At 43.0% G+C, this 72,089-nt stretch overlaps 1 long non-coding RNA gene across 1 annotated transcript; it reads right to left on the bottom strand.

Annotated features, from left to right (window-relative positions):
- Nucleotides 1–23,700: 23,700 nt before the first annotated feature.
- LOC141579536 (uncharacterized) lies at nucleotides 23,701–59,718 on the bottom strand. Its single transcript, XR_012511088.1, has 6 exons — nucleotides 59,495–59,718; nucleotides 45,807–45,992; nucleotides 43,202–43,322; nucleotides 36,309–36,432; nucleotides 25,588–25,675; nucleotides 23,701–24,378 (listed from the first exon to the last, which is right to left on the bottom strand). It is a non-coding gene; the product is annotated as an uncharacterized LOC141579536 (long non-coding RNA).
- Nucleotides 59,719–72,089: the final 12,371 nt, after the last annotated feature.

Here is a 72,089-nt window from a genome sequence, read left to right on the forward strand (position 1 = left end):
ATGCTGGATGAAGGAACGCCACTCCACAAGTTCACTTCGGATATCTGAATGTGTCTTGAAGCCATTCTTCAACTAACTTGTTGGAAATGCAGAGTTTGTGGTATAGAGGAATTAAGCTGCTTACATATCTAAGGGGAGGCACTTGCTCCAACTTGGTTTTCCACAGCAAACCGGTTTTACATTGAAAACGGCGGTAGGAAACCTGCTGAGATATCAGAGAGTGTGTGTGAAGAATACCTCTGCATTTTATGCTGCATGAAAGAACGTCTCTCCACATGCTCAATTTTCAGAGCTGTATGATTTTAGAAGCCGTACTTCACCTAGGTTGTTGGAAAACCTGAGTTACAGTTAAGGTAAACTAAGCTGCTTTCATATATATAGGGACGAACAAGCACGAACTCGGTTTTACACTGCAAACGGCTTTTAGTTGAAACCGGCCTTGAGAAGCATGCTGAGAATTCAGAGTAAATGTTTATGTATGTCACGTAACCTTTAATGCTGGATAAAAGAACGCCTCTTCACAAGCTCACTTCTGACATCTGTATTTGTGTTGGAGCCGTCCTTCACCTAACTAGTTGGAAACCCAAAGTTTCTTGTATAGGGGAACTACGCTTCTTACATATGGAAGGGGAGGCACTCGCTCTAAAGCGGTTTTCCACAGCAAACCGCTTTTACATTGAAAACGGTGTTAGCAAACATGGTGAGACATCACAGATTGTGCGTGTAGAGTACCTCTGCCTTTTATGCTGCATGAAGGAACGCCTCTCAACATGCTCAGTTTTCAGAAATGTATGAGTATGGAAGCCGTACTTCACCTAGCTTGTTGGAAACCCAGAGTTTCAGTCCAAGGTAAACTACGCTGCTTTCATATATATGGGGACGTACTGGCACCAACAAGGTTTTTCACTGTAAACCACTTTTATTTCAAACCGACTTTGAGAAACATGCTGAGAAATCAGAGTAATTATTTCTGTCACTTAACCTTCCATGCTGGATGAAAGAACGCCTCCCCACAAGCTAACTTCTGACATCTGAGTTTGTGTTGGAGCCGTCCTTCAGCTAACTTGTTGGAAACTCAGAGTTTCTGGTATAGGGGAACTACGCTACTTACATATCTAAGGGGAGGCACTCGCTCCTAAGTGGTTTTCCACAGCAAACTGGATTTACATTGAAAACGGCGTTAGGAAACATGTTTAGAAAACAGAGAATTTGTGTCTAGAATACCTCTGCCTTTTATGCTGCATGAAGGAACGCCTCTCAACATAATCAATTATCAGATCTGTATGAGTGTGAAAGCCGTTCTTCACCTAGCTTTTTGGAAACTCAGTGTTTCAGTCCAAGGTAAACTACGCTGCTTTCCAATATATGGGGATGTACTAGCACGAACTCGATTTTTTTTCACTGCAAACCGCTTTTACTTGAAACCGGGTTTAAGAAACATACTGAGAAATCAGAGAACGTGTTTGTACATCTCACTCTGCCTTTTATGTTTACTGTGAAATGCTGGTTTCAAGAAAAATTACTTTGTTTAGTAAACTGTTTTGAATCTTGTTCCTCTGCTTTGATATGTAAATTGGGTAGTTCCCGTATTCCAGAAACTCCGGTTTTCCAACATGTTAGGAGAAGGACGTCTCCAACACAAATTCAAATGTCAGAAGTGATCTTGTGGAGAGGCGTTCTTTCATCCAGCATTGAAGGTTAAGTGACATACAGAAATACTTATTCTGAATTCTCAGCATGTTTCCTAATGCCAGTTTCTAAGGAAGAGTGGTTTGCTGTGGAAAACCGCTTTGGAGTGAGAGCCTCTTCTTAGATATGTAAGCAGCGTAGTTCCCCTAGACCAGAAACCCTTGTTCTCGAAGAAGTAATGTGAAGAATGGCTCCAACTCACATTTAGATGTCAGATGTGAGCATGTTGGGAGGCGTTCCTTCTTCCACCATTGAAGGTTAAGTGACATACTGAAACACTCACTCTGATTTCTTAGCATGTTTCTGAAATCCGTTTCAAGTAAAAACGTTTTGCAGTGGAAATGCGAGTTGGTGCTAGGACGTCCCCAAATATAACAAAGCGTAGTTCCCCTAGTCCTGAAACTATGGTTCCCAACAAGTTAGGTGAAAGACGGCTTCCATTCATATACAGATTTGAAAATAGAGCATGTGGAGTGGCGTTCTTTCATCCATCATAAAAGGCAGAGTGACATGTAGAAACACATTCTCTGATTTCTCAGCGTGTTTACTAACGCTGGTTTCAAAGTAAAAGTGGTTTGCTTAGGAAAACCGCATTGGAGCGACTGCCTCCGGTTAGGTATGTAAGTAGCGTAGTTCCCCTAGACCAGAAACTCTGGGTTTCCAACAAGTTAGTTGAAGGACAGCTCCAACACACATTCAAATGTCAGAAGTGATCATGTGGAGAGGCGTTCTTTCATCCAGCATTGAAGGTTAAGTGACACACAGAAACACTTACTCTGATTTCTCAGTATGTTTTTCAGAGCCGGTTGCAAGTAAACGCGGTTTGCAGTGTAAAACCTTTTTGGTACTAGTGCATCCCCATAGATATGTATGTAGCGTAGTTTCCCTATCCCAGAAACTGTGGGTTCCCAATTAGCTAGTTGAAGGATGGCTTCCAAACTCATACATATCTAAAAATTGAGCATGTGGTGTGGAGTTCTTTCATACAGCATAAAAGATGGAGTGACATATAGAAACACTAACTCTGATTTCTCAGCATGATTCTGAAAGCCGGTTTCAAGTGAAAGCTCTCTGGAATGGAAAAGCCTCCTGGAGATTGTGCCTCCCCTTATATATGTAAGTACCGTTATTCCCCGAGGCCAGAAACTCTGGGTTCTCAAAAACCTAGGTGAAGGTTGGCTTCCACTCACATGTTTCCAAAATGGAACAAGTGTAGAAGCATTCCTTTATCTCACCTAAACAGCAAGGCTTCATCTCAAGCACTTACCATGATTTCTCTGCATGTTTACTTGAGTAGACTTAAAGCTAAAAGCATTTTTCACTCAGAAACCTAGTTAGAGCTTATTCCTGCTGTTATATATATCGGTCGGGCAGTGCCCCAACACCACAGTTCTGTGTTTCCATCAGTGTTGGTGAAGGATGGCTTCCACACATTTTCGGTTTTCTCTCCTCCTCACTCTTCTTCTTAGACATCAATGCAGGTTGTATATTGTGGAAGCCAAGGATATTTTTTTCATTTAGGATCAGCCTCGGAGAAAACTGAGACCTGCTTCTGCTTCTTTTCCCTGCTAGATTTCCTCTTGGTGCATTACCAATCCTCAAGAGTGAGTTCCTTTAACCAAGTAATTATTTCAAAAAAATGAGCAGGTTTCCATAGGGCCATTACTTCTTTTATATTCTTGCTTTTTAATACCTCTCTTCCATCTCTTTATCTCAGGTGTCTTATTTCTATGTCCTTTGGTTTGGGCTGATGGCTAATCAGCATTAGTGTAGAAATTGTTGCTTGATATTACTGATCTACATTCTTTCCATGGATATTTGATTTATCATTGGATTTTAGGGAAGATAGTTTCTTTAAAATATTCTGGTAAGTAACTTGTGGGGGACTCTGATTCTGTTGGTCTAGAACTATAATGCTTAATTTCTGAATAAGTGATACTTTCACAGAGCTCAAAATTCCAAAGGTTTGAGTGCCACCACTGTCCCGAAGACTTTCAAACTTTTCTTTGGGGGCACTCAGAACTGAGTGTGTGTGTGTGTGTGTGTGTGTGTGTGTGTGTGTGTGTGTGTGTGTCCTTCTGGACTTAGTTAAGCCTGAAATGAGCAAAGGCAAGTACCCCCCATTTTACACAATCAACAGACGACTTTCACAATTTGATACCTTTTAAAAATATATGAACTGTAATGTTGTAGAATTTTACAAGAGGCAGTGACCTTCAGGACTGTCAGCAATGGAGGCAGAAGAGTTGGAGGGACAACAGGTGCTCGTGCTCAGTGGCTGAAGTCACACAACATCCACGGCCACCTCTGGCTAATCTTATAGAGTGGGTGCTGTCTGCAGGCTTTCAGGGCTGGGCCCCCTCCCCACCAAACATATATATTAGGAAAAGTGGTGAGCCTCAGTATGAGAAACAATAAAGTATTAGTAGGGGAAATTGAGTTTATTGTTTTTAAAAGAAAAATTAGCATCCAGGTAGCTTAATTTCAGCTCCTAATAGACTGATGTGTTGACATTCACAAGGATGCGTAAACACCTGCAAGATCATGGGGCAGGACCGGAGACTCTGAAGCAGCAATCACCACACACAACTTCCACTGCTGTCCTTGACAGCCTTATAGAATTACTTGATTAAGAAAAGGCCATAGATATTAAATATCATCATTTTGAAAAACCAGTTCTTTTGAAATCTTATATAATAATGTAACTGAATTGGATAAAGTAATGCTAAATGTGTTATAAAGTATCCAAAGAGGTAATGATTACTGAAAACACCACAAATTGAAGAGGACCACAGCATAATGTGCATATATATTTTAATGATCTGGAAGAATCAGCTCAGCAGTGTATTCAAGACATCTAGAGATGATGTCAAAAGTGGGTGTCCTTGGATAGCTTTTTGTGAATGTTAGAGTGAAGTCAGGGTCAGGTACACAAATTTAGTTTAAAAACAAAAGGTGAACCAGATTTCTTTTCAAAAATCTATTGTGTCTTGTTAGAAATCATCAAATCCAGGGTCAAGGGAAGGAAAAAAATAACCTAGTGACCATGTGACTGTTTCAGGAGCTGGTAGTAAAATGACGGTTGACAATTGTGTAAATTAGATATGATCTTGATGTCCAACTGAACCAAAGATTTTTAGTCCATGTGCCAAAAATATTTCAAGGAATAAATAGTGATCTATGTTTTATCAGGTCTGTTATCCCCCCTTCAATCCTGCATTCTGATTGGGAAACTAAGGACTTCTACTGCAGGGAGGGGGATTTTCAAAAATGGAGTGCCCCCAACCAAGAAAATAAAGAAAATGTAGCCATACACTGTAGAGACACAGGGAGATCTGTTGAGCCAGATGACACTTGCTTTATTGTCAACTAGTGGAGGTGCAGCTTTTTGATGACTTGGGTACCACGTTGCTGCCTTTCTCAAGGTGTTGCCCACGGCTCTTGAGAAGCGATGAAGTGGGGCCAAGGAATTAGCCTCCGAATGCCCTTTGACATGGATGTTGTCTCTATTCTCCACTTTTAAGCTTTAGCTTAGACAAGTTGCCGTGCCTTGCCAAGTGAGCTACAGACAGTAAGTACATCTTGAAGCACACGGCTCTTTCCTCCTCACTGCAGCAGAGAACCTCTGCATTGGAGCATCCTGAGATGTCATCGATGGTCATTTTTCATGTTAGGAATCAGTAAGGATGCTATGTCCACATGGATGAGGAGGGTAAGATTTCAGTCTCTAAAGTGGCAATGATGGGTTTACCTTGTCACTTAAAGAGTCTCACATCAACAAATGCGTGTCTGTTCTGGACCAAGAAGAAACAAGTGTTTGAAAAAGAATAGCTTGAAAGGTCAGTGGGACATGTCAGGCATCTTCTTCATGTCCTCAAGTTCGGGTATCCAACATGGTTTTCCTATCCTGAGTGATACTGACAATTTGCCCTGCTCTGTGCCTCATGTATACCAAAGGCTTTCCTAGATAAAATGTCTATAAATGGTAACATTCTTGATATCTGTTAAACAGGGGAAGATGAAGGAATTAAATTTAGTCCCTAATGTGCATTGATTCTTTTAAAGACATCAATTTTATAGAAACTTTTGAAGAATTAAAGTGACAGAAAATTGTAAAGCACTTTCTCCTTCTGGTAGAAAACTATTCTGTTTTCGTTTTTTGAAGAATGTGACATAGAATCAGTACTAATATTATTTGTATTGTGCTTAGTGTTTATAGAGTGATTCACAGATATTCTCCTATTTCATCTGTGCAATGACCTCTGGAAGATAAGATTTCCTAGTTATGCTTTTTAATGTCTGTTTCCTAACTCTGTCTAAAAGCAGATTGATTGAGCTCCATTTGCTCAATTTAGAAGGCTGGACTGATTAACTGTGTCAGAACATTCCAGGAGGCAGAGGAAAGGAAGAGACAGGGGTTCTACACGATGGAAGCTGCTCCTGAAATGATTTGACCAGCAGCCTTATCCATTTTTCCCAAGGCTGGAAAGAAATGACAACCCAAGGCAAGGAAAACAGGGAGCCCATGAGACTCCAACCTTGGCACGTAGAGTCACGGCTGTCCTCCTGTGCCTTGGAGAAGAGGAGGCTTTGTGTCTCTGTTCTATAATCTCTGTTTTGCTTTTTCTCCACAGTGTCTTGTTTTACTAGCATATGCTGAAACTTGATTTACATTTCATAGCATTAAAACAAAAATCAGGAACTCTTTATCATTTATTAACTATTTGGTAAATAGTTTTTGGTGAATCTTTAACTTTATTATTAGGACTTACCGTGGCAATGTACAACACCTACTTCCCCAGATAACAGCGGTAGCTTACACATGCTAAACTTGTATTTCCCTCTTACATAAAGAAGTCAAGCAATCGGTACCACAGGGCTGGTTTGCATGAAGGTCCCAGGGTCAGAGAACCAGATGCCTCTTATTTTCAGCCCGTCAACTTGATGGCCCAAAGTGTCTGCCTGAGGGTCAAAAATCAGGCCCACATTCCAGGCAGCAGAAAGGAGGGAAGAAAGGTGCTTCAGTTCCCTTTTGGGTTGGTTCTGTAAAGTCCCAGGTAGCTTTCCTGCTTTTATCTTGCTTTAGACAGAGGGCTGAGAGACAGCTTGCTATGAGGTAAGCTCAGCTCAGGACCAGCCATCTCCATCGAGGGGAGGGGAGGGAGGGGGCGGGGAGGCACTGCTCATCCTGCACATGGTGTAAGACACCACGATGAGAAGCCGGGGGCCTCCGCAGTCCGTCCATTGCTTTGGGCTGCACTGATCGGTTGGTAACGGTTGAGATTTTCCCGTAGAAGTGCATGTATGCTCGAACAATTGCTCGGTTCATTTAAACTAGTGGCTACCAGAGCACGTTGGAGAACACATTTGTTCTCACCTTCTAGCCAGTGACTCTCCCGCCATGTTTCTGTCCTACTGTTCATTTCCACCTAATTTTCCAAGACTCCCGGAGGAAATGTAAGCAGCCTGATGCTCAAATGCTTTTCTGTGTGATTCCCCCCTTGTTCTTTGAAGGAAAAACAAATTGCCTAGAGAACAGTGGACGAAATGCCAACCCCCCATTTCTTTAAGGGTCTGAGATTTGGTGTTAGGAAATAGAAGAAATTTCCAGAAACACCCTTAAGAAACATTATTTCTTTCAAATGTGATTTGGAACAACAAAGGACAATATATTTTATAGCACAGCTTTTAAGACAAATGAATTGGCAGTAAGTTCGCGTAATGAAACTTCCAACGTCTTTATATTTCTCCTGGAATTTCCTTGGTTCTTGGTGTAAATTTTTAATAATTAATATCAGCTTTCTATTCTTTCTCTTCCTGTAGTTATAGAGTTAACGTGAAAATAGCTTGTTGTGTCACTGAGAAAGCCTCCTGGTCAGCCTTCTAGTTAAACAGCTTGTGTGCGTTTCAGTGGCAGGTGTGCCAAATAGTAGTTTTCAGGCACTTGAGGGATGCCCATCACACCAGCACTGCGGGAGCCTATTTCTCACCCACGACAATGTGAGACCCTCCTTTCCTCCGCTGCCTCGCCCAGGCCCCCGCATTCTGGTTCTTTCTCATGACCCATTTTCATAAAGTTCAGCCCTGCACCAGCAGAGCAAGTCTTGGTTTCTCAAAGACCAGGAACTTACTTCTAGGCTTTCTGTTAAAGGACAGTGTATAAAATCAGGCAAATTGATATGTCTTTTGAGGCCTCAGGATCTCTGCATTTAAAACAAGAACTTGAGTTACAATACTATTCTTTTCCACTTTTGAAATTCTAAAGCTCCACACAATAGCTTTTTTAATTGCTAAAAGTTTTTTCTAGACTATATTTTTCGAAGATTCACAAATATCTGTTAATTTATATTTAAAGATGTTATATTTAAGAAATGGAATAATTATTTACATTTAAATAGGAATTTAAGTCAAGAAATATTTGATACTGAATGTTTACTCTGAGTTCAAGCATGTAAGCTTAATTTTTGTGGTGCTGTCGATAAACCACAAAACGTGAGAGTTGTTGGTTAAAGTTTATCTGGGGCAAAATAAGGACCAGAGCCCAGGTGACAGCATCTCAGAGAGCTCGGAGGAACTGCTCTGAAGAGGAGGGGGAGCTCAGAATTTTATAAGATTTCTGTGAAGGGGGACGTGCGGTCCAATACAAGTTTAGGCAGAGGCTGCTGCTAGTCAAGAAGCAGGTGTCTCTGTTAATGATTTTAGTGCTTTTCTAGATAGGAGGGGATGCAAGAATTTGGGCGCATAAAATTTCCTGAAAATGTCTAACTATCTGAAGACTCTTCTGCCCATTTTCCCAGAGCACAGAGCGCCCCATTCCTGATCTCCACCCTGAACTACTTTCAGAGGGTTTTGAAGGTCAGCAGCTGCAGTGGCTCATGACTTAACCAAATTAGAGGCAGATGACAAGTGCCAATTTTTAGTTGACAATATGTATATATTGTAGGACAAAATGTTACTTTCCAACCCTACCCGTGTTCTAGTTTTAGTTAGAGATCAACGGATAACTGTGTTCGATGACTTAGGTCAGACGAGGGGGCGACGGGGTCGCCTCGTGAGCCGGCCAGTGCTCTATGTCAGCCTCCTTGATCACATTCAATTTTCTTTCTCTTCAAACAGTATGCTTCTGATTTTGTGAAGTTTGGAGACTGTCCTGAGCACATGGGGTCTGGAGGTGGCCCTGTTCCTGTGGTCTTTGTTTATTCTGTGAATTATGGTGTGAATCTTTATGTGCCCAAGCTTCATCATAATTTCAAACTTAAAGGATTTAAATATGGGAGATGGATGCCACGTTCTGGGAATAGATTTTCAGGATAACAGCCAGGATTTGTAAAAAGTAGGGAGAATGGATACGGCCTTCAAAAAAGAAATGCTATTTTACAATTTCTTGTAGATAAATTAAAGTGCTTGTTGGGATTCTATCAAGAATGTTTATTTGGGAGACTTGCCTCCCATTTTCATGAAACAAAATAATTTTATTATTTGTTTAGTGCCTACTGTCTGGCAATGAAGTAGCCCCTTTGCATACAGTTTTATCATTTAATCTCTACAAAGAGTCCCAGGAGAACACATGTGTCACCGGTGAGGGAACCAAGATCATCCAGGGTATGTGGCTGGAAGGCAGATGGGCTGGAGGGTTTACCCTCCTTCAGGCTGAGACAGAGACACCAAGGTTTATTGAAAAGCATGTTGCAGAATGGTTTACTTAATACTTTGCTTCCTTGATGAAGTGGATCTCTTGAAATTGTTTATGTCTGGCTTATATTCCCCTCTCTCCTCTGCCTCAGGACTTCTCGTAAGTAGAATGAATTCAGCCTGAACTGATTCAGGAAAATCAGAAAATATAAAATTAGCTCACACAAATGTCTGATTAGTCCTTGTAATTCAGTAATTCCTAAAACTCCTAGAAATGCAAGGAAGGTGTGTTACCTCGGGGACTGAGTGCATTTGAAGAGTGAGAAATTTAGTGTGATCTGGTAAAGGCACAGGCTCTATAGACAAAGAACCGGGTTTGGATCCTGGCTCCACCAAGTACTGGAAACATGGCCACACATAGCCTCAGTTTCTTCATGTGTTAAATGGGCTGATGGAGCTCACCTCTAAGCAGTCAGGTCAAAATAAGATGGTATGAGTGACTCTCACGCAGAATGCTTGGCAAAGTGCTAGTTGCTCTTGCTGCTTTATAATATCTTCTTAGGTAATTCTGTTGTGCATTGGCTTGTAAATATCTCCTCATTTGATTTAAGAAATATAGCATGCCTTAAGAATTTTAAAATAAGGAATGAAGATTTACTGATTAATGCTTGGTGTATTTTTATAGGTCATTTATTAAAAACAAGTAGTTCTCTAAACAGAATTTATTCAGTGTGCCTAGAATATGATTCAGTTAAAAAAGATTTTCCTTTAAATTCTTTTCAGAAATTTTCTGTGATATTTTTATCGAATAGTAGTTGAAGTTTTCTGAGGAGGGGTTACATTTTGAAAAGATTATTCTAGTAACAATTGATATATTAAATAAATGATTCATATCCCTGGACAGCGTAAAGCCCTGTTTTTTTTTTAAATATATATAATTTTGGGGGTTAGTTCTATGTCATTTTATTGGGCAGAAGTATTTCCCATTTCCATTTTACAAGCAGAGAAGATGAGTCATACGATACTCATTATACAAGAGCAGCAGAGGCTGATTAATTTGGGCAGAGGAGGAAAAGTGTGTGGAGAAAAAATCCTTGATTCTCAAACTGGACACATTCGGCAGTGCTGTGCAGCTGGAACGGTTTTGAATTTGCTTCTGGGTTGTCCTAGGTTTCGGCCCATGTGCCTGGAAAGGTCTCTCGGGCAAACATGCTAATTTAAGAAGTTTGTCATTCTAAATGCTCTTAAGAGGATTAAACAAAGTCCACACAAAATAAATGAACATGTTTGGAAGGTTTTCCACCCTCATGTAATTTCCAGAAAACAGACATGATTCACTTGCTAAACCAAACACACAGGTACAATAATGAGCCTGACTCACATGACTGGACAGCACGGAGGGAGCCTCATCTATTGGCGTGGGTTACGCTGCAGTAACTGCACCTGAAATTTTAATTAGAATTTATTTCCAGCGAGTGCTGCTTCCGCGTTTTTCTCCCCAAAGTAAGGAAGCGCCCTCCTTGCCTGGCCATTAGTCTGCAGAGCCCCGCGGCTCACACACTCCCCTGCTCATCAGGAGGCTGATGGAGCCAGTTTGTTTAGACACACTTAGCTACACTTGCAGCGGGGATCATCAGTCTTTTCTGTGTGTTGATCTCCACGTGCAGGGGAGAAAATCGACTTTTGCTGCCGACAAACGCTAATTGACTACCAGTTGTTTCAGAGGGACTGTGATGTTGAAAACTGGTGTCCCATTCATTTTTATATGTTGGATGCTGACAAATTTCACGGCAACACCTGCACGGTAAGTACACCCACCAGGGAGGGTGTCGGAGTTTGAATCTGTGTGTTTTAGTATTCAGATCCTGGCACTGGTCAGCTTTCAATGTTCTCGCTGGGTTTGGGAGACTGTTTCTGGAGCGATTTCTTCGGCTTCCAATAAATTTGCAAAGCCGTCTCCTTCAGTCGAGTTCTGATGAGTTCAGTTGGGAGGGGCATGTAAAATTGGGGCGGGCAGAGAGGTGCAATGAAAACTAGCCACCATCTGGTTACCTTTCATTTTTTGTGGGCCAAAAATGCTTGTCTTCTTTTCTTTACTCCTCCATCCCTTCAGGTCAGGGAGTCGTCTTCACGAATTTCTTCCTAAAATTTAAAGTAATGATGAAGGCAGTGTGTTTCTGTGGTTGATTTCATTTGATTTGCTTTCATTGTTAAAGATTTTCTGGTGAGGTTCTTATGAGCTCTTAAAACTGGAAGAGCAGCAATACCAAGGAGAGAAAGTCAGAGAAACGAGTCAGCGGCCCCTGTGAGGTCTGGGGGACGAAGGCAGGAGGTGGGGCAGAGGCAGCACCGTGGCCTCCCCTGCAGCCCTGAGGGCAACGTGTGCATGTAAAGCCAGCGTCTCTTGTCACCATGTGTTCTACCAGGACTTCCACTAAAGGAATGCGAGGAGATTTGGGGAGGCCTTACCTTTTACCCTCTTGCCAATCATTTTTAATGCTGACTGTATTTATTCAAGATGACACAGAGATCACCTGCAGAGAGTGAGGAAGCGGTGCTTACTTCCTGTCTTGCCCGCCCCAGGCTCACTCATCAGACACCTGATTCTTGCAGGCACTGCAGTGCCCTTGGGGGGAGCTCTGCTCCTGGGGGGGTCTCTGCTCCTGTGGGGGGAGCTCTGCTCCTCGGGGAGCTGGACACGGGAGTGAGCACATTGAAGCCGGCTGCACCATCGCTGATCCCACTCCAAATGGTGAGATGAGCCCTTTGTGTAAGTAGTAGAGGTGGGATCCAGAGTCTTCCTGTCTCTAAGGAGTTCTGCATTAAAGCCAACTTGGAGGAAAGAAAGAAAATGCCTACTGTCCCATGACTGTGTCCTAAGGGTTTAAAGCTCACTGTGGAGCAGACGTGAGATCTCATTCAGTAAATACTCTGGGGTCTTGACTCTGACTTGTCTTGAATTTGGCATTCTCATGTTATTTCTCTTAAAATATATCTAAGCAATCATTTTTCTGTGATGGTTATGTGTGCGTAAGGGTCCTGAAGAAACTGTTGTGGATGGAAGTGTGGGCATCAGTGGTACCAGAAGGCCTGGTGGCCCTGGGGGCTGCCCGAGCTCCACACCATTTGTTACCAGCAGTCTTTCAGATTGCATCTTATTCCAGAGCTCATCGGGGCTCCCATCTCTCACTAAGTGTCTTGAGAGAATATTTGTTCAGAGGGGAGGGGACGGGGTGCTTCCAAGTTTGGGTTCTGGGGTTCCCTGTCTAAAGGTGGCACTGGCACAAATCATTAATTCATGGAGTAATGAAGCCCCCCAGTCTCGTGGCTAATTGGGACTCCCTGTCCTTCTTCATGTTAGGAGCTGGAGGGCTTGGGTCAGGCCCCCAAAGCTGTTTTTTGGTGAGATTTCAGCCCTATCACACCACCTGGGTTGTCCCGTTTCAGTCACATGACTTTGATTTTTGCAGGTAGGTGTGAATCCTGGATAGTGCCTGGGACTTCCAGGTTTCCCCTACAGTAGGGACACTGAAGAAAGTTCACCCCATAAGGTGTGTTCGGGGGCCTCGAGGACAAGTAGGGACCCACAGACAGATGTCTGGATGGGTGGCGATCAGGCCCGAGTCTCGGAAGAACAGAGATTCCATTACTGTTTTAACAGTGAAATTGAAGGAGTAATTCTGGAAGCTCTGATGCAACTGAGATTAAAATTATTATATGGTTTTTATTGTTAGCAGGAGTGGTTTTTAACCCTTAGACCCAGTCCCCCCTATTTATAATAAATATTTTGTAACCTTTCTTTTCTGGTGCCCGGAAGTGAACGTCATAGACAATGTAACCTAACTATAAATATGATAAACAAATAGACAGGTAGATGGAAAGATGTGGTGTCTAAATTCTTATATTATGGGGTATTTTATATTCTATGCTAATTAGTGACCTCTCAGGACAAAAGGCACAAACAAAGGGAGTCACTTCTAATAAACTATTTTTCCAAGCCTTACCTAACTGGGAAACAAGTGGCTTCAGAATGTTAGAGCACCTCCCATGTCCCCGGGGAAATCTCCTTGTCAGAGTTACACTTGCTGATGGTGTCCTGTGCTAAGTGCAAGCAAATGCGGTTCGGAAGCTGCCCGGAGGCTGACTCCGGGGATTCCTTCTCTGTCGCAGCTGTGAGGGAGCCTTGTCTTTCCTGATCACAACCACAGAGGCGATTTTGTATCTCTTAAAACTGCCATACCAGTGTATATCACAACCCTCACAAGATACGTTGAATAAAGTAGAAAACTTTAAGTGTCTCCTTTAGGATAGAAATAGGGTATAAAAGAAATAAATTAAAAAATTCTAGTGCCCGAATAAGTGCTACATTACACTGGCTGCATTATAAGGTTAGAAAACTTCATTACCGCTTTACATACCACATCTTGTAGTTAGATTTTATTTATCTTTTTTTCCTAAAGAAAAAACAATCATTTGATGAGTTCTTGTGTCAGAGGTGACGAGCAGAGAGCAAGTGTAAAACCGGGAATCGTGGTGCTGGTTAGTCTAAGACCATCACCGTCACTGCGCAGATCATCTTTACTCATTTTACTGCACTTTTTGGAATCACTTTCTCACTTGGAAAAACCCCTGTGTCAGTTGGATTTGCTAGTAAAACAATTATTTTCTTACCTAGAACATCAGTGATGTTTTCAAGATGATAAAAAAAAAAAATTGCCCATGGCATTTAAACAGTTGCTTGTTCTCGTAACTCATGGCTCACGGTCTCGTATTTGTCACAATTGGAGAACTGTGTTTTCTTTGTGCAAATTCTCATTGCTTTGGTGACGCAGGGACACTTGTCCTTACTGGATGGAGTATGATAGTAGTTTTTTGTATTCTCTCCCTAAATCTGGAGTCCTGTGTTATGTTTCCTGTTAACTTAAAAAATAGGAATATTGTTATTTACCTAAATATCTAACCTCACACCAGTGGTGCATATCAAATTGGTCCAAATAGGAATTCCAATGTTAAATGAAACAGTAATTTCACAACCCACTTTTCCAAAAATTTGGATTGATGGTTCAATTATACCAGGGACATTAGCTGTTTTAATTGAATCAATCATTGCTTTCTTCAATAAAATTTTCCATTCCATCTGCTCTTTTGGTTTATTGTTCTTCAGTGTTTCATTTGCTTTCTTTCCCAAAAATATATGATTTTGGCTTTTGTCATTGAAAACCCTTACTGGTTTTGCTGCCTCATGCTGGAGAGGAAGGCTTGTGACTGTTTTATAGTCACTGGTTTCATGGTTGTATGAGTGCTTAATGCCACGTTGCAGGGGTGTGGAGACCTAATGAATTGTGTACATAAATGCTTAGTCTACACTGAGTTCAGGGTTAGTGTTCGCAGCCCATGTCATCAGTATCATTATTAATCCATTACAATCATCCTCTATTAATCAGTGTTTTCCTTCTAACATCTCCAGGAGAGGAAATGTAGTAGTCTAAATGCAAATCTTTGCCAAACTTTCAGTCAATTCAAAACCTTTAAAGCTTTGCTGTCAATAGGACTGTGTGCCTACTATCCCTAATTCTGGTCCTCCTGACCCAGGACGCGGTCTCCACAGCTGGTGATCCATGAGACACTGGGTTCTTGATCCCTTAGCTCTGTGTGTTCTGAGACATCTGGGGACTTCAGCACTGTTTTAGGGGCTTTGGGTCCCACCTCTTCATAGCATTGCTGAGATGAGATCTGTGGGTTCACCCTCATTCTTGAGTGTATGGTGCATTTTTTCTAGAACCAACACACGCCACCGTGGCAGCACTGCTTTGACCACGTGCTGGGGCAGCGTGTGCTTCAGTTCTTGGGTTTAAATTTTCTGTTCTAATTTCTATAATGGGGTATATTGACAGATACACTCCATGTAAACAGAAGCTCTGTGGGGTTTTCAGCAACTTCTAAGAACATAAATATTCCTGAAGCAGCTAATCTTCCTCCCAACAAGTGAGGAGCAAGCCGGCAAGTCCTGGGCGCCTGTGGCGGCCAAGCTGTGCAGCCCAGGCTGCTCACCGAGGAACAAGGAGAAAACCTTAAAAACCTACTTCCATGCTGTCTTTCACAGAATCTCAGAAATGAACATTCTAATATCTAAAGAGGGGTGATTTTTTAAAATAAATTTTTTATTTTATTCCTTTTTCAGTTTTATCAGGTAGAATTTTTACAGTTCAACGTCGCATACACATATTGCATGTAAATACATGTATAGAGCATACTGCATTTTTCAGTTTACATATATGTACTAATTATTGTTTCTAAGAACAGATTAGAGCTTTAGATTTTTAAAATTAGTTACCAGAGGAATAAGGACATCTACAAAAGAATAAACAGAATATGGTAATCCAATCACAAAGGACAGTCAGATGTGCTTGCATATATTCAAGAAATCAAAACAATATTTATTTCATTTGTGGTCTTATTATTATTGCTATTAATTTTAGATTCCCCATAAATGAAGTCATATGGCATTTTTCTTTCTCTTTCCACCCCACTTCACTTAGAATGACAGTCTTCATGTCCATCCATGTTGCTGCAAATGGCATCTTTTATGGCTGAGTAGTATTCCATTGTATATATGTATCACCTCGTCTTTATCCAGTCATGTGCTGATGGACATTTGTGTTGTTTACATGTTCCTTGTTCTATGTCCCTTCTGGCAACAATTACGGATTTTAAATATTTTCCACCTTAAAATCCTTCCTGAAGGAGATGTGGTAACTGGAATCAAAAACAGTTACAGCACAGGGTTGTTTGTGATGGGCCCTGGGGGCTTGGTAGAAAGGTTGGCAGAAAGGATTTCAGATTCTGATCAAATGAGTCCTCCTCTTGTAGCCCTGCTGACCGCCTCTCTCACGGCCTGCCCTACAAGTCTGACCAGTCCCTTTTGTGAATCCTACAGTATTGTGCACAAATTTTGTCCAATTAGTGTCATCCAGTAGGGACCTTAAGTGAGGCACCCAAGCTCCTGTGTTGGTTTCTTCCATCAGCCCTTAACTTCCTTGGGAGCCAGGACTGTCTCATTGCCCCAAGGATCCCTAATGCCTAGTGAGATGCCTGATAAAGCTGGTACTTAACGAGCACATGGGTCAAATGGAAAAACCTGATCAAAAAAAAGCCCTCATTTTTCAGACATGCCTACTTGAGCACAGAGGGTAAAATGACATGTCTTCTTGGATTTGCTGTCAAATACTTCAACAAAGGACAAATAAAAGAACAAAGGTCTGAATAAAGGAAATTTGGAAAAGTTTGTGAATTCCTTAATCTGGGTGATGGGCTGATTGTACTATACTTACTGATGTATACTTAAGTTAGTTTATAATTTTACTGTCATTAGCTGAATAGCAAGTATTAATACGTATTAATTGAAAACCTTAGAACTGAACAAACTTACCCCACACAAAATCCTTAATATCCTAGTAGTTTGTCTTTCAGAAATCTTTTCCCACAAAGACAAGAAAAAAGGGAAAGGCAGATCCGTGCAGTATTTCCACGTTGTCAAAAGACCAAAGGCCGATACAAAAGAAGAGATTGTAAAAAAGATAAAGAGGCTGAAATCAATGTCCGGAAAACCTAGCTAACAATCCTAAATGGCCCAACTTAACTAACCTCAGCACTGCTGCATCAAGAATGGGGCAAATAGCACCTAGTGGATTTTTTTTTAATAAATAAATAATAATCCAGTTCCTACCACAGGCAATTATGATAAGACTGAGTATAATTTCTAACACCAACTAGTGTAAAATCATAATTTCTACTTGATTCAAACTGCTTCTTCTATAAAATTTGAATCTTTTTATTCTTAAGACAGATTTGTGGCCTATGACCTAGTGATAAAATTTTCAACTCGCTTGTATTCAAAAAGTTCACCATAGTGAGAGTTTATTACATCAAGTATTCCTTTTTGGGAAACCCATGTGCCTTGTCACTCTCTTTCATAAGATTTCCTGTGGAAAATTCAATCCTTCATTCAGGAAAAGGCTGAGCAATATATCTCATGGAAAACCTTCATAAACTGCAACACAAGAAAATGAAAATGACAGTGAGCATCCCGTGAAGCCGGCAGACACACAGTGCACGGCTGTGTTCCCGCCTCAAATTTATGTAACCAGCAGAGAAAATGTGCATTTCAAGTAATAGACATAAACACTTTTCAGGACCTGAGCACACAATTTCCCTTTCAGGGTTTAGTGGGCTTCCATTTAATTCTATGAGAAATGTTTAAAACAACAGAACAACAGCTGAGATAGGGTTTAAAGTAACTTTTATGTCTTAGTGAAAATAAAGCCAACTGATAGTTTTCATTTTTACTTTATTTGATCTAATTCTCTTACTTTACCTCCCCAACCTCCTCCACAAAATGATGGTGAACATCCCCTCCTGGGTCAGAAGGCTAAGTAGAAAGTACCAATCAAATGGAGGTGTGCTTTGTTGTTTTATTTTTCAAAACAAACAAGTTTCATTCATATGATTTAATAATTAACATCAGAAACAAAGTCTACTCAATAAATGGTAGCCAAAATATGTCATCATAGCTGCTCATCAGGTTTGGCCCCACGTTACACACTTTTACATGGACATGTGCCATGTGCTGTCATGGGAAACGATGAGTGGGGACAGGGCCTCTGCTCTCACAGGGCACACAGCCTGGTGGGGGAGGTGGTGTTCAATCATTGCCCTTTTTTTTAATGTACTTACAAATTATGGGAAATGCTATTTAAAAAGAACAAAATGAGTCAATGAAAGTGAAAAATACAAGGACAGTATTTAGGCTGAGGGAAGACAGGAAACCTCTTTGAAGAGCTGACACTCCACTGAGACCCAAAGGACAACTCCGGTGCTGCAGGTGAAGGGCAGGGACACATTGATAAAGGGCTGATATCCAGAATATACCAAAAACTCTTTAAACTCAACAAGAAGGATGAACAACCTGATTAAAAAATGAGCAAAATGCCTGAACACAGACCTCATCAAAGAAGAAATCTAGATGCCAAAGAAGTCTATGGAAAGATGCTTCACAGCATCTGTCATCAAGGGGATGCAGACTGAAACAGCGAGGTACCACTGCACACCTGTCAGAACTGCCAAAACGCAGAACACTGACAGCACCGAATGCTGGTGAGGACGTGGAGCGTCAGGAATTCTCATGCATTGCTGGTGGGAATGTAAAATGGCCCAGATACTTTGGAAGACGGTCTGGCAATTTTTTACAAATCTAAACTTACTCCTAACATATGATCAGGCTACTGTGCTCCTTGATGTTTACTCGACAAAATGGAAACTTATGTCCACACACAAAACTGCATACAGACGTTAATAGCAGCTTTATTCATAATCACCAGAACTCAGAAGCAACTAAGCTGTTCTTCAGTAGGTGAATGGATAAACTGTGGTCCAGCCAGAAAATGGACTATTATTTGGTGCTAAAATGAAATGAGTTATCAAGGCATGGAAAGACATGGAGGAACCTTAAATGCATATTACTAAGTGAAAGAAGCCAATCTGGGAAGGTTCCGCAACTGTCTGATTCCAACTGTATGGTGTTCTGGGAAAGGGAAAACCACAGAGACTAAAAGATCAGTGGCTGTCAGAGGCTAGAGGGGAAGGAGCAATGAATGAGGTGCAGCACGGAGCATTTTAAGGTCACTAAGACAGATTACTCTGTATGATGCTGTGACGGTGGATACATGTCATTGGACATCTGTCCAAACCCACAGAGTGCACACCACCAAGTGTAAATCCTAGTGTCAAGTCTGGGCTCTGGGTGATGATGACGTGTCAGTGCAGGTTCACACATTGTCGCAAATGCAAGCTCTGGTGCAGGCGTCAATAGTGAGGAGGCTGTGGGGACAAAGTGCAGTTCATACACCAAATCCAGCCCCAGCCACCGCTGTTAATAATGCTCTGTGGGTGTGTGGAATGTCCGGCTGCTCTGGCGTCTGAACAGCAGAGCTGAGCAGCTGCACCAGAGATCAGGAGGTTTGCAGACCCTGAAATACTTACTCCCAAGTCCTTGACAGAAAAAGTCTGCTGAGCCCTGTTCTAAACGAATCAGAATTCACCCTGATGAGACAGGACAGCAGGGCCCAAACCAGGCATGGTTAAAGGGACTGAAGCAATGTTTTAGTTCCAACACCTTTGCTGAAGTCCTGCAGATCCAGCGACAGACTGTAGCCAGGAAGCGTCTGCAGAAGTAGTCGGTAGCAGGCCTTCCCGCCAGGCTCCGGGATGCTGGGGGCCACGCGCTGCACGGGGGCCACCCGCTTGAAGAAGGCGGACTTGCGGTGGAAGCCGATCAAATCATAGATCTCGGAGAGGATGCTGCACTGCTGAATTCTCTCCTAGGAATGCTGAATCACAGGGAGAAAAGCAACAAGCATCTGAACGAAACATGTAATTGAAAAAAGACCCGTAAATATTTTCCCTTAAAACAGAGACCCAACGACACAGGAAGGAAAAGAATGGCTGACTTCATGCACTGATGGGACCGGATGCAGAAATGCAGGGAAGCAGCGCTGTGCAGATGCTCCAGACCTCCTCTGGGCCCCACCTTTCCGAGTTCCGCCTCTCCTTTTACTAGAAAGGTCCGTATTCCCTGAAACAGAGGAATCTGCTACCTAAACATGGGACACAGAGATGGGAATGAGGAAAAGGAAGGGAAAGTAAAGGAACAACAGTTCATCTAGACCCTAGGGTTTGGGCGGGACTTTCACCAAACACACAACCTCTCAAAGCACAGAGCACATAGTGAGAGGCTGACAGAGTGTCTGCGACTTCTGCTCCTTAAACACCAGCTACCTGCCAGCACGCTGTGCCCGTTACTGAATCATTACAATCATTTCAGAAACTATTACTACCCCGGCTCTCAGGCAAGGAAATCTGAAACTCGGGGAGGAATTATTTTCATCCTGGACAAATTCCCACGGCGCAGAAGTGTCAGAGCCTCCGGCAGACCCTGGACTAAAATGCTCCTCATCACCACGGGCCCTGAGCCTCAGGCTGAGGCCACGTCAGGCCTGCACTGGCCCAGAGCACGAGTCTGTGTGACAGGGAGTGGTCCCACTTGAATTGCCAGGCCAAGGCACTCAGGAACCTATGTAATGAAACCAAATCCCCAAACTCATTTCCAACACACTGCCCTGTCCGGGAGGACTGCTCGGCACATCTGGCTTATGACCTGTGCACAGGCTGTGCAAGGGGCCCAGACATTGACGTGACGTCCCAATGGAAGTGGCTCAGAGAACGCTTCATCACAGGACAGACTCTCCCGGCTTCCAACGTTAACTCTCCATTCCATTTCCAACTGGAAAGTAAGTTTAGACTTGTTTTCCTCTCCAGAAACAAAGACAGTGGTAACATCAGAGGGAAACTCAAGACTGAGGAAGAGTCTCCTGGCCATTTGGAAGGATAGGCTGGGGAGGGAACACAGACAGGGATCAGAAAGACCCGTGTTTCAGTCCAAAGTCTGCACATCATTCGCTTTGACAGTTTCCTTATTAATACAGGTGATAAAATCTAATTATGATTGTTGGGAAAACTAAATGAAATAACGTATGCCACTAGCATAGGTGTAAAATCCTCAATGAGTGTTCCAGAAATGGACGTGACCATGGTTAGATACTGTCTGCCAAGTCTTGGGTGCTAAGTTCACATCAGCCAGCCAGAGATGTGCCAGAGAATGCCTCAACAGCCAGCAGCCTTCTCCAACTTGGAAACTCACAGTGTCCGAAGAACAGGCAGTGGTGGATGCTTTGGGACACTCTGGAGGTAGCACTCCAGTGATGACATTAAAAAGCTGGGGAGAATTTAGGGGACCATACAGTTCAAATACAGAAAACTCATTCCATGTCTACAAATATTCATCTCGAGCCATGATGTTTCAGATAGGAAATACATATTCAAACGTACATCATTTTCCCACATAAGTGCATCAAAACAATTTGGAAAGAATGTAACTTTCTTCTCTAGATCACACAGTGGGTATTACAAGGTTTGTACTGAAAGCCCTACGTGTAAATCATCTGCAAACGTAACTGGGTCCATTATCAGTCATCATCATTCTAAGGGAAGGATGGAAAAGAACAAAGCCAAGCTAATATGCTCTGGTATTTTGTTGGGTTACGATGTCACAGAGGAGACGGACAGGTCATCAAGAAACCACCCTGCCGTGATCACGGAGCCGGGGAGCGGGATGGGCGGCAAGATATATGGCGCAGCCATAGCTGTGCCCGCGCTTCTAGGCAGGTACCCAGTCACTTTGACAAGGTGTCAAAAGTGTATGCCCACGTCCTCATCACCTGTCATGCACTAAAGAGAAATGGAAACCGATAAACGGCCAATAACCTCGGTGGGTACACCGTCCAAAGAGCAAAGTCACAGTTTGACAACTGGCCATCCCGGTTCCCTGGGATTCATTCTTGGAGAACCTTAAAAACCACTCCTCTGTCCTCAAGAAGAGCTGGTACTTGTCCAATCTTTGGCTCAGGGATACAGCACGTTCACGTGGACTTTAATGTCTGCACAGATTTGACTGTCTTTCTCCAGGTTCACTTGTCCATTCTGAAGAGCCCTGAGTTAAGTCCAAATTCCATAAGATCAATTCCCTCCAGAGACAACTCAAAGATTCTGCAATTACAAACCATCTGAACAGGACTGTCCTCAGCTAAAAATGTCACCCACCCTTCACTGTTTTCTTAATCTCCTCTCCTGGCTATTTGCAACAGACTAACACCACCCTCCACCAAGTTCCCCAACTATGTCAAATAGAAAGTAAGGTCCATAAAAGAGGAGACAACTCCATAGTCACCTCTGAATTCCTAGCATATATTAATGTCAATAAATAGAACTATGATTATGGCTTCTTTCCTTTAAAACTTTTCTGGTTATTTAAATGAGACCATGGAAGGGAGGTGTTTGGGTCCAGTATCTTGATCCAGAAGACTCTGGATACATTTTTCGGAATGGCTGCCCACTGATTCATTCAAAACACAACTTCTCTTTCCGGGAGGAGCTGTGATTTTCTGCCAGGAGTTTGTTGTCACTCTCATGCCAGAACAGATTTAAACTAAATGCTTACATTAGATATGTTATTTTTCCCCGCTTCCAAAAACATTGACTTTCCTTACTTCCTTGCCTTGAGGAATGCTTTTTTACTTTTCTTTCTAATTCACCCTTTTATAAAGCAGGATTCAGGATGTGCTTGGCCTTACATAAGAACAGCCATCCAACTCCCAGTATGAGAGGCCTGGGGCTCACCTCCTACCCTCCTGTCAAGGCAACTGAAACTCAGCTCAGGGGCCAACTGGCCCCCAGGGCTTCTAAGGCTCACGTATCTCCCAGAATCCTTGCTTTCTGGTTTGACTTGGATTCTGAGGATTTCCCCTCACTTTCTTGACAATTAGCTGTGCAGCTTGTAAGATGAAGAAGGAAGGTCTTATTTCTTAATCAGCATTTTAAGGAACTTATGTAATGAAGGTTTTCAAGAGTTTCTAGAACCCTCCATTGCCGAGACAGAAAACACACTAGATATTTTCTATGTTTAGCTATCATGTGTATTTTTTCTTTTGTTTTCTTAACTGCAAACAGACATCTTTTAATTAAAAAAAATTAAGGCCCCAAATAGGATAGAGAAAGGGCATACAAAATTAAAGGGCAAAGACAGAAAAATGATAAGTACTCTACAAGGTTAATATAATACTTACTCGATGGATCAGATCAGCAATTCTCAGTAACAGCTATTTGAATTATGACCATGAGGTAAAAGGTCTCCATTGTCAGGAGATAGCTAATAGAAAATAGAATTAAATCAACAAACTAAAATTCTAAGTCTGGCGAGGTACAGAAGGCTACCAGCAAAATGTGTCGTCTTCTGGAAAGGAGGGAGGCTCACCAGCTCTTTACTGTGGAGCCTGAGCCCATGGGAGGACGGTGAAGTGAGCTCTGTAAGTACCCAATTAGCAAAGTGGGTGATGAATAAAGAGACGTGAGCTTTGATGACAGAGATGATACTACTATTCACTTGTCCTGTAAAGTATGTCTTCACGTTCAGTGATCACTACCTCAGCGTCCTCAGGGATTAAGTTTATAGGAAAATTCACAGCCTGGGCCCAGACCTCCTCTTTGAGCTCGTGACGCTGCACTTAGATGTCGCAAAGGCAACTCCAACTCCACCTGCAAAGAGCTGACTCATGATGCTCCTCCCATAGCCATCCTGCCCCCAGGGGGCAAGGTCTCTCTGCCTCTCCGAGCTCAGGCCCATCACTCACAGATGTGACTGGACCCCTCCTTCAGGGCCCAGATTTCCTCAGTCACCGAGTCCAACCACCCACACCTATCCTACCAGATACTCACTGGCACTCACTCAGCACTGACTCTGTGCTGGGTACCATGCTGCACACTGTGCACACGTTATCTCACTGGATCTCCACAGCAGTCCTGGGAGGTCGGTACATCACTGCATTTATTGATTAGATAAATTGTTTCTCTTCCTTGAGTGCATCATCCAAAGTGACACGGCTACTGAGCCACAAAACTGGGACTGAAAACCACTTGAAAATTCTACACTCCTACACCTGGCAGCCACCCTAATCTGACTCATCACATCACCTCCAGCTGAGCCTTCTAAATGTTTCTAAGCATTCTACAAGACAAAAGTGATCTACGAGAGCACCCCACTCCCCTACTTAATATCTGTCAATGACTGTCCACTGCCCTTAGGAGAAAGCCCCACCGGGCCTGAGCACAGCCCAATGGCCCGGCATCTGCGTTCCCTGCGCGGCATCGCCGCCTCACCCACCACACAGCTCTACACTGGCTGTGTCCAGGACAGGGATGCTGACTCCGTACAACCCGGGGCTCGTCTCAATCGAACAATGATCACCTTCTTCAGTGTCCACCTTCTTCACTGCTGACTCTCAGAAAAATGTTTTCTCAGGATGAATCAGTATCTTTTTCCTTACAACTTCCCGTCATTGATAATGAGCTCCACCCAAAGAGAGAAGACTTAATTCTCAGTCTCCTTATCTGTAAAGTGAGAATAACAAGAAAATATGTGAGGTTTTAAGAGAAATAATATTCATGTGAGGCTGAGGGACAATTCCCAACATACAGTAAGCACTCAATATGTGCTTACTTATTATTAATAAGAATATAATGCTTTCCAGCAACCTTAACTCAATGTTTTATGGCTATGTCCAACAGACTACAGACACACTGTTGGACGAACCGCTTTGAGCAGATCAGCACAAGCATACTGGGAAAGGTAAGCGCTGACTCCGGTTACAGCTGCAGCCACCCAGCACTACGGGGCGGGGGCAGTTTCTCAGACTATTACATGTTGCTTGAGCATTTAATTGTCACTAATGAATAAAGACAGGTGTTCTTTAGTCAAAGCTCCTGAAACATAAATCTTCAAAGACTGATGCAAATTAGATTTCAAGTACAACACTCTCTCTAGAAATTATTTGATAATAGTCTTAGCTCCTCTGCACATCAAAAGGGCATGTTCTTAATATATCTGACTACACCGAAAGTGTTGTTTAAAAGAAATTAAGATGAAGCCATCTTAAATAAGCTCTCAGTATCATCTTCACAAAGCCCCACCCAAGGGTCTCATTTCTCACTTCCACATAGGTGTTCAGGTAGCTTAACCTGGGTCTTGGTTTCTTATGACACGGGGGTGGGAAGAGTTGTGGATAGATTTATGTTGCAAATATAAACCTAGGTTATTTGCTGCGTAGAAATCCTAGAAATAAACAAATTGATATATAGTCCTACCTCAAGAACCTCAGACTTTCCATTTACAACAGCATTAAAAATTAAATGAGAGATACATTTAACAAAAATTTACAAGATTTGTACATTGAATATTTTGAAGTATCACCAAAACATTTTAAAAGATCTACATATATGGAAGACATCTCATGTTAATGGAATGGTAGACAATATTGTTAAAAATGTTAAGACTTCCCAAAGTGATTTATAAATTCAGTGGAATCCCTATCAAAATTCCAGCTGACTTCTTTGCAAAAATTGAAAAACTTATCCCAAAATTCATATGGAAGTGCAAGGGGCCCAGGACAGCCAAAGCAATCTTGAAGAAGCAGAGCAAAGTGGGAGGACTCACTTTAAAGGGTACTAAAAAGCTATAGTACTAAGTCAGTATGGTACTGGCATAAGTTTGGATAAATAAATCTATGAGACACAATAAAATCCCAGGGGGAAAAATCTTACATTTACAGTCAGTTTTCCACAAGGGTGCCAACAACACTCCATGGAAAGAATTGTCTATTCAACAAATGGTGCAGGGAAAGCTGGGTATCTGCAGGCAAAAGAATGAATCTGGAATCTGGACCCCCATATTTATATAACAAATAAAAATTAATTCAAAATGGATCAGAGACAGAAATGTAAAAACTAAACCTATAAACTTTCTAAAAGAAGACACAGTATAAATCTTTGAGGTCCTAGGATAGGCTTTGGTTTCCTAGATACAATACGAAGAGCACAAGTGATAGAAGAAAAAAGCAGATAAACTGGACTTCATCAAATTTAAAACCTTTTTGTTACAGAGGACATCATCAAGAAAGGGAAATGACAGGGGAAGGGGGTATCTCAACTGATAGAGGGCGTGCTTAGCAAGAAAAATAAAATAAATCAATACATCTAATTACCTCACCTGTAAAGAAATTGTTTTAATGTTTAAAAGAACTAAAGTGAAAGCACAATCTGCAGAATAGGAGAAAAATTTTACAAAGCATGTATCTAATAAGAGACTAGTATTCAGGATATATAACAAATGCTTACACCTGAACAATACAAAGAAAATCGACCCAATTTTTAAATTTTCCAAGGATTTAAAAAAATACACAAATGGCCAATAAGCATATGAAAAGAAGCTCAGCATCACTAGCCAAATCAAAATGAAAATGAGATCTTATTTTACAACCACCAGGATGGTTATAATCAAAACATGCACAATAACAAGTGTTGTTCAGGTGGCAGAGATACCTCATATGCGGCCAGTGGAAAGGGACAATGGTGCAGCTTCTTTGGAGAAGTCTGTTGTTTCCTCAAAAGGTTAGAGTTATATGGCTCAGCAATTTCACTCCTACATGTAGAGTCATCCCTTAGTATCCTCGAGGGGTTGGTTTCAGGAACCCCCCATCCTGGATTCCATAATCCAAGGATGTTCGAGTCCCTTTACAATCAGCCATCTGGATCCATTAAGTGGAAACTACAGATATGGCTGGCCAACTGTACAGCCAACAGAATGAAAACATATTCTCACAAAAACTTGCACATCAATATTCATGGCAGTATCATTCAAAGTAGCCAAAGGTTACAAACAATATCCATCCATCAATGAACGGATAAACAAAATTACCAAGAATAGTCCCACAAACTTTTGGTCATTGAATCTTTGACAAAGGAGGTAAGAACATACAATGGAATAAAGACAGCCTCTTCAGAAAATGGTGTAGGGAAAACTGGACAGCTGCATGTAAATCAATGAAGTTAGACTACTCCCTCACAGCATACACAAAAATAAATTCAAAATGGCTTAAAGACTTAAACATGTAGACAAGACACTATAAACCTCGTAGAAGAAAACATAGGGAAAACATCTGGCATACATCTCAGCAATGTTCTCCTAGAGCAGTCTACTCAAGCAATAGAAATACAAGCAAAAATATACAAGTGGGATGTAATTAAACTTACAAGCTTTTTCACAGCAAAGGAAACAGTAAGTAAAACAAAAAGACAACCTATGGAATGAGAGAAAATATTTGCAATAAATGAGACTGACGAGGGCTTAATTCCCAGAATATATAAACAGCTTTTACACTTCATAAGAAAGAAAAACAAACAACTCAATCCAAAAATGGGCAGAAGACCTAAAGACACTTTTCTCCAATGAAGACATACAAATGGCCGATAGGCACATGAAAAAATGCTCAATATCGTTATCAGAGAAATGCAAATCAAAACTGCAATCAAATATCACATCTCACCAGTCCGAATAGCCATCATTCAGAAGTTCACAAACAATAAATGCTGGAGAGTCTGTGGAGAATAGGGAACCCTCCTACACTGTGGTGGGAATGCAGTTTGGTGGAGCCATTGTGGAAAACAGTATAGAGGTTCCTCAAAAGACAAAAAATTGACCTCCCATATGACCCAGCAATCCCACTCCTAGGCACATATCCAGAAGGAACCCTAATTCAAAAAGACACCTACACCCCAATGTTCACAGCAGCACTATTTACAATAGCAAGACATGGAAACAACCTAAATGTCCACTGACAGATGACTGGATAAAGAGGTTGTAGTATATTTGTACAATAGACTACTATTCACCATAAAAAAAAATAATAAAATAATGCCATTTGTAGCAACATGAATGGACATGGAGAATGTCATTCTAAGTGAAGTACCCCAGAAAGAGAGAGAAAAATACCATATGAGATCGCTCACATGTGGAATCTAAAAAAAAAAAAAAAAATGAAAAAACAACCAAACAAAAAGATAAACTTATCTACAGAACAGAAACAGACACAGAGACATCGAAACCAAACTATGGTTACCAGAGGGGAGAGGGTGTGGGAAGGAATAAATTGGGAGTTCAAGATTTGCAGATAGTATGTATAGAGTAAACAGCAAGTTTATACTGTATAGCACAGGAGAATATATTTAGTATCTTATAGTAACTTATGCTGAAAAAGAATATGAAAATGAATACAGGTATGTTTCTATATAAATGAAGTGTTGTGCTGTACACAAGAAACTGATGCAACATTATAAACTGACTAGAATTCAATGAAAATATTTTTAAATAGACAAAAACGAGAAAAAGAAAAAAGACATTATCAAATCAAAAGAATAAATTACTGATTGAGGCTACAACATGGATGGACCTTGAAAGTTTATACTAAAATAAGCCACACACAAAAGGGCAAATAGTGCCCTTTTAGGTGAAATGCTCTAAGCGTTTGTTGTACTATTCCAGTACATTTTCTGGAGGTTTGAAGTCTATCAAAATCAAAATAAAATGTATTATTCATTAAAAACATAAAATGATTCCTCACAGGAGGGCTTTAATTAATAAATGCAGAAATGCATGTAAAGATCCTGGAACAACAATTTGCATGTCCACAGAGTGTCACTGTTGTCACTGCCACTCAGAGGGTGGTGCCAGCGCTGATGAGGGCTGCCTCCACTCACTCCCCTGCAGAGAGGAGTGAGGGCCTGGGCTCTGACAGGAAGGGTGACCATGAACATGGGTTAGACAGAGCCACTCCCCAGACTCTGCGTTACCCAGCTTTCTTATACAAACTGCTCCATCTAACATAAACACGCTACAGGGATGGATCTTACAACACAGGGAATATAGCCAATGTTTTACAATAACTATAAATGGAACATAAAAATAAAAATTGTGCAACTATTGTACACCTGAAACTTATATCATATTGTAAATCAGCTATACCTTTATAAAAAATTAAAAAATAAATTACAAATTTTATCACTTTAGTATTCAATTCGGTTTTTAAGTAACTACTAAACAGCTTAGAAAGTATAAAATATTTAAGTGTGATAAGTTTGTTTACATATTTATTTACTTTCAGCCTCCTGCTAAAAGAGAAATTAAACAATTTTTTTAAACACAGCTTAACAACCATTCCAACAAAAAGACAAAAGTGAGAGTGAAGACAAAATGGAGATTGAATACTTAAATGAAACCAGGGGAAGGTAAAGTCATAAAAATGAATGCCATGAAGTTAGGGTAAGTGTTAAAGGCCGACTAGAAATTCAGCTGTAAGATTCTTGGCAGCTAAAGCAAAAAGTAAAAGATGATGTGATGGGTGGTAGAGCTCAGTGGTAGAGCGTGGGCTTAGCGTGCACGGGGTCCTGGGTTCAAGTGCCAGGGCCTCCACGAACAGATAAATACCCCTAATTACCTACCCCCTAAAGAGCCCCAAAGAAAAGAAAAAGAGAAATTTGTTTCCTAAAAAAACCTGATATTAAATTTAGATTAAATACTTGAAAACAAAAAAGTAAAATAGAAAAGATGAGTGACACAAGCGATAATGCCCGTGAGATCAATCTGCAGTGGCTGCTGGCACGTCCCCATGTCCCACGTGGGAAAATCTGAAACATCCTTCTCACCACTTAGAGTCATCCTCAGCCCACACCACCCCTCCCCCTGTTAAATGCAGGAGCACGGGTCGGGCCGGCCTTGGCTCTCTCTGTGTCATCACAGTGAGACAGGATGGAAGGGGGCAGAGCACAGCCATTCAAGGAAGGCCACAACAATTAACATCAAAATGGTGAAGGATTCAATCCCCAATAGGCCTTGAGGCTCAAGATGAAGAGATATAACTTCTAGCAGAGCTTGAGCTTCATTATACACCCATTGTAATAGTAACATGGTGAATAACATGCCCCAAGGCACCATGGCAATCCCAAGGCTAGCCACAAAAGGTCACAGGGTGGGAAATGGCCAACTCCCTGGGAATCCCAGCCCCTTGCCCTTAGGCTGCTCAGTCTACTTATTAGCATATGAAACAACCAAGCCCAAGAAAACGAGCAACACAGCGCCACCTCGCGGTCACCACTCTCTCTCCCTCTTTCGAGAAGGCCCACACTCTGTCTGTGGAGTGTGTACCTACTTTTAATCTGAGCACCCGAACCCCACAACTCGTGGCCTTTCTCTTGCCTTTCAATGTGTCTCTGTGAATAAATCTACCATTACTCAACAGTGGCTTGCTTTTGAAATCTTTCCTGCATGAAGCCAAGGACCCACGTCTGGTGGGGCACATTCCAGGGTCTCAACCAAAGCCTGGGACACAGCCCTTCCCATGCCCCACATCTGTTTTCTTGTATCAACAGGACTGGGATATGAAGGGAGTTCTGAGGCCCCAGCTAAGGGACAGAAGCAGCCCCCAGGGCTCAAAATGGCGGGCAGCCCCTCCCCCAGCAGGGGCCCTGAGGTCGGCCCTGTTCTCTGTGTTTCCATGTTGTGCTGACCCCCTAGCCAGACAGCGTTCTCCTAGGCCTGTCCCCACAAAACCCTTCTCTCCAAAATACAAGCACATCATGTCACAGTCCTCTTATTCAACCAGGAAGTTTTCAGCGCACTTTTTCCTTCCCTAGTAAAGAATCTATCTGTCCTCCCTCCCATCCCACCCCTTCTTTCTTTGTGAGAACTCTGTACTCCTCACATACCATCCTGAACGCAGCTGCCTTGCTAGCTGGAACCGAGATGCTTCAGTCTCACACAGCTTGCGTCCTTTCACTTTCCCCTTTCTACCTTAAAAAGCCTTTCCTGAGTCTCCCACCCCTCTGATTCTGAACTTCACAAAGTGCTGAGGTTGCAGTCACTGTGTGCATACCTCCCAGGTTTTGGCTAGATTTCCTTCGAAAGATCTTCACTAAGGAGCTGCATCAAGAAGTATAAAGAGGCTATACTTACATCTGAGCTGAGGAGCCTGCATAAAATTTAAATGGCTTTGAAGAGAGAGTTAACCAGGGACAGAGAGGCCGCAGGTCCTAGTCAACAGTGTCATGAGGCAAAATGTTCTTCAAAGGCTCAGAGTGGCTTCTGAACACGGAGTCGGCAGGGAGGAGATGCCAGGCAGTGAGTGGGGTGAGTGACACTGGGTACGCTTCCCCAGCTGGGGAAGATTTGGATTTTGTTCTAGTTTTCCAAACAATTTCTGACTACCTTTTTCTCTTATTGTCACATACCATTTCCTACGAATTAAGAAAAATCAATGTCAGTCATTTGCACCACTTGGTAGAAGCTACACGATATCATTCACAGGGCTGGGATATAACAGCCACACCGGTCTAGGTTGAAAGACCAGTGGGGGTATTTCCAAAGTAATCACGGGCATGCAACAAACTCCCCAGCTTCAATTACCTCATCTCAAATGTGAGGCCAATAAAACTACAAAGCAAAGTGCGTTATGCTTATGGCCAAAATCTGTTTACTAGGTAAGTGCCCGTAAGAGCTGCCGCTGAATGGGGAATGAGTATGATCAACGAGGCCAAGTCAACCTGGTCACACGCGCCCTGCCTTCCTGCGTTGGTCCAGGACCGGAGTTTGTTTAGCTGAGATGAACGCCCCCAGAGCAGCCCCGAAGGGAAAGCTCCCAGCTCTGCTTGGCGAGGCGTGTTCCTTTCCTTCTCAGAGCTGATCACAATTTGCAGTTGTCTGTTTTTACATTTATCCCCTTAGTACCTGCCTCCCCTCCGGAGTTTTGCTTAAGCAGCACAGGTCCAGGTTTGTGTTGCTGCCTACTGGATATTCTGGGCTGGGAGACAGGCGACCCCACGTCTGGCTCTGGGGCTGAACGGAGAGGGCAGAAGGCCCAGGGGCCCATGCTGAACCGAGGCCCCAGCACCCAAAATTATGGTCTGACTTTGGGCAAATTACACAGTCTTCTTTACCCTGAGATTCCTCATCTGTCCATGAAAATAACTGCCCATGGCATATAGAGTTTCAAGGATTAAAGGAAATCACCAAATTCACAACCTATTCAAGGGGCTACCAGTGCATCCTCAACAGGCACATGCTACCTTTACGGCTGTGACACACGCTAAGCGGGGCGGACAGACACAGTGAACACTGCTAAGTGCCTGTTTGTTAAGTGTTTCATGAGTGTTATAATACTGTTTACAACTTACAACAAACCCAGGAAGAAACGAATATTATAATGCACATTTCACAGATTCACCAACAGATTAAGGGAGGTTACACTCTAGTCCAAGGCCCTTTGGTGAGGAAATGGCGATTTAAACCTGTATCTGAGCCCAGGCCTGGGCTACTTCTCTCTCCAATCCACCTGCCCAATACACAAGTTTGCACAGGCCAGCTCTTAAATGCAATGTGTGCCACCGTTTGTCAATGTTTGTTAGTTACCATAAACTGCTCTCAGAAACCGCTACAAAAAAGACAGGTGGACCCAAATCCCTGCCAACAAAGTAGAGGAATTCTGCCTTGCCTTCTCCTGTAATGTGCAGAAACCATTCCCTACACCACTAAATTCAAATGTATGCTTCATCCGTGTTTATGTTTGCACACGGAATATTAAAGTAGAAGGTACCTGCAGTAATTCTATCTCGGTTCCTTTCCAAGTTTCCAGATTATCCACAATCAGTCTGTGAATGAAAATACTACAATGTGAATGAAAATACTGCAACCATGTCAGTAAACAAATAATGCTGAAACCAAGTCATCAGCGGCTGCCGCCATCCCCCAGCGAGGACAGGCCTGAAGACCAGCCTCTACAGCCACTCACAACAGTGCCCTCTGAACAGAATGAGAATAAGAAAAGACAGAATACTTGCCCTAGATAGCTAGGTGCTTGTCTAAAGAATGAATCCAGTGAGCCCAAATGATACATAGAAAATCACTAAACTCTTTAACTTGACATACCTGGCTTTCTTTAGATAACAAACAATGTTTTATTGTTCCAACTACCTGGTCTTTGTTGTAAAGTTCCTATATATCCTGGCTCCTCCCCAACCTCTTGGGAGCAGTCCCTCAGAGTGATCTCAGAGGCTGTCATCCCGGCTTGAGTCCTCCCGCCAAATAAATCATAACTCTAAACTTTCAGGCTACACATTTCTTTCAGTCGACAAGTCCCAGAATAGACACAACTCATCAATTCTGTAATGGAACACACTGGATCAGGAACCAAAAGCATGTTCTAGTCCAGAAAATCTACGGGACCCTCTTTTTTCCTGTCATTATACAATCCCACCAGAACTCATTAATTTGATGTCTGCTCATCTGGCAACCAAACTCAGAGAAGAGTCAACTCAGCAGAGTGCCGTGCTGGGGAGAACACCCCACAGCAGCATGGCGAGCTGCCTGCCCTCCCGCAAGCTCTGCTGACGCCTAGTGTCCTCCGTGGAGACCAGGCCAACAGAGCTATTCCCAACAGCTGCAAAGTCCCACACATTAAATAAAAGCGTTTTATTTTATACGATATGTTACGTATATAACCATCTCTGAAGACAGCTTTGCAAGAAGCCCAAATCTTCAACATTAATCTGCAAAGGCAAATGCTGCCCCCAAGGGAAAACAAGTCTTAAAACGATGCTAAGGCCTCCAAAGTCCTCTCCAGGACCATCAATCAAACTGCCTGCAGGCCTGCAGCTGCAGGCAGCTACATGTCTGTTTTTAAAGCAACCCCTTCCTGCCGTCAGGTGCTACAATATCCTTCTACGCCCTCCCATCTGAGGGTAAGAGCAGCCAATGCAGAACCTTGCAGGGAAGCACTGACAAGACTGGACACAGAGGATCAGAGCTAAACTAAGCCTTCTGATGACACGAGCTTGTCACTGTGTCATTTTACAGATGAAGATATAGAGAGAGAGGTGGGGTGATCTTGTTCAGAGTCACACAGCTAATAAGTGGCAAAGTCTGTAACCCAGCTACACCCTCCAGTGTGACGCCCCCGCTGGGACTCCCACAGGGTTCTCTCGTGCCTGCCGGACCACTCCTTTACTGTCACTCATAACCCACCACAGTGTCTGAAACTAGCCTGCATTTTCAGCCTCTTCTCCCTCTAATTTCTCAGAAACAACGCTGCTCGGGACACTGTGTGACTTCCAGCTCCCCAAATCCTCCGTGCTCAGGGTGGTCTTGCCTGTGCATCCAGCACCCTGCTCAGAGGCTCTTCCTCCCCTGCAGGAGGACGTTTCCACTCTCCTCAGGGACACCCCCTCAGGGAAGCCCTCTTTTCGCCCTCAGCACAGAAGGTGTCCCAGGCCACATCCCAAGGTGTCCCAGGCCACATCCCGAGCTGCCCCATTAGGACTGCGTGTGCCCAGGTTTGCTAGTCAGACCAGCAGCCTCAGAGCCAGGGTTTATGCCCGGGTCACCCAGCAAACCTACTGCCCGCCACACAGCCCCCAGCCAGCAGGTCACCTGGAAGTCGCAGCAAGTGCCCCACCCAATCCCGAAGTCTCTTCATTTGCCAGCACCGCTGATGACTGGTCTCCAACCTTTGGTCAGTTTTGCACAAAACAGCAGCTTCCACTTTGAAGCAGGGGGTTTTCTCTTCTGCTCCCCATCCTTACTGGAAACGTCAAGGGAAACCAAAAGGCCTTTTCTCAACCCTTTACTGATGACACCCTCCCAACCACAATATTCACATGCTCAAGAGCTTTGGGTCCACGTGGTTTTGTTTCCCATACGCTAAGTGGCTCAAAACACTGCGGAATTCTTTCTCTTTTGAGAGTATTTGTTTGTACTGAGTTTATCGGCTTTAATCACTTTTTGTGTCTCCCTTCAGTGTCCCTAGCAGTTGCCACTTCTTATTCCCTTCAGCAGCCTCCCTCCCAACATCTAGTCTAGGAAATCAGCTGTGATGAGGAGCCCGGGGGCAGTCACAGAAGATGGAACTAAGGCACAGAGAGGCGACATAATTTGCCTGAGAAGATCAGCTTCAAGCCCCAACACTGTGTGTCACGTCCCTCTGTTTAACACTTATGCTAAACTAGTTAACTTTTTATAGATTATGGTTATAAACAGATGAGGTATCAAAATACATACAAGGACACACATCAACTCTATGATGTTCATTAACTCCACTATTTTGTTTCTATTTTTTTTATTTCTGTTAAAAAAAATTAGGAACCTCTGCAGTCAATATAGCAAAATGTTAATGGGTTTTAAATCCAGAATGTAGAGACGTAAGGGTATCATTAATCATAATTATTTGTATGCTCACAAAATGATTTGACAGTCTCTCTCCCCTCCCGCTACTCGCTACTGGCTCTCACCTGAGCTCCCAGACCACACATCGAACAGCCTTTCACTTTACCCACAGCTGAACTCATCAGTTTTCCCCCAGAGCTCCCTCTGCAGCTTTCCCTCCTCAGAGCACAGCAGGACCATCACTTACCTCATTAATCCACCCAGAAACCTGGGCCTAACTCCATCCTACCTTCACAGACATCATTCATCCTTTCCTTTTTACCATCTAAACATGCCTAAAGTCTGTTCATTTTTTCCCAGTGACTGTCCCACCGCTCAGGTGGAAGCCACCAACACTGCACACCTGGACTCACGAGTCTCACATGTGGCCCCACAGCCGCTCTCCAATACTAGACACAAAAGGGATATTGTCACTCCCGTGCTTTTATGACTCTTTTCAAACCTACTGTTCTTAGAAGAAACTCCAAGTTTTTCACCTGGTGAAGGTGTTTGCCATGAAACTTTGAGCTCAGGAACGGCAGGACACCCCTCCTTCTTGGCCCTCCCCTTTCCCCAAGGCCCAGCCCTCTCCCCCTCAACCCCACCCTCTGGCACGGAGCTGGATCAGGAGGACCTGCTGAGCTACACCAGCCTGTATTCTAACCCTGGTCTTGAGTTCTTACCAAACTGCATCACTTATCCATACAAATCCAAGGTAGATTAGAAAGATTTTAGATGTTGAGCTAGACTATTGATTTGGGGACTTTGCACTAGCAACCTGCAAGTACATGTTCTAATGATTCTGTCTTCTTAAAACCACACCCAGGTTTTAGTAGTATTTGTGGAATGTCTTCGGAGTAAAAGGGACTGTAATTTAACAGACTATATGTTTTATAACATGAACAACACGGAGAGGGTCACAAATGGAATCGCCTCACAAGTGACAGAAGACAGGTGAGAGGCACAAAGCAACAGTTCTCAAAGATGGTAAGAGCAAAGTTGTTTCGCCAACCCCCCAAAAATTCCTGAAAGAACCAAAAATTCTGAATTTTGAAAGTAAAAGGCTATCATATATAGAAATAAAATAAATGATCCTCTTCATCAGTGTTTCAAGATCTGACTCCAGATATTTTAGCAGGCCATACTGAATCCTAGCACAGAAAAATCAGATGGACTAGTGGTGAGTAAGTTCCAGGAAAACGGCAGTAATTCCTCCACTTGTGTAAAGACATACCGTCACCTGCCGAAGGTGAATGTAGAACGCATTCTGGAGAAATTTGGAAGCTTCCAGGGTCCGCTTCTTAATGGCAAGGACACGGACAGCTTGGGAGCATGCTTCTAACTCAGTCACTGGCATTCTTACACTGCAGGGGGAAAAGGAGGCCCTCAGTCGAGAGCAGAGATATTCCTGACGTGTCTCCCAGGCCGCGCCTCGGGGACTCAGTGCCCTGCAGCAGCCCGGCCCCAGGCGAGGACACGCAGCGTGGCCCACCCAAGCAGGAGGGGCACTGTGCTTGAGAAATCCCATCCCCGATGGGGGCAAGAGGGGCTGGTGGGGTTGAGTGAACCTATAAATGCCCACAGAAATATGCCTGCATTCATTCAAGTGATACAAGCAACAGTAGCAGGCTATTTAACAAAATTTCAATTTTCAGCGGAAATTTTGCCATTCCTTTCCACTTGTCCCCTGCACTCTGAGACAGGCTTAGGCTTTCTCACACCTGCAACTCTGAAGCAATAGTTGTGAAGTCATTTTAATTTGCTGCAAGTGTCCTCGCTCCTCGTGTCACTGTGTCTGTCCTCTCTTAACACAGTCGGATATCTTCCTGGATCTCTACCTGAGTTCCTTTCTCCTCCTCCTCAGATCCTGAGATAAAGGACAAGTGAAGACACATGACCAGGAAAGGCACTGTGGACTTGACCGAAATCCACAGTGACCCCCTAGGTGAGTGCTGCCCACCCCTTACCTTCGATTCTCAAGGTTCTGCCCAGGGTGACATCCAGCCCAGAGAGGTGGCCCAATTAAAAGCTATGTGGCTTGGGCACGGGGACAGGTGCAGGAGCTGGTTCCGGGGCCAGGCCCCTCCCCACGTCTGCTCCCCTCTCCACCGAAGCCACGCTGCCAAGCACTCAGGCTCCGTGATCTGATGTCCTTCTCTTCTACTCTACTCCAAACCCTTTTCCTTTCCCTTTTTTCCCTAATTATCCCCAGCTGGAGTGATTTATCAATCGCAGTATCTAAAAAATTTCCTGCAGCCGAAAATGAGGTCTCCAGATATCAATGCCCATATGCTGGCTCCTGAAGAGAGCCGCTGGCTAGGGGGACCCTCACCAACACTCACGGGGCATCAGACATGTTCCAGCGTCGGCCACCCCAACAAGAGTTTGCTGTGACCCCTATGCCCGCACAGCATCCCTGCTCACAAAAATATAGTTGGCCCACTTATCGGTTATTAAGGAGCAAAAATACAAAATTGCTCATGTTTCTTACTAAAATTATCTATGAAGCGGAAAAGGGAATTGTAATAGAAAAGAACAATTTTGACCCCATGTTAGGTCTGTTCTTTTGGCTTTAACCCTGTGCCCTGTTTTCTAGGCTCAGACTTGTTATCTCTGCACCATTTGTAAAAGAAAGTTGCCTTTAGACTGAAATATCCAGGACAGCCTCTACTCCTGGCCGTGATCTTGAAGGATGCTAACTAATCTGCACTTATGTAGAGATGGCAAGTTGCAAAATAGAGAATAACTTTGTTTTATTTTTGGAGGTTTTACAGGGGCAACATGATTTGATCCACATGGACAGCTGCAAGAACAGCGGATTCAAAGGACAAGCAATTCATACAACAAGAAGTTTCCAACAACCAACTGCAGCCCCGCCCCTTTTTAGTATAAAAGGAGACTCAATTCTGACTTGGGGAAGATGGTTCTCCAGGACATCAGTCTGCCATCTTTTGGGTCTGCCAGCTTTGCAAATAAAGTCACTATTCCTTGCTCCAACACCTCATCTCCCAGTTTATTGGCCTGTCATTTGGTGAGCAGAATGTGTTTGGACTCGGTAACAAAATGACTGCATTGGAGGTAGTATGTCTCCACTCTTTCCTCGTTTCCAATATGTAACATGCACATTATTTATGATCTAGTGCAAATAATTCATCAAAGACAACCACAAAAAGAAACTATACTCACCCAGCTATCAACACTGAAGTCAAAACCTGTCAATTTTATATGCTGTTTAAGAACACAACGGAAAAACCTAACATAGAGAGTCGATTCCACGGAAATATAATTATTTCTACTCCTTCAAAACTTTTTCTTTTCTTTCCTATTTTATTTTGTTTTGCTTATTGAAAAGAAAATAAAAGTCAAATCATTTTATTTCACGTATTTTTGTTATAGCTACATAATTTAAATACTACAAAAAGACTTAAATTGCAATAAAAAATTGTTCATATATTAGTATAAAGATATATACACAATCAATGGGGATTAGGAAAGGAATGGACATTTACTAAAAATCCACTGCAATCCAGTCTTTTACAAGCATATCATGGAATATAAGCTCTTTTATCCAGGGAGCCTCACCCACATTCTCACTACTGAGTCCCTTAGTAATCAACCACTAAGTCACCAGCATAGAACCATGTGATCAGTATTTTAGGAATAAATGAGGGAATTAGCTCATTCAATTCTAAAACAAAAACCCTAAAATAAATACTGAACTTATTTACAGATAAAGAAAATTTGTCCCCAAAAAAGTAAAGTTTCTTCCTCAAGGTCACAAAGCTAATAACTGGTAAAGGTAAGATTTGAACTCATCTGCCTGATTCTAAAAACTAAGGTGGAAATCCCATTCGACTGGGGAGTGTCCAGCTGCACAGCCTATCACCCTATCTTTGTTCAGAGCTGGCCTTAGACAGCCTGAGACAGTACCCCATTCCTGTGGAACTCGAGGGCAAATGATAACAATAAGGATTTTATATCCAGCAGTTTCTTAGATCTCATGTATATAAAGTGTCAGCAGGTCAGCAGAAAATCTCTGGGAAACATGAGTGGGTCCAGACCTTTTTGCTGATTAGAAACTCAATCTATCAGGATAGAGTGACCTTCCCATGAGAGGCCACATGGACATAAATTAAAGGCAGCTGAACAATGGAAACTAGCAAGACCCCGGAACTCAAGCAAGGATCCCTGCCATCCCCCACCCAGTTACCTCTTCATCCGCGTGGACATGAAGACAGAAGACCCGGGTTCTTGTCCAAGTTACACTATCATGGATTCTCACCCATAAAAAGGTACGACTCTATGCTGTCGTAAGTCCTTTCCAACTCAAATATGATGACACCAATATCTCAGCAGAATATCTATGTCTCCACTTCCCCTCTTCTAATAGGAGTCTATTTCTGTGGACACAAAGCAGAAATCCAATTTAAAAAACCATGCAAGAAGCCAGGCGAATTTCTGCTTAAGAGACTTTGCTCTCACGCTCAGTGAATGAAAACTCAGAAAAAGTGGTCCTTCTCCCTCAGCAAATGGGAGGTAGCCTGATTGTGTGTGTGTGTGTGTGTGTGTGTGTGTGAGTGTGTAAATCAAATATAATCATGTCTGGGACGTGTACAGATTATTTTTAATTTCACTGTAATTTCATGGGGATGAGCCAACATTTAAAGTAATTTGAATGTAGTGTCCTGAGACAGACTCAGCCTCTTTTGGTGGAGGAGGTGAAAGGGGAGAGTAAAGGAGGAAAGAGGTAAATGAAGCAAAGAAATAAGAATACTGCTAGGGAAAGGCAAGACGTTAATTTTGTTCCTCATTGCATCACATACAAATTAGGGACTGGCTTTCCCCCGATGTCTTATCGAGCACTGAGTTGCAGAAGAAGAGGCGACAGCCCATTTCTCACTGAGATTGTGACTGTACGTGGCATCTTATAGACACAAATCATTTACCCTGATCAAACACTCTAGCAGCAGGCTGTAATTCTCCTGTTTTGAGAGACAAGAAAACAGGAGTTCAAAGCGGGTAGATAACTTGACAAAAGTCAGAGGACCAGTAAACAAGAGAGGATGAATTCAAACTCAGATCTGAATGCAGAGTCTCATCTTCCCACTCCCAGGGCTGGAAAATCCTTAACACACAGGCTCCCCAGCTCCCCTGCAGTGTTCCTGGCGCCAAGCATTTCCCATGGTAATGGTCTCCAGTTCTCACAGACACAGTGCTCTGTGCAGCCAATGACCTTGATCAGACCTTGATCATCTACCTGCCACGCCCACCAGGCTTCACCATACAGGCAGGAAAGCTGGCTTTCAAGTGCATACAAAGCCACCCTTGGTCTAACCTGGGCTCTTCTGTGGCTTCTCCAGCCTATAGGCAGCCATGAAAGTGCTCACAGTTTGTTCGTGAGCCACACTTCCTCTCTCCATCTGTGTCCCCACCTATACTACTTAGCTATGAACATTTTGAGAATCTTGGAAACAAATTTTAAAAAACAGAAAAGAAAGGATTCTGGAACAAGTACTTAATACTTACAATTTTAAATGACAAGTTACAAAGTGAGTATTGACAAACCGAATCTTCCTTTCTAAATGTCAGTTTTAAACATTTAAAAATATAATAGCAAAAAATTCTCACTTACAAAATTAACAAAAACATAAACAATAATCTGGAATAAATTCAAAAATAATGCCCATATTCTAAATGGAGAAACTTCAGGACTGTACTGAGGGTTAAAGTAAGAGGTATGAATGTAGAGACATAAACATATTGCATGGAGAAAAGCAGTTTTGTAAAGATGTAAGTTCTCCTAAGAATAATTCAAAACTTACTAAAAAATCCCATGAAAATTCCAATCTGATTTTTTATAACTTGAACAAAATATTTTGGAATTCTTCAGGAATAATAAAGTCATAATACTTGACAAGAAAATTTGGGATGGAAGAAAAGAATCAAAAAAAATCAGACTGCCAGTTATTAAATAAATTTTTACAACATGTAAGATATGGTGCTGGAGTAAGGAAAGGAGATTGACAGAAGGGAACCATGAGCTCAAAAAAGACTCTAGTGTATGTAAGTATTTTGTACAGGTGGGATTTCAAATCAAAGAGAAAATTATGAATTCGATAATTGTCCTGGGACAGAGAATCACCTGGAAAGAATAAATTCTACTCCTGTCATAATGACCACAAGATAAATTGCAGATAGCGATGTAAATATTAAAAAGTACTAGTAACAGCAAATACAACTCTTTGCTCTTATTAACTCAACTTCTCCTCACTATAACATGTACTATTATAATCTCCATCTTAGAGATTAAAAAAAAACTACAGAAGAGATTTATTCCATTATAAGAGAGTATTTCTAAGAATAATGTCAAAGATAATACCCATAAGGAAGACATTTACTATCCTAAGAATAGTTTGAGTCACAACAAAAATCAAAAAACTTCCTGAACAAAATGAAAGGAAAGAAATGACAAGAAAAAGCTCTGTGATACATGTTGATGAATTCACGAAGTTAATTTTCATAACATACAAAAAGCTGTCACAAAGCAACAAGAAGCTCCCTCACTTAAATGTGGGAAAGGATAAAAAAGAATCATTCATTTTAAAAAAGTCAAATGGCTAATGAGTGAAAAATGCTCAAAACTTCACTGGTCATCAAATGCAAACAAAAACAATGAAAAAGCACTTTTGCTTATCATATTGGCAAATATTTTTAAGATATTCTAGCTAGTGTCCATCTGTGGGAGAACAAATCATGAGCGACTTTTTCAGAGGATGACATATCAATGGATTTGTAAGCTCTGAAAAACGTACATACACACTGACTCAACTCCACTTCTAGGAATCGTTTCCTTTAGGAAAAAAAAAATCAGTCCAAAAAGATGTACCCATCAGGGCATTTACACAGCACTGTTTACAAAGGTGGGAAGAAAAACTGAAGTGAAATCATATCCAGCGATAGAGAATTGGTTACATAAGTAATTGTGCATTTTTTCTTTCCCCAATGGAGAAGGAATTTCTAGTCACTTGAAAGGAGTCTGTGATGAATGTAAATGTCACATCCAGGGACTAAATTTCCAGAAGCCTTAACTAAAGGAATACACATACAAGATCACAGGAAGTTCTGTACAAGAAGGATGCAACTCAAACATTCTTTCTGACAGTGGAAAATGGAGAAAACTTAACTGTCCACCATCAAGACAATGATGCGGTAAATCAAGGCGAGCTGCGGGCGCTGAGGGAGCCGGCGTTTCGCCGTGGTCCAGGGCCTTGTCCACAGCACTCTCCCACCAAATGTGTCCGTGGACAAGAGACGACACCCACACATCAGGAGACCCCTCCAATCTATCTGAAAGGGCCGGGTGAGTCTGGAGTGGGAGGATGTCCATGATATACCCCTGAGTGAATAAAGCGAGCTGCAGAAAAACATATAGTATGGTCTCATTTTTAAATAAAGCATATATACACACACCTATACATTGATTTCTCATATGTGTATATATATGTATCTCATAGGCATAAAGGTCATGAAATATATATACCAAATTTTCAAAAGCTTTTACTCTCAGGAATTAATGGGAAGGGAGTTAGGGGCCTTCCTGTACCACCACAGTTCTCTTTTCAGTATTTCAGTTAAGTATACTTGGAATTTAAAAGTTTATTTAAGTCCGAAGTAAAATGGACCATGCCTCCATAAGACAGAATGCTACACTGGTCTTTAAAAATCATGCCAGGGGAGATAGAATATTGTAGAAAAACATGTAATAAGCCGAATGGAAAATGGAGGTCTCCGAACAGTAAACAGGGACGGAGTGCTCACTGGTTTTTATGACAGAGATGCTACACACTGACGAAAAGAACAGAAAATAAATGTTAAATTGTTAATTATTATCTCTGAGTAGCGGGACCAGGATAGAATTTTTGCCCCTTTTTTCAGACATATTATATTAAATGCACATTATTTTTCATCTGAAAAAAGCATTTTTAGACGTGTAGTACCACGCATTGGGGAATAATACATGAATACTTACAGAAACAAATAACTAGGAGACACCGCAGCAGCGCCACACAATGTAAAACGGGCAATCCTGATTGACACCGCTCAGTTACATAAGGATCCAGAAAGTGAGAGCACCTGCTGTAACAGGGCGTGGTCCCCTTCTATTTGTCAGTTGTGTCTTCAGGGCTGAGGCAGTTCTGAGCACGGCCAGTGTCAGTTCCGGTGTCTGGATGGATGCTACTGGAGGTGAGGGCACCTGCAAGCAGAAAGGAAGAACAGAAACCATCCTCTGCCTTTTCTGTCTTGTTTCTTTGTTACTTTAAAAGAGAGGCATAAATAAGATAAACTGTGTATCTCCCCTAGTGAAATTTCAGTAATGAAACCGTTTTTAAAGGCTTCAGAGCTTATATTCTGTCTATAACTGTCTTTACAACAAAGCATCATATTCATTAAATGTTAATTGACTCAGTTAATTAACTCCCTGTTGAAACATTCAAGTAAAGAACATGAAAGGCCTTACGTAAAAGAACCACACCTGCAGTGACTAGCTCAGCTGTCTTGACGGCAAAGCAGTCAGCCCCCACCATCCCGTGGCCCTGAGCTCCTGATGCTGCTAAGAGAGCACGCTGCCGCCTCAGATGGAGAGATACTGTGAAAGCATTTTTTGAACTCTACAGTACTGACAAAACATAACTGACAAATCCCAGGCTCCTTTGAAGCTGTCATTTTCGGTTTCTGGCCATCCCCAGTCAATGAGCAGAACCACCCCATTCCCGAGTCATGGGACTCACGTGGGAAGAAATTTTGTAGAAATTTCAAGGTACAGAATGTAACCAACTATATGTAGAACTCTGACAAAAGAAAAGATGAAATAATCTGATGTTGAAGACACTCAAATTATTCTACTAAGCCTTAGTAGCTGGAAAGGCTGGGCTTCTCCTCAGCCACTTATTTATTTCACAGCCAGTGAGCATCTCCCACACACTCAGTTTCCCTGTGTCTGCTGGGAGCCTCAGGCACACTCTTGCTGTCGATCTTATAAGTCACAGGGCAGACGCGTGTCTCTCATGCCTGCCACCCTCACACAGGCTCGCCTCCTAGCCTCACTGTCTGAACTTGGCCCCACTTTCTCACCTGTTTATTTGGTATCTGTTCTTCTGTAAGCTGCCTGAAATGCTTTTTGGAACAAGTCAGAAGAATGAGTGGGTAGAGAAATGGACAGTTGGACAGGTGAGAGGTGGGCAGACAGACAGAGAGACTCCAAGAAAAGGGGAACAAAGAAAATTTCCTATGCAGAACCCTCTTCTAGTCAGGGAAGAAAACCGCCACGGAGACGTGTGAAGAGGCAGGTGGCTTAGGGCTTTTTCCTGGATTCCATGAAAAGTCCCACCAAGGGAGAGGGTTGAACTATAAATAATAAAAGAAAAAAGCATGCATGCTTGAAAAATATATCTACAATATGTACTTTCTAAAGAATAGATTCAAATCAGCAGGGCCCAATTACACAGTCCTTGGGTATTTACAGAAATGAGAATCCCATCTCCAAACCACAGGGCATCCCTTCGGAGCACTGAGAGTCTACACGGGGCTGTTATAAAGCCTTCACCATAAAAGCTATGCTCTCCTGCACTTACGAGGAACGAGCAGCTGTGCTCGGGCTGCCCACGCGCATTATTTGCACCCTACAGCACCTCTACGGGGGAGGGACGCCTAGCGAGCCCCATCTCTGCAGGACAGAAAACAAGCCCGAGAGAGGCTAAGCCGACCTACCAGTTCTCCATCTCACAGGATTGGTCACTCCAGAGCAGGACTCGAACTCGGACCCACGTTTGTAATCACGGTACTACCGTGCTTTGTGTGCTTTTTGTGTGTATAATACACTTGTTTCTGGCATGAAAGTATATTTAATAAATGATCGGTTGTCCTGTCTATCTCATTTGGTCACAATCAATCTTTATAGTGTTGAATTGTACTCTTTTTCCGTGGAGAAAGGAAAGGAACGAGCGGGTGTTAGAATGAGGTGGGGCTCCATTATTTATCTGGTACCTCATCTCATCCAAGTCCCCAACCAGGGAGAAGGAGCAAATGTTTTCTTCATCTTTTAAAGAGAGGGCTCCACTGATGGTGACTTAACTCCAAAACCAAGTCTGGGGAAAGGGCACATTCAGCAACCAGAGCTTTATCACATGTAGGAAGGCAAAAACAGCTCACGGGAGGGCTCAGGGGGTCACCCTGATTTAATTTCAATCGATAAAACAATAATGCACTCTAAAATTACTAGCATGCAATGGATTGGCTCTTTCTTGACATCTAGCAAGTTTCCACAGCCCACATGTAAAATTATCGTGAACCAGTGAAAGGAAGTGTCTACAGACAAGAAAAATCAATGCCACAGGTAAACTGAAACCCAGGCTGGAGGAAAGGAAGAGAAAGGGCATAGTAAAGAAGTGGGGAAAGGCTGGGGAAAAAAAATCATCACACGGACTCTCAAGCATCATCCAACAAGCATATAATCATTCGAGAGAGAGAGTTACTGAGGTCCTATTCTGTGCAAGATTGTAGAGCGGGTGAAGCAAGAGCGCAGCGACCATGGTGGCAGCAAGTGGCGGGGCTCAAATACACTTCTGATCCCGGTACCTGGCACACTTGTCCTCAGTATAAAGGCAAAAAAAAAAAAAAAGTAAAATAACTCTGTAAACTCAAAGCATTGTTAAAAAAAATATGAACAAAACCTAAATACCTGGACAGACAAACCAAGCACATTGCTGGATCAGAAGACAGCGCTCTTGGAATGGCAGTGCTCCCCAGAACGATCCGTATATTCAACGTGGTCTCGATCACAATCCCTGCGGGCTCCTCTGCAGAAACTGACTAGCTGCTGCTACAATTCATATGGGAATTCGAGGGTCTCAGTAACCAAAACGTACTTGAAAAAGAAGAACAATGTGAGAGGACCTGTAATTCTCAATTTCAAACCTTACAACTGTATGTCTAGGTGAGATTAGAGGCCATTTTAAGTTATTAATGTGTTTATCCGTATATTCTAAATTCTCTACAATGAATATAACTGTTACAATAAGAAAAATAAAAAGTAAGGTATCTTTTAAATCATGCACACCGATTCATTCATTGGGAAAAAAATATTTTAACTATAAAGAGGTAACCAAATATCTAGTGAAAAAGGACTACTTAAAAACAAGTGTGTATTTACATTTTTCATAAATTGAAAACTGAAAAGCACAAACACATCAAGTTTCTAGGGAGATCGATGCAACATATTAATAGTTATTTTCAAAAATTCTAATTGAACAATGAAAACTCAAGAAAGGGAAAATCGCGATTGACAGCCAACTGCAAACACATGGAGAGCAAAGGCCTAGAAATCACAGTTCCTTTAACTCTGATACTACCTCAATAGAAGAGGAAATTCCTCCCTGTGGGGACAGTGGAATCCCATGCATAAGACAGGATACACAGTACAAACTGCACTAGAATCTGGGGTGATTTTCTTAGAAGAATTCTAAAGTTACAACATTGCTGAAAAACTATAAAAACACTGAAAGACAGATTAAAACACACAGTCATATATATTATATAGAAACATATGAAGTCTGCTCCCTTGTTGCATAGAAATACAAACATATTTGTTCATTTATGGGCACTGAATATTTTATCCCAGGTAGAATATTTCAACTAAAACAAATAATCAATAATACACACCTCTTGTCAAATCTACTTGATAAGGTACTCTGCTATGTAACCATAATGTGTCTAAGATAGATCTAAAATTAGTGAAAAAGATCTTTGTATGGTTTCTTGAATTCTTCTCAAAATTCCAAGCTTAATTTTAAAATAGATCTGAGCAGTATTTCTATATTAACTTTTCCCTCGTGAAATGAACAGCACAGTCTGTTGTCAAAATTCTGTCCTTACAATGATTCACGAGCACTGTATCCTAACAAAACTGCTGGACAGCAAGGCACTATCCAGACACTGTGACCAAACAAATGGAACACAAGGAAGACAGTGACCCTATTCTGGAGGTCTTACCGTCTGTGTCAACTCTGGGGTTTTTATTTGATTGGTTTGATTGGGTAGCAAAATAAAATCAATCAAGTACTTTCTTCTTTAAGCATTCTGTAAGTCATGACTCTGTTGTTAGTGTCATGAGAAGGAAAGACTAAAGCAAGACTTCATTAGGTCAATTAGCAACAGCCATCACTGGGGAGTGAGTAATAAAGAAGTTAACTGATAGCAATGCTTCTGCCTACATGAGACCTAAAATAAACCTACACTGATCTCTTAAAGGAAAATGAGGAGATGAGGCCCCAATGAGAAAAACAAAAACTAACAAGAAATCAAAAAAGTAAAGACTTTTTCATTAACGATTCCAGGAAGGAGTGGAGCATGGTGGTGAAGAGCACAGATGCTGGGGACAAACATGAGGGTCTGAACTCCCACAGCACTGGGTAGCTTTGACACTGATAAGTCAGTGAAATTTTCTGCATCCCAGTCTCCTATCCATAGACTGGGGACAACAACAGCACCCGTCTCCTAGAACGGTCCCAATAATTAAGTTATTTTATATATAAAAGTTTAAATAAAATACCTCAGATATTAAATATTACCCCAAAAGGACAAGGAAAAAGAAAACAGAGATAAATTGGAGTTCATCAAATTTCAAAACTTTGCTTCAAAGACACCATCCAGAAAGTGAAAAAACAACACACAGCAGAAATTTTTTCAAATCATTTATCTGATAAGGAATTTGTATCTACCAAAAAACAAAAACAAAAACAAAACAAAAACAAAAAGAACCTCCTACAACTCAACAATAAAAAGGCAACTCAATTAAAAAATGAATAGAGGATCTGAAAAACATTTATCAAGGAAAATATACAAATGACCAATAAGCACAACGAAACGATGTTCAATATCATTAGCTGTAAGGGAAATCAAGTCAAAACCACTAGGAGAAACTGCTTCACACTCACTACAATAGGTTATAATCAAAAAAAGAGTAACAAGCACTAATGAGGACACAGAAGATGCAGAGGTCGCAGCCGTTGCTGGTGAGGATGTAACACAGCCTGGCCACTTTGGAAAAACGCCTGGCAGGTCCTTAGAGAGTTGAACATTTGGTTTCTGAATAACCAGGCAATTTTGCTTCCTGGGCACACACGTAAGAGAACTGAAAACAAATGTTCACATAAAAACTCCTACAGGAATATTCACGGTGCCATTACTCATCACAGCCAAAAAGCAGAAACAACACAAATGCCTATCACGTGATGAATGGGTAAACAGAGGGGCCCAGCCATACAGAGGAATATTATTCAGCAATAGCAAAGCATAGAGTACTGACCCAGGCCACAACGTGGACAAATATTGAAAACGTTACTCAGTGTGAAAGAAGTCAGTCACAATAGATGCTTCCACTTACATGAAGTAACTCGATTTACATGAAATTTCCAGCAGAGGCAAACCCACAGAGAGAGAAAAGTGGCTCCCTGGGGCTGTGGGAGGATGGGGAAGATGGGGATGTCTGCTTATGCGTAAGGAGCTTCCTGTTGAGGGGATGAAAATGTTCTAAGATTGAATGGGATGCACAATTCTGGGCATAGAGTAAAAACCACTGTACATTTTAATGGGTGAATTGTTATTAAAACTGTTAAGAACGAGAGCACCTCGGGCCAGTACCTTCCCATAGTAAATGCAAATTGCTAAATTTTATTACAGGAAGAAGAAACTGCCCTCAGCATGAAAGCAGGAGTTCAGCAAATGTGAGTTAACCGAAATTGGACAAGAGCATTTCACTTGAAACAGTTGCTGAGTGTACACAAAATATTAAGACATGACAAGGAAAATCAGTTTGACATCACGAAGAAGCATTCTGCTTCAAATGCAGATCAAGGATTCGGCAAGCCCAGCTGCTAGAAATGACCAGAGAAGAAACCTGGCTCTTTAAACAAGCACCAGAGCCAACAAGGAAATAGTGGTGAGGAAAGCAGGCGGCCGAAAATCTGGAAAAGTTTGTTACAAATAATTTCTCCAATGAAAATTCAAAAATAAAATGAAAGTGATGTAATACTGTGTTGACCTCACGTGAATGGGCTTCCTCCGGTTCTCAACAGTTTTGTAACCCCGAATGAGAGACTCAGGAGAATCAGAATGGCTCCTGGGAGTCCCCAAATGACGGCCCACCAGCACGCTGACCACCATCACATCTGCCAGGGTGGAATTGCAGAGAAGAGACCAACTCCTGAAAGGCACAGGAAATATTGACAAGGGAAAAAAAGGCTGATGTCAGTCTTGGGACAGAGGCCCTGAGAGCAGAGGCCAGAAGGCTGCAGGTGAACTGGAGTGGCCCTGGGGCAGGAAGGGACCACGGGGGAGCAGATCTCAATTCTCTTCTCTCTCTCCCTCGGGTAGGAGAGATAAAGTCTGCATCCTTCTCACCTGGAACTGTGGGTTCTGGCTGGCAGAAGTCTTACCGACATGGAATGAATGACTCAAGACTGTGGAAAAAGGAAAGAAAGCGAGAGGGAGTAGGGAGCCAACTCCAAGAGCCTCTCAAATGCTCCCATATTTATTGTGTATAATCAAAGAAAATAGTCTTTAACAGTTGTGTGATAGTAAACAGGAACTTGGGGAAAGACAGGATGAGACAGAGATTGTAGAATCCACAATGAGTAAAAAGGCTTAGTTTACCTTTAGGGGAGTCATGGGGAGAGGGGAACAAGATAAATTCTTTAGATATTCATTACAAAGCAGACCACCAGTCCAGCCAGGTCCGTGTTTTGGGGATAATAGACTATCTAACAGCACGCACGCCCAGCATTTATAGCTGAGGGCCTGGGTCATTGCTGTGCAATGAACAGAGTGCTATCTAAAACCTCAAATATGCAAGCAAGGCATTGTCTCTGCTTTTTATGGCAAGGAGACAGGAGTGAGGATGCACAGGTGCTTGCTTGAAAGCAGTTACTAAGCACACTTTTTCTTCTTAAGGTTCACATGCGTCTGGAGTCTGTTAAATTTGTTAACCCAATCATGGGCTATCACATGGAACCATTATGGAGGACACCCTAGGATGACAAATCCTGGCTCTGGGTCTTTTCCTGCCAGCTTCGGCCATTCCAGCAGGGTCTAGACACATCCCTGAATAACGATCCCACAGAACCACCCAGACTCATAACTCCTGGTGCTTGGAACTTAATTTTAGCTCTACACAACTTAACATAGAAAAGTTTCAGAAATAATAGATATTATATTCTTTTTATATCTCATCATAGAACTGATTTTTCTGATTGCTCTAAGCTGCTTCTACTTGGTAAATCACCTAATTCTGCAGGTGAATTCAGTACTTTCCATTGCGCATAACTAGACAGTCTGGGCCCTCTGACTTCTATTGGTCAAATAAATACCGATACACCTAATTGATTTCATTGTTCATCAATTTCAGCCTGGAGGTGAGGGAGTGTCACTCTGTTCCTCAGCCCACCCTCTACTCTATTCTCTTCAGCAACTCAGGCCTCCTGAATACAAAACATAGCATCTGTTTCCCTTCACCTACACTTTCCACAAACGCAACAGGAAACATCAGCCTAGAGAATGAATTCAACACAAATGTTAAAACAAAAATCTACAAACCTGAAGCAACTCCATCTCCGAATCATGATACACAATGACATGAAAGTAAGGGTGTCAGGTACAAAGCACGCGTGAGCCTGACCACCTCATTTCTATTCTTCAAAGGAAGGAAGTTTTTCATGTTTTTTATTATCATTCTTTGTCATTGTATCTGATTAAGCCAAAAAATAGTTTATGAAATAATTAAGCACTGCAATAACAGATTTTCGCTGTATCAATTACAGAAGGCATTCAGAGGGGATAGGAAAACCCACCAATGTAAAAAATGCAAAATTTCTTCCCCTGTTAAGAACACGTATACAAAATGCAACAGAGAATTCAAATTCATGTGGAGACGAGCAAAAGCCACAGAATCAAAGTCATTACTATGAGTCAATTCAAAATTCACTGGACAAACATGCTCAATGCATTCAAAGAATTTTAAAGGCACACTGCAAACCATTCACTTAATGATCTACAGGCTAGAGGAAGAATTTCCCTTTTTAACAGACAACAGAAATCAATAGGTTGCCCCACCAAACGAGGACCAAACAGCAATCAGGTTTTTAACAGTTCTGATAAATCAGCATGTTCTAAACATCAAAATCCAGAAATTTTAAACATTCATTCACACCACAATGAAACAAGCACTTAAAAAAAAAACAAAACAATAACCCGAAGAAACTAAGCACAATTATCATGTACCTGGATCAATGGGAACTTCTTGTAACGCTGGAAGAAAGAACAGGCTATAGCCTTTTAATTAAAAAATAAAACTACATTTAAAGATAATTGCTAAAACACATTTCATCATTCATGTTGCCTTGAAAAATCTGAGGCACTCGTATCTGATCAGAAAAGCAATTCTGAGTAATAGTATGTTACAATTCAGTGCCAGTTTGCTTTAGTAGAAAAAAGAAAAGCTACTGTTTCTCATCCTGCACAAAGTGTAAAGAACCTTCCTGCCTCTATCTCCTCCTATTTTCTAAGCTCATTCTCCCCAACCCTTCTGAAACAAGTATGAGAAACTTTTATACCCACCAATATGCCAAATGACAAAAGAGTATCAATTTATTTGTATAAATATATGCCTACACCTTGAACTGGAAGAGAGAGGTATCAGAGGGCTATATGGAACTTATTTCTACCTTCCTGAAATCACACACACACACACACACACGTTCACAGAGACACAGACATGTACACACTGAATTACTGGGCAATTCACAAGCTGAGGACTTCCAATTTATAGAAGATAACTTTGTAGTTAGTTTAAAATACAAAACTGTCAGCTTTTGAAAGCCTTCATCATCTGCTAAATCATCCAAATATCAACGAGACCCAATTAGCCTTCTCTATAGAATATAATTTCCCATGATGGCAAAACAGACCCTAAGTAGTGGATCTAAGACTCGTGTTTATCACTACCTATGATCGTTTTTAAACACATAAACAGATTCAGAAAGTATGTCCCAACAACATTTATTCTTATTGAAATAGCATATGTATTCAATTGTCTATACAGAAAATAGGTCCCATGATGGTGTTTAAGAGCTATTTTGTGTATTGAAATATTTATTTTTAAGTTCAGACAAGGAGGGTCTGTATTACTCAGTTGTAGAACACCTGCTTAGCATGCACAATGTGCTGGCTTCAGTCCCCAGTACCTTCATAAAAATAAATAAAAATAAGTGCTTATTTAAAAATAAGAATAAATTTATAAAAAGAGTAAATGCAGACTAAAAACCACTGCAATCTAGGAGCCATAATTTTAATAAAAAACAAGAGTTTCTATCAAATATTCACTATATGACTATCACAGGGACAACCACAAATCGCCCCTGACAACCATCACGTGTGATTCTCAGCAACCCTACTAAGTAGACAGCGAAGAGAAACCCAGCATTGCGGATGAAGAAACGGAGCTCGGAGGAGCCGGGGACGCTGACCGTCCTGCTCCCCGTGACACCACGTCAGCCCAGGATGAGCGCTGACAGAGCTGCACTGTGGGGACACCCAGCTGTAAGGAACCTTGGTGCACTGGGGAGTCCCAGAAAACACTCGAAACTGTTCAGTGAAGAACCAGCTCAAATAAATTACATTGTGCCACATCCTTTAAACAGGGAACATGACTGAGATCTCTTTGATGCCTCCGTGTCCTTTCTGCCATTATCAATTATTTGCCCTCTCAGCATGCCCAGTCATGAATTGGACCCCATATGAAGTGCACTCAGATGGCAGAGCTTTTAAAGCTGTTTTATGAAGTTTGTAAGACTCTGTCTATGCCTCACACAGGCAGTCATCCATCACTTCTCACCTGTGTGGATGTACCACATGAAATCACACCTTTCTGCTTTTTAAAATCCCTCTATGTAATCCAGACTTTTCAACAGCAAAGCAGCAGCTCAACCAGAAACAGTGGATAGCTTTTCACCAAATGGACTCAAACAGCCCATCGGACTACCTGGAAGCCCTTTTTTTCTATTAAACCCACTTCCAAGGACTTCATCATTTTCTGATTGGTGGACTTGGCCTCTGACTGGCCTACTCTGAGAGCTCCCAGCCTCACATTCGGGGGTGGGAGAGGACCCTGCTGTTCGGGGAAATCAGTGTGGAAGGCGGAAATCTTCCACCCAGGTCCACACGGGTAGAAGTGCCACAACATGCTCAGAAAATATACCGTCAGCAACCCTGGGCTCCCATGGACTGATGTCACATTAACCAAACTCATGAGAGACTGATGCAAAGAAACCAGAAATTGAATTTATTAATGTAACAGGAGATGTGAAACTACGAACCAGACTGAAATATCAGAGTTCAACTATGAGTACAGATTCTCCTCAACGGCCCAATCACGGGCAGGCAGTCACATGGCAACCATGGACAGAAGCAGAGCAGGAAGGGTTTCTAGATTAACTCAATGGACTAAATTTCTGTTATACGAACAGATCTGCTGCCCAGAAGACATTTAACGCCAATCACGGTGCACTGTCCTTTGACAGTGGCTGAGACACGACTGTGAGCACCTGTGTAACTCTCTTTCCCTGTACTTTCTGGGCTAAGTGATGCACAGAGGTACAGAGATCCAGGGATGCAGATACCTCTAAACACCCAAAGCCCATCCCTGGGAGCCTGGAAACCAGACAGCCAGGGTTTAAATACCAGCTCTGCCACTTACTAGCTCTGTGACCTTGGCCAACTTACTTACTCTCTCCGTGCCTCAATTTCCACATTGTAAACCTGGGATAACAATCAAATCTCCCTTACTCACTTGTTGTGAAGATTGAAGGATTCATTTCTGTAAAACGCTCAGAAAAGAATGTAGCACATTTTTGGTGCTCAACAAATGTGAATTTAATAAGAAAGTGATTTACAAGTCTCCCTACTAATCATCTTCTGTGTTTCATGGCTAGTCTGAGTCCCAAATGAAATCCTTATTTCCCCTCTTATAAACTCTTGGAGAGCACCCTTCTCTTGCATCTCACCACCTGTTTAAACTGAGAGAAGGGATGCCTCATCCACACTCCTCTGGTCCATGGAGAGTGCTTCCCCCTTCACACCCCTGACCCCTGGCCAACGGCTATCACTCTTCACAATAACAGATTGAGGTGTGAGTCCGGAGAGACAAGCAGGGCATATGAAACCTTTCCTTTCCCTCCAGTGTTGGCCACCCTTGGGAAGCACCCGGGATGCTCAGCTCCATGGCAGGGCAGCCCTGTGCAGGATGGGGCAGATCATCTTAAGGGAAGGCTCGCTGTGGCCCAGAGTTACCTGGGACTGCGTGAGTCTCTAATTCTGGGACACAGTATCATGACACGCATTTTCCCACAGCCCTGAATTTCATGGAGAACGTGGCTTCATCAGTAATAAAGGAGACATTTATCGCCTGTCTGTTCTTCTGTGTCATCTCTCAGTTGGCTGCTGGAGAAAACATGTGTATAAGTATTGGGTCCACTTAAGCCCCAATATATATGAAGTACCAAAAAATTCTGTGGCTTAACATTGGTTCAGGGCGACTGTGTAACGGTCCTGACTTTGCTGATGCTAAATTATGGGTATAGGAACTATGGAACCTCCTCAAATATCTTTCATCATAAAACCAGATTTTCTTATTTTCCTGTTTCTTAGTAATTGCCAAAGACTCTAAAATGATGGCTTCATACAAAACAGGAGCTAAACTTTATGAGCCCTTTGACATTCCCACTGTGCTAAACAATTTACATAATTTCTAATTCTCACAATTCTGCAAAGCATATACGAGCATCCCCATCTCACAGACGAGGGAGAAACTCAGAACAAACTGACTCAGGCTCACGTGGCTCAGTGGCAGCGCGTGCACGCAAACCCAAGTCAAATCACTACACCCCTTCTTCTATGTACAAAATCACCTCCCACCAAATGACACACAGCGGCTGGGTCAATACTCAGGGAACTCAGTACACTTTTCAGCTTTAAGGTGCTCAAGAGGCCGCTTCTAGCTGCTTTATAAAATCCCGGCTCACTGGTTGCTAACACTGGAATAAAAGACCGATTTTGCCATTGTTTGCACAGCAACTCTGAAATGTTCACAGCGAGATGACAGAATAAAACAAAGACATAAGCAGAATAATTTTTCCAGGTAGACAGACATAATGGACATTGTGCTATTCTGAAGCACTAAGCAAAGGAATCAAAGCAAAAAAATATTTGTTAAGCCTTCTTTTACAAACAGGAAAATTAAGACTGTATGAAGGTGCAACAGCGCCTCCTATGGCTAAAAAGACCTTCCAGGTTGCCGGGAAAGATGCAACAAAAAAATTGCCTGTTGAATCAGAAACAAGAATCAGATAACTAAAAGCTTATGTACCACATACTGCAGTTTGCTTCGGGGAAGGGAGGGGTATTCAGTATTTAATCTGACATTGCTAATACTCTTGAATATAAACAAAAGACACAGGCTCATGGAAACTCATCTTAGAAGAGGAAAGAATCCAGTCCAGCCACTTCATTTTACAGGAGGGGAGACTGAGATCTGGGATCTGTCCTTCCGGCAATCAGCAGCAAAGTTCTCTCTCCTAGGCCTCATGTCATTCACTGTAGCAAAAACCAACAGATCTGTACTAGACCTCTATTCATAAAAGTCACGTCTGTATTTTTCCAACAGTAGGTAATCTAAGTATCTTGCAAAATACTTCTCAAAGAGCCAGGAAATCATACAAGTGTATTGAAATACAAAAACTTTTATTTGCACATTAAAACAGCATGAGCTTTATTCTATTAAAAAAAGTGACATGTCAAATCAATGTTTTGATATTTTAAAACCTATTAAGCATGCAGAAAAATAAATCAAAATTTCTTTAATCACAAAAGAAAGAAGCTTATTCCCTTAAAATGATCAATGTGGATTTTTCTAAACTTAATAGTTCTGGTCAGATTTCTACGAATTTAAATGTCTGAGTGGATGGTTACACGGCAACATGAATTTTGAGTTGTAACAACACACATTCTGTGTAAATAATTTTCAAGGCCGTCTGCTTAAGGTGATTTAACTAGTCCCTGTCTCACTAGAATGATACAGATTTCATTAAACCTTCATACTGCACACACACACAAAACCCTGAATCCTTGTTACTTTAAGCCATATTCATATATTCATATATATGCATATTGAATATGCATCAGAAACAAGCCACTCTCTTTAGTATTCAGAGTTGATCCTTCTAAACTATCTGTCCTTGTGACAGCATATTTTTACTAAGCAGCTCTTGGGTGCTTCGTATACAAGGCGTCTACTTCTCACAGTCAAACAAGGTAAACGGCATCACTCAAATTTCACAAATGAGGAAATGTACTTAAGCCATGAAAACAACTTACATATTCATCATCAGGAAAGAAAAGAGTAAAGATTTTACTTACTATATTCACTGACAAAACTTTCCTCCATACTAAGACTACATAGAACCAATTCAGTCTTTGTAAATTTTTCTGTCAATAAGCACCACTAGAGAAAAACAAGCAACATCATTAGCAATGGTTGGACTTTCAAAGCCCACTCCTATTTTGCACTATAATCATTTGTAATGTTTTGTTTTTAGTGTTTACAGAGCACTAAAATAAAAAAATATAAACTTTTTAAGTCATTGCCTGAGAATGCAACATTTGTGAAAATGTACAATTTCAATTTATGCCACTCTGTCTCACATTCTCACTGGTGTGTCTCCTTTGAAGGCTTCATCAAACTGAGACCGCTAAAATCGTTCATTTATGGACTCACAGGAGTTCGGGAAACCACTCAACACGGGGCTGATCAGAGGAGCCATTGAGAAAGCATCCTGTGCAGCCTGGGTTCCAGCCCTGAGTCTGCCAGCGCCAGCTGTGTGAGATTTTGGACAAGCTGCCCCACCTCTCAATCCCTCAGCTGCAAAAAAGGAGACACTGATACCTACCCTTAAACACCTGCTATGAGGTAAAACATGAGGAAAGCATTTTAGCCTTAGGGAGGTGTCCACTCAGAGCAAGCTTGGTCATTATGATGATGAGGATTACTTTTAATAAGTTAAGGCAGACAAAAAATTAGAAATCACCATAAAGGAGAAACATTTTATGTCAATGAGCATTTCCTTTTGAATGGATTGCAGAAAGTTTTATAGAATTTTTTCATAAACCAAATTTTGTCCACTAATTATAGATTTACAGGTTCATGGACATGTCTCCAGAAAAAGAATTAGAGGCCTCTAACCTCTGAATACTAAGAAAGAAAAGTTTAAAAAAAATCACGGGGGAGATTATACCTCACTTGAGAGAGTATGTGCTCAGCATGCATGAGACCCTCAGTTCAGACACCAGTAACTCCATTTAAAGACTTTTTTTTTCAAGAAATGGAGAATTAAATAAAAAAGATGGAGGAATACAGAAGTTTTTTAGAGACTCAACTCAGATTAAAGATGGGGGAAAAATATCCATTTCTCATAGGAAATCTTGAGAACTATGTAAACCGGATCTGAGTTGTCTAATCTTTTAACATTATTCATGAATTCCTATTACCAAGTCTTAAAACTGCCTGATAACCCACAGTGGTGATACTGATCATAACAGCTGCCAACACGGATCGAGCTCCGGCTAGGACTGCTCTGTTCGGCCATCTCGGCCCCTGAGGCCTCACCAGGCTGAGAGCACTAAATTTTGTCATTCATGAGCATCTCGTGTAAGTCCTCCCTTTGTGCTCCTCACTCTCCCCTCACCAGCCCCCCTGAGGGAAGCACTGTTATCATCTTCCCCACCCGCAGATAAGGCCACTGAGGCACAGAGACTAAACCTGCTCCAGGTCACATCGGCATTAAAGGACGTCTATATTTCTGCTGTTTTACTATTGACAAAGGAATCTGAGATATCAATTCAAGGGAGACTGTTAAATAATCAAGTCTGTCAGGTCTTCACCTCAAAGAGCATATAGTATAGATTCCTGATGTAGGATGAGGCTGCCGCCACAAACTGACTCAGCTTGAAATTAATATCCAAGATGAAGCAGCGGATACACGTAAATATTCACGATTGTCAACTCCGCTCACGGGTCTGGGCCCTTCACTGCCTGAACGGGGGTGAAATCCCCACCCCTGTCAGGGATGGAAGCGCGGCTCTTCCCAGTGTCACCCAGGCTTCACGGGCTGTTTCCCCCCACAGGCTGTCCTCAACGATTAAAAATCTCGCAAGATTTTTACACCATGCAAAACTGAAAGACATTTCTGCAGATGGAGCACTTTCTCAGGCTTAAAAATTTTTTGCTTACACTCCGCAAGGGGGAAAATAATACATGACTCTGCAAAGTCTAAGAGCCTCACCACTCACAGGAGTAGAATGGCCTCAGCACAAGATGACTCTTCACGGATGAGAACAAAATAAATCCGCCCCCAACCACAGGCACTCCCAGAGACAGCGCTCAGCAGTCTTCTGCACACTCACGGTTGTGCAGCCCTCACCACCATCTATTTCCAGAACACTTCATCACCCCAGAAGAACACCCCTGTCACTAGCAGTCAATCCCCAACCCCCCTCCACCCAGCCCCTTGCAACCATCACCTGCTCCCTGCCTCTGCATGTGCCTATTCTGAGCATTTCAGATCACTGAAGTCAACAATATGTGGCCGTTTGTGTCTGCTTCCTTTCACTTAACGTGCTGTTATGAAGGCTCGTCCATGTTGAAGTGGTATCAGCATCTCTTTTTTTTTTTTTGAAAGTGTTAAAGTTTATTAGAAGTTGGTAAGTACTATGAAAAATAGTAGAGAGGAGCATAAGTGATTGGGTTTCAAAGGGAAAAGGGCGGGTTGAGCAGTCAGGGTGGACTTCCCAGAGCAGGTGGCCTTTTTCATATTCCCCTTTATTTATTTTTTCTTTTTTATTCACTCTTACATCTGAATAATGTTCCACTACATGGAGATACTACATTCTATTCATCCATTCAGCAGCTATGTACGGACGAGGTCCAGAAGAATGAGTGTAAGAGGTGACTAGGCAGGGATGGCATTTAAGCAAAGGGCAAGATGTGCTTTGAAAAAAAAAAAGCCAACAAACAGAGGCACAAGGAAGTTCAGCGTGTTTCTGAGAAAGTGCATGCTTGCTTCAGCATGACTGCCGTGCAGGGCTGGGGGGGGTGGGGAGTGACAGGAGTCACAATGAGGGAGTCACCTGAGAATATTCCCCATGCAAGCAGCTCAGCCATTTCTCCTCCTTCATCCTGTATTTTAGAGCCATTTTTGATAGGTTTTCTATTTCAAGTAACAGTACTTTGTTACACATCTGATCATCTGCATCAGATCACCTTACCTCCAAGGCACAGAAAGTCATTCACTGACTGGAGCAGCTCCAAGACATAACGGTGATGGACCAGGGAGTCCTGCAGCATCCCGGCCTGCAGGCACAAACCCCCACATGTTCCATGGTGATGTCCGGAAAGTAAAATGCATGGAAATATCTCACTGCTTGTGCACGATATCTGCCCCCAAATTGCCCCAAAATCATGCTGGCAAAGCACTACTGAGCCATCTCACTACAAAAAAAAAAAAAAAAAAAAAAAAAAAGAAAAAAGATAGAGAGAGAGAGAACAGAAAAGAAAAGAATAAAGATAAGTAGGCAAATTTAGGGTCTTCCATTGAAAACCAGCAAGCATCACTGCCAGTATCTCAGCTGGAATGGTCCTGTCTTCAAAAACCACTGCGCAGTTACATTGCAAACGTGATAGACATATATGTATTCCACGTAGATGATATTACAGTAGGATTTTTCTTTTCGAAATTTCCAGTTGCAACATTAACACAAGAGAGTTTATGTTTCAGCTATAAAAATATAAATTATCTTCCACTTTCTTAATTTTGAACCTATTATTATTTTATAAAGGGTGCTATGCTGCAAATTATAAACCAACTGTTTGGCTTCTGCCAACAAGAACTTTATGACTTCACTATTTCAGAGCAAGATTTAATGATGCTTTGAGAAGTGGGGCCTGGGGCGCTCACTAACAGCTCTTTAAATACTGACAAGGATGTGCTATTTAAGTAATGCAAAGGCTCTAACTCTACATTAACTCAGAATCCAAAGAAACTACACCAAAGCCTTACTTTATCATTTTTAAATTTTGCTATTGTTTTGAATATTAAATTTCTTAAAAGATAAGATTTTTTTTTGAGAAAGACAGCAGCTGTATTAAATTTCCTCTCACCAAGAAAGCAATCTTTATCAAGAATAAATACCCCTATGGAAATCCAAAAGACGGGACGTTTCTAGCTAAGTGAACATGCAGATCTCAACACAAGCCTAAATCCTATCAGATCTCACTCGAACGAGCTCAACAAAGTCCTGGACTACCCTGAAACTTAGCTCTTCTGTTCCAAATGTTGGCTGAGCTAAGATCATCACACAAGGCATGGAAGAAGAGAAAAGTCCACCTGGCTGCATCCGTTTTCTTCCAGCCACAAGGTGCCGCTAGGGGGTCCCCGTTAATAAGCCCTCCCCATGAGGAAATCCAGCATCCACACTGCCCCTGCCGTCCCCAAGCATCCCCGACGCCCCTCTCCCACTGGTGGCCCCCCAGCCTGTCAATGGTCTTCTAATGACCCTCCCAGTTGGTGGCACTCTCCCCCTCTTCCCCGCTTCACACACACACACACACACACACACACACACACAGCCAGGACAGCCTTCCCAAAGCACAAATTTGATTACGTCACCCCCACTTCAAACCCTTCAGAGGTTCCCTGGTAGAGTTCTAGCCCCACCCCCGACCCTGCTTGCCCAGCCTCACCTCAGTACCCAGGTCCCCAATGACCTCAGGTGCCCCCTGACCTGCTGCTACTTCCCACTTGCCTCCAGGCTCATTTTGACGGTTTGTCAAGGAAGCCTTCCTTCCCTCGAACCTCTGCACTTTGGGTTAGGTGCCCCTGCTGTGTTCCTAGAACATTCTACGCTAAGACAACTTCTGACACTGCTAAGCTCTCAAGAAGCAATACATTTTGCTTACTACTGTGAGTCCACCCTCTCTCCCCTGGACACTCAGAATTGCATGTGTTATGAATAAATGAATGAAGGGGTGGGTCTCAAAGGGACGGGCAGAGCTGCTCTCGCCCACCCCGACCCCTTCTTTCTGTAGAACATCAGAAGCAAAACCAGGAGTACCTCTCCTGAGGGTCACTTTCTGCTGACACCCTTCACTGCCTCTTCTGTGTCAGTTCTAGTAAAAAACCAAGCTCCTCCAAAGCCCTCCATCCCTAGGCCCACTGCAGGGTCCTTCCAAGCAGGGGCACCCTCCACCCTGGACCACACAGTGCACTCTCCCCGAGTCCCCACCCCACAAGCCTCCAGGCCTCTACCCGGGCTGCTCCTGCCACCTGAGTCACCCTCTTGATTCCTCATCCTGGCTGACTCTTACTCTGTCCTCATAACTGAATGTAGAGCCCATTTCTTCAAGGAAGCCCTCTCTGATGATGTCCTTTAGCTCTTGGCTGGGCTCCCTCTACAGCAGGACTGCTTGGCGACCAACTGGTGTTTGTCCACCTGCTCCTCGGAGACCATGACCTCTTGGAGGCCACGTGAGAAAAAGGAGTGAGACAGCAAGAGGGGTGGGAAGAGCAAAAAGCAAAATCACAGCCCAAGTCCCAGATTCAAGGATTTTGTCTCAGAAGAAAAGAATAAAATGTTTCATACGTATGTCATTTGGCTATGAGTTTTGTGGCTCATGGAAAGCAAGAGGTTGGTGTTCTAGTCTAAAATCCAAGTTACATGCAAAGAAATGTACATATTCATATCCAAAGGAAACCAGAGCTGCTCAACAAGAGTTTGCAGTTAAAATCAAAGGAACTTTGATAAAGGCAATCTCTCTCACTCTCTCTCTCTCTCTTTTTTTTTTTTTTGTATCATATAGTTGTAGAAGTATTTGTGTAACTAAGTGATGGCTACAGCCTATGATTCTGCACTGGAGTGTTTGGGGCTGAGGAAGCCCAGATTACATGCACTGTGTAAATACAATCACACCAACACACTGACAGGCGCCCTAGTGGCTGAGCTGAAGTTCCAAAGCAGACAACCTTACGTTGCAAGACATCTCTCATTAGAAAGTAAGGAATGCAATATTCTGTATTCAATTACATACGTTATATGGGCCATTAAGCGATAGTGCATCTTGTCTAATGAAACCCCAAAATAAATTGTTAACGTCGATTTTCTCCATCTGACCCTTCTTTGCTAACTTTGGATATCAAACCCTCACTCCATACGGAAAGCTCAGATCTACGCTGCAGCAGGTTACATCCCGTGGAAGAAAGCCTATCAAGGGAGAACTGGAGAGTTTCCCTTCAGAAGCTGCTAAGTCTGGTTTTGCACCTGTACGTCATTTGCAACCACGTCAGCGTCAAAGGAGTAAGACCTTACCTCTGTGGGGCGAAAAGCACTGCGGTGCTTCTGAACCATCAAAGAACACTGAGCTTTGTGAAACAGTCCTGAGGCACTTAAATCGTACTTTTTGAGAAAGGCTCCAAAACTGACCCAATTCACGAATCCAGGTACAACAGGGAGGTACCGGAATTAGTAGATAGAACATGCCCTTGAAGTCTGACAAGGCCCTGCTTGAATCCTGCTACAGCATTGACTAGCCGCTAAACGGACCAATCCCTTAACCCCTCTGAGAAGGCTTCCCAATCTGCAAAAGGGGGCTGCCACCGCCCACCTGGGAGACATGGATGTGAATGCAACACGCAAGTAGTGCGGCCGACTGGTACCTGACACGAGGCCTGGCTAGTTTCCCTCCGCTGCCCTTCTCCCCCTTTAAACTTGCATTGTTCCCCCTGGTAAGGGTCAAGCCCCCGGACCAGACTGCCCGATTCTTCTGTGTATCCCCGGATACATGCCTTAACTTGAGGAGGCCAGAAAAAGAACTATCTCCTCCAACGTCACTATCAATGTTCTTAAGAGTCTGGGTTTTTTTAACTCTATTTTGCAGGGAGACTATTCCAGAACTGTCCAACCACCATTCTCCACTTTGGCTCCTCTCCCAGCGCCCGTCCCTTCTCACCTCAAATCTTCTGCCTGCTGGCCTTTTGTTCGTGGGAAAGAGAGTCCGCTAGGGTGGAGACTCCCTAGGCCTCTGTCCCTCCCTCAGAGGTGAGTGTGACTACCTTCTCCCCACTCCGACTCCAGCTTCCGAGGAGGTTCCCCTCCCGGACCATGCAGCCTCTGCATCATCCCAAGACGCGCACGCGTGGCCACAACCCTCCCTTCAGATTTCTTCCTGGGTGGCCCTGCCCACCCCCAGGACCCTTAAGGATAAATGCCATTGCTCTGAAAATCCCAAACGCCACTGACTGACACACCAAAGCTGCATGGTCTGGGCTTTCCTCCAACCCAGGCACAGCCCTGCCCCGCCTCAGCCTCAGTCTGCACCTCTCGAGATGAGCTCATCCACCTGCACGGCTGTGAACACCAGCTAAGAATGACGACTCCCAACGTGTATCTGTGGTCCGGCTCCTTCACCTGAGCCCCAGGGCCATAGACCAGAGTGCCTCTTTGAAGTCCTAACTTGGATGACAAATGGAATCTTAAAAATGCCTCATGTCCACCATTTACTCTAGAGTTCGATTCCTGGCAGGTACCTCCCAGGCTCCCGATTTTAGTAACAGACCCAGAACCCACCTAGGTGTTTGAGGTCACATTCAATTTCCCCTATTCCTCCCCCCGGCCCTGCCCTGGAATCAGTCCTGTCATTTCTATCGCTAAGCCAGTCTCAAGTCTGGTTCTGCAAGGACCACGGATGGAACCCCACAAGCTCATAGCAAGGTACAGTGCGTCACAGTCCTCCGAAGAGAGCTCCCTGGAGGGGGAGGTATCTCCTGCCGCTGGTCACCTCAGAAGGCACTGGATTCTCACAAAGGAGGCCCAGGAGAAGGGACTCAAGGTTCTCCTGTGGTCTGAACTTTGAAGGGCCCGAGGTTTGGGGCAGTTCCGAGTTAGCAGACACACCTGCCAGTGAGCAGATGAGGATGGGGGAACCCAGGCAAGGCTGTTCTCACTCCGACCCCTGGGCTATCAGGAACCACGGAAAAGGCCTGTGTCCAAGGCACAGCCCAGCCTTCACAGATCCCAGCCTGCATTTGCCAACCCAGATAGCCTAGACACCTACTTGCTACTCTTACTTCTGTTCTGTTCCCCCCCAGAATGTGATGGACTCTTTCAGAAAGTCTGGCCTGTCTCAAGCGAGACCAAGTCAGTGAAGGATGAAGTGTCCACAATTGGACCAGGGCATGAAAGGAGAAACAAGGTCTCATGGCCAGCATGACGGTGGTGGCCAAACCCTTTCCCCGGGTGAGATGAACCAGGGTGTGGGTGAGAATGCAAGGTCACTTCACGGCTGACTGGGGTGTTGGAGACTCACTACCGCAAACTAACGACACGGCCGTCAGTGGTGGACGTCAGCTGCAAAAGACACGGAGTCAGCTATTTACTGCCAACATGGGTTAATAGTAAAGGCTGGTACAGGGAGGCCTGCATGGCTGCTGAGGCAAACCACAGACCCGGCTCTGAATGCCCACTGGCTGGAGCAGAGAGGAAGCTACGGTCCCCTTTAGCGGTCCCTGTGTCCACCAGATCCAAGTGAGCCAGCTACTTAGGAGAAGGCCATGTTGTTCTGATACGCAGAAAAACCAGCCTCGTAAAGGGAAAATAAGAGTGGCATGGAGTTTAGACCCGCTCCTGCCTCTCTATGAAGGCAAAGTAAAGTAAATGGCACGGGGAAGGTGAATGCAAAAACAAAAAACAAAAAAACATAAAACCGGTGACTGCTTCCTCCAACAGCATCCCCTGCAGCTGCTCATCTCCGAGCCTGCCACTTTCTCACCAGTGACCACCGGCCTGGAAGCTCCGTCACGCACGTCACACAGCAACAGCCCGGAACCGCGTGCAAAGCACGTTTGTGTGAAAGCCAGAATCAAGGAAGATGCTGTAGATTTTGACTTTCCAAGTTTAAATACTCCATGAAAAAAATCCCTCAGCAGCCACCTAAATCAATTCGCATCTCACTTCTTCAAAACAATCAAACAAATTTAATAAGGGCGCATTTGTCACCAAACATAAGGAGGACCAAACTCGTTCCTCAAAGCAAGGATTTTAACAGGTATCAAACACCAGTGGGTGATGTGCTAACAAAAACAAAAATTCCAAAAAACTAGAAAATAAAAAGATGACTAGGATAATATATGGATCAAGGCAACTGTTAAGGTTTTTGCTTTTTAAAGCGATGGGGACAGCACGGAGGACAATCTGGCTATTTCCAATGCAGGGTGTGCACAGTCCACTTTTCAGACGCAACAACATGCTCACAGGGCGGTACAAGATAGAAAGGGAAATAGAAAAAGGAAAAGAGGAACAGCGAAAATTAGAAACACATGAGAACAAAAATAACTGACAGCAATTACAAGAATTTAGGTGAGTTTGGTGAGGACAGGGACGAGGGGACGGTGAGACCCACCCTCACCTATTTTTCCAGGGAAGGCAGGGGCCTGAGGCGAGCGGCGCTGCCGGGGGACCCCAACGTGGTCAGCGCCCCAAACCTAAACTTCACCTAGATGCGTGTAGACAGCTTTTGAGCTACAAAATGTGGTCGCATTTCAAGCTGGACAATTTTACTCACTCCCACCAAGAGTAACAGGAGAGAATTAGGCTCTGTTCCTGCACCAAAGCATTGTTTAAAAAAGTAATGACTGTGGAATAGTAAAAGCAACAATGGAGTAAAAGTGACTGGAGGAGAGCGTACTTGACCCGAGCTCACTGGCCGCGTTATCTCACTGACGTTCAGATGCTGGCTGAGCCCTTATGGTACCAAAACAGACAGACCCACCAGGAGGGAGGTTTAATGCGCTGCTGTATTTTGATGCCGAGAGCCATGCCTGGTACACGAGGTTCTGGGTAAACAATGGTGACAGTGTCAACCACTATGGGCTAAGCACACAACCAGCTACTCCGCCAAATCCCAAGGACACACTTCAAAAGGCAAAAACAAGCTGGCATTCTCTGGTGTGTCTGCATACTCAGAGCCAAGCAGTTGCTGAGCAAACATATCACCAGTGCCTCCTGTGACAAAAGAGGAGGCACTGGCCAGGGGGCTGGGGCAGGGCTCCAGGCTTCCACTGCTCACCCACCATTCTGTCCAGGGGGAGAAGGTGGTCCCTGCTTACGTTGCACCGATGCACCTACATTCACTGACGCCTGGGGACTGAGCAGGAGGTGACAGGTGACGGGAATGGAGCCAGCCTGGGAGTGGCACGGTGCTGGCATCTGTGCCCTCAGCTTTGCCCAGACCACTACATCTGCCAGCTCATCTACAAGAAGCAGAAGGGGAGAAAGCCGTGTAGATCACAGGGCCCTGCGAGGACAAGTACAGGTCATGGCCACGATATGCCTCGCCCCTTCCTTAAGCCATAGAGGTATGTCCGGGGAGGAAGTGAAAATTCATCCAGAGCCCGCCAGGCACCACAAGCAGGTGGGACTCGGGTCCCCTGTGCCTGTCACTCACAGGACTGGTCTGGACTATCTTTTTATCAATTCTCTGGCATCTTCTCCTCCAACTTACCAACAACCAGAAAGTAGAATCTGATTTTAGACTCACAGAGAATCGCAGAACACCTCCTCCACTTCGGGCCCGGCAGCACGTGCCAGGTCCTCCGACCGTCACCTGTGGGACCACCATGAGCCCTCTCCAGAGTCAAGGCCCGAGGCCGTAGGCCGGGGGGACACAGATTCCCACAATCTCCCCAGCAAAGGGGGACCACCTCTCGGCAAAGGCATCTCACCCTCTTCTTCTCGAGGGATATCTCAATAGATACACAGGGAAACAGAGCAGAAGGTGGGGGGGTAGGCAGCCCAGAAGAACTCGTCTGCACTTCCAAGGCAAAGTGGGTCCGTTGACCTAATCACAGGGACAAAGTGAGGACGAATCTTTCCCTGCTGTGCCCCATACTCCGTGACACGCCTTTCCCTGCGTAAGGAGCTCATTTGGAAGCCCCTGGCAGTGTTTCTGTTGTCCTAAATTGGCATGGTGGTTGTCAGGCAGGGAGAGAGGGCCTGAGCCGTGCAGGTGCTGGACCTGGGAAGCAGGAGACACTGGCTCCACCCCCAGCTCAACCAGCGCCTCATTCTGCATCTCAGGATTCAGCATGACATCTATATGCACAGGGATGAGACTGTCCCAGGAGAGGCTGTCCAACAGGAATGAAATGTGAGCCATGTAAAGAAAGTTTCCCAGTTGCCACATTTAAAGAGGTAACCCCCACCAAATAAAACCCCTAGAAACTGATTTTAAGAACATATCTTACTTATTCTACTGTATGTAAAATACTATCATTTTGACATGTAATCAATAAAGAAAGTAACAAGATAGTTTACATTCTTTTTACTAGACAAGTCTCAGCATCTGATGTGCATTTGACCTAGAGCACATCTCAGCTCAGAGCAGCCTCCTCCCCAGCTCTCCTAGCATCAGTGGCTTTGGCTACTCTATTGGACAGCAACTCCAGGGGTCACACCAGGGTAATTGGCTGAAAAGCGGGAGTAAGTGTCCATAATAACCCTAAAAGAATCTCTCCGAAACAAAGGCGGATTCACTTTTAAACGTCTGAAAACCGGCGGGTTGCTCCTCCCTCACGCCTTGGCTACAAGACAGCCCTCCTCCTTGCTGATCCCTTTCTGGATGTAGGGAAGCAACCCTTCACATAGCCAGGGTGGCCGGGCATCCAGGTAGACTTTCCTGCTCTCTGTGTCCAGTCCCACGAAGTCCTCATTCTCAAACAGGATGTAGAGCAGGAGGATCTTGTCCCCAGACTTGTCGGATGCACCGTCCAGCCACTTGGACTTGAGCATGATGAAGAGAGACTCAGTGAAGTCCTCGATCCTCTTCTCCACCACCCTGCAGTCCTCGTAAATTGAAGGCCACGTCGGTGCGCGGCTGCTCGGCCACCTCCCCATGCAGCACAAAGACAAAGAGCCGAGAGTCATAGAGCGTGGTGCCATACAGCTCCTCTGCACGTGGAGCTTCTCGAAGGTCTTGGCCAAGAGGCAGTCGGTAATGGTGACAAGGCCCACGACCTTGTGGTGGGTCTGGAAGTCGCTCCACCCATTCTCGGGCGCATAGTGGTGACTTTAGTGGATACAGAGTGCCCACTGCGAGCCGCACGGGCTGATCTGCCTCACCAAGGAGATTCGCTTATAGATGCACAACAAATTCTGCTCTGAGATGATCCCCACGGGTTGGACCACCACGGGGAGAGTCTGGTGGTCCTCAGCACACTGCACGTAGTCAGGGATGTTCATGTTGCAGGCCCTGACGAGAGGGAAGAGGAGACCGTGGTACATACTGTGCTGCGGGCTGCGGGCCTCACTGGGTTGCGGTGACCTGGTGTGTACCAGTCAGAAGGCAGGGGAAGCCCAAGCAAAGCCGGGGGTACAGTTTGTCCTCAGCGTCTGCACATGGCTACCGCAGCTCAGATCACATTACGCAGCTTTTGGTCTAGGCCTCCGCCCTCTGCAGAAAAGGGTCATTTCTTGTTTTCTATTTCCAAGCACCTAGCCAGGCCCTGATGCAAAGTCAGTGCTCAAAATTGCTGAATAAAGGAATGAATAAAGGAACTGCTTTCACACCCCTCAGCAGGATATAATGCAAAGAAACACAGTAGGATCAAAAGACCTGGATTTCAACTCCAATTTATTTGAACTCCTAAGCTGCAGAATACTTGATAAGAAAACTTGCTTTGGGGAGGAGGGTACAGTTCAGTGGTAGAGCACATGCTTAGCATGTATGAGGTCCTGGGTTGAATCCTCAGTACCTCATTTTAAAAAAAATGAAACAAATAAATAAACCTATTTACCCCCCTCAAAAAATATTTTTTGAATTCCAAATTCAAGAAAAAAAAAAACACCTTGCAATTGACACAACATTGTAAACATGAGTATACTTCAATTAAAAACAAATCCTTGCCTTACAAGAATATATCTGGATTATGGAAGTTTACAAATGTAAAATGCCTAGGGTCCCACCTGCATAAGAAGAAGGAACTGTACAAATTTACTATCCCTCATTTATGAGCCATATTTCCTTTGGGGGGTTTATAACCTCTCAGAGCTAATTTTCTCAGATTAAAAAAAAAGAAGGAAACATTACCGGATTCTCCATACTGCTGAAGAATCAGATAAACCTATGATAGCATCTGACCCACAGAGTTTACTCAATAAATGCTTGTTGAATGAATGAATAAACAAGCAAAGTGAATGCTGCTCCCTGCCACAGAGCATCATGATGGTACTGCCTGGAAATCCCAAGCCCACGTTTCACCCGACTCTACACTAAACATGGGTGACCTGGGCAGGCCTGTGTGCTCCTCTTAACCCCAGTTTAATCATGAATAGAAATGAGGGCAATAACACAAACCTCAAAGTGTTAGTGAGTCATTACTGAATTGTATCCCAACTTTGCAAGATGGAACCTTTAAAGAAACTTGGGCAAAAAGTCCGTAGGCCCTCTCCATATTATCTCTTACAACTACATGGGAATCTACATTATATCTCAAAATAAAAAGTCTAATTTATTAAAGAGGCTATTGAGGTTAAATGAGCTCACTGTCTCAAATAAGGAACACACAGTACAAATAGGTCAATGCCCAGCCCATGAGATACACTCAGTAAACATTCCCACTGAGCCCACTGGTCCCTCCAACTTCAGAGCACGATGATGTGTCCTCATGGCCAGAGGCCCCTGCACCTGAAACTAACAAAGCTAATGGTCCCAACTTTCAAGAGCCCCTGCCACCACCGTAGGTCTAATTTTGTACTTGTAATTTTTTTTTCTTTTTATTAAATAGAAAAACGTAATTGCATAGCCTTCAGGTCACCAAAAGCTGACTACAGAGATCATGATGGCAGCCCTTCTTCGTGAAACAATAAAATGAAAAGCCATTTCCACAAGATCTCTGTGTAAATCTACTAGGGAACTTCATCCAGGACTGAGAGGAAGAGGACTGGGGAGGAGGGGGCAATCTGCGGCACACAGACCCATGGGCCACCTGTCTCACGATGGACTTTAGACCCAACACTCACCCTCAAGGAACTTCAAAATAGACACAGACAGAGTGCTGTGGACAAGATTTTTTTTTTTAAAGAAATCCCAGATTCTCTCGCAGGTTTTGTTTCTACCGAGAAACAAATGTCTTATGTGTATAATGTTTCACAAAAGACTTAAATTATTATCACCCCAACTTGACGCATTAAGAAACTGAGGGAGAGAGGTTTATCACATTGTGCATGATTAGAGAGAGGCAAAAAAAAAAAAAAGATTAGAGAGAGGCCACGTCGGACACTGTATTTAAACCCAAGCCCCTGTTCCAGTGCTCACACTAGAAAGTGGGATATACTGCCCCTTTCCTGCCCTCTCCCTGCAATAAATGTCTGAAGAGTCTTTTCTGTGCCACCTGGAATCACAATCACTTCAATTTTCCACAAAGAGCTATGTCACTCCTTGGAGGATGTGTCAAAATCTGTATGTTGAATGGGAGGAGAGATTTGTATATTCGGTTTCTCAAAGGAAACATGGCTTAAAAGAAACTGAAAAGCACTTTTCTAGTCTAAGTCTTCATTGTGCAGAGAAGGAAACGGAGGCTCAGAAGAGATGAGGAAAGGGCCTTATTAACAAATATTGCCTCAGCGCAGCACCAAGCCAGCCTTGGGCACTTCTGGGGGAGGATCTGGAAGGCCCAGGAGAATGAGTCTTAGAAAACGGAAAGAGAAGAAGCATACAAGGCCCCGTCTCTACACCACCATACCATGAAGTTCCACCAAATTACCCAGTATGGGTGCAGCCAACATTAAGGTGGGCTAAACAGGTTATGGAAACCTGGAAGTCTCAACCATAGTGGAAATTCCAACGTTTACTATGTTTTTTTTCCCAGTTCAAGCATCAGCTCAGTGGGCACTCTGTACCAGGCACTACATGAGGCCTGGAGTTCTCCCAAATACACAACTCTTATATCACGTGTGCAAACCACACACAGGCCCACCAGAAGTAAAATGCCCACAGATAAGGTGGAATTACTGAAACTGAAAGCAGCCAACCAGCATATATTACTAGCAAATACGGTGCTGCTAGAAATAGACTCATGGACATACAAAGCAAACTGTGGTTAGCAGGCAGGAAAAGGGGGATTAACAGATACACATTAATAAATATAAAATAAATGACAAGGACCTACTATATAGCACAGGGAACTATATTCAATTTCTTGTAATGAGTTGTACTAAAAACAATCTAAAACATATGTAGATACATATGCATATGTTTATAACTGAATCTCTGCTGTACATCTGAAACTAACATTCTAAATTGACTACACTTCAATAAAAAGTATTTTTAAAAAATAAGTAAAAATAAAAGCAACGCCATTTAGAAAAAATAAAAGAATACTCTGATCCCCTTAGCTGTAGGTGCTGGAGAATTCTGGTTACAAACACCAAGTCCACTGGATCACTCCAGCACTGGCTGTCACTCTTTCTGACCATCAGAGAGTCACTTGGCTTCAGTGAGTTTACTTTTCTCTTCTGTGAAAGGCTACAGTTGCAACTAACGATGTATAGAATCTCATCATTCACAAACCCAACAATTAAAGAGGACTTCCCATGGGCCAGGCTCTGGAAATATGAAAATATAGGGTCCGAGATATATTCATGGGTATGAAGAAATTTATGCCATAAAGACATTAATTCTTCTTGCTTTGATAGACAGATTCAATACAATTCTGTTTAGATTTCCTACCAGATTTTTTATGGGTAACAGGATAATTTATGGTCAGGAACAGCCAAGAAACTTCTTTAGAACCAGCACTGGGAAGGGGTGGATAGG

Source organism: Camelus bactrianus, chromosome 13, assembly GCF_048773025.1.
Source record: "Camelus bactrianus isolate YW-2024 breed Bactrian camel chromosome 13, ASM4877302v1, whole genome shotgun sequence".
NCBI classification, from domain to species: domain Eukaryota; kingdom Metazoa; phylum Chordata; class Mammalia; order Artiodactyla; family Camelidae; genus Camelus; species Camelus bactrianus.